Here is a 72,089-nt window from a genome sequence, read left to right as displayed (position 1 = left end):
TCGAGTGAAACCATACTCTTTTATCACCTGGTCGAAACGATGATTCCAACTCCGAGAAGCTTGCTTAAGTCCATAAATGGAACGTTTAAGCTTGCACACTTCCTTAGGATTTTCAGGATCTATGAAACCTTCGGGTTGTACCATGTACAATTCCTCCTCCAAATAACCGTTTAAGAAGGCGGTTTTCACATCCATCTGTCAAATTTCATAGTCATGAAAAGCGGCAATCGCTAAGATTATCCGAATGGAACGCAACATAACTACGGGTGCAAAGATTTTATCATAATGCAATCCGTGCACTTGAGTGAAACCTTTTGCCACTAGTCATGCCTTATAGGTATCTGGTTGCCCTTCTACAGAATGCTTTATTTTGTAAAGCCATTTGCACTGAAGAGGTCGTACCTTATTAGGTAAATAAACAAGATCCCATACGTCATTCTCATACATGGAGTCTATCTCGGATCGCATGGCTTCAAGCCATAGCTTAGAGTCGGAACAGGTCATGGCACCTTTATAGGTAGCGGGTTCATTACTCTCTAGGAGCAAAACGTCATTTTCCTCGACCATACTAATGTATATGTCTGGAGGATTAGAGACTCTACCCGACCTCCTAGGTTCCTGAGGAATATTAACCGTATCATTAGTTGAAGGAACATCTTCCTCCGTCTGTTCCTCGGTTGTTGGTTCTGGAATCTCTGACAGCTCGAAGGTTCTATTACTTGACTTGTTCTCGAGAAATTCTTTCTCTAAGAACTTTGCACTAGCCGCAACAAAAACTCGATGTTCGGTAGGCGAATAGAAGTAATGACCAAACATTCCTTATGGATAACCAATAAAGTATGTCTTGACCGATCGCGGGCCGAGCTTATCCTCGTGTCTCCACTTGACCTAAGCCTCGCAGCCCCAAACCTGAATAAAGGACAAGTTAGGGACCAATCCCTTCCATATTTCATACGGAGTCTTGTCGTGACTTTAGACGGACTTTGTTAAGTATAAGAGCAGCTGACAAAAGAGCAAAGCCCCATAATGAATTAGGTACTACCGTGTGACTCATCATGGATCGAACCATATCAAGTAGTGTTCGATTTCTCCGTTCGGACACACCATTTAATTGAGGTGTTCCGGGTGGAGTTAACTGTAAAACTATTCCACAGTCTTTAAGGTGTTGATCAAACTCATTTGAAAGATATTCGCCACCACGATCTGAACAGAGTGCTTTAACCTTTCTTCCCAGTTGGTTCTCAACCTTATTATGGTATTCCTTGAATTTTTCAAAAGACTCACTTTTATGCTTCATTAAATAGACATATCCGTATCTACGCAAATCATCCGTGAAAGTGATAAAATATCTATAGCCGTCTCTTGCGGTGATTGACATAGGTCCACATACATCAGTATGTATGAGTCCTAATAGGTCTTTAGCACGCATTCCAAACCTTTGAAGGAAATTCGAGTCATTTTGCCAATAAGACATGATTCACTCGTGCCAAATGATGAGAAATCAAATGTGGAGATAGTCCCACTCTCAATGAGTTTCTTTACACGTTTTTCATTTATGTGTCCCATTCGACAATGCCATAGATAAGTTTGATCTTTGTCACCAACCTTTAATTTCTTATTATTCACATGTAATATATATGTGGTTTGATCTAAGATATAAATTCCATTCATGGAAACTGCTTTGCCATAAACCATTTCATTAAAAGAGAAAATACAGCTATTGTCCTTTATTGAAAATGAAAAACCGTCTTTATCAAGTACGGAAACAGAAATAATATTCTTAGATAAACTGGGTACATAGTAACAGTTACATAAATATAACTCAAAACCACTCGGAAGCTGGATTACGTATGTTCCCATTGAGACTGCAGCAACTATTGCTCCATTCCCGACTCGTAGGTCCACATCACCCTTTGCGAGGGGTGTGATGTTTTTTAGGCCCTGCAAATGATTACACAGATGAGAACCACAACCAGTATCAAGTACTCAAGTTCCGAAACTTGCATGGTTAATCTCAATCATATGAATATAAGATGACATACCAACAGGAGTGACGCGGCCTGCTTTTATGTCCTCACGGTACACGGGACAGTTCCTCCTCCAATGCCCAGTCTTGTGACAATGGTGGCACTCAACGTTACCGCCCTTGCTCTTTTCCTTGCCTTGTGAGCCACTAGGCTCACCAGGCCCACTCTTACCGTTTCCTGACTTCTTAAACTTTGACTTTCCTACAGTTAGGTCGCCGTGAGCTTTGCCCTTACCCTTATTCTTGTTGGAAATCATGAGAACATCTTGCTTCATGCTCCCACTCAATTTCATATCCTTCTTGGTCTGTACGAGAAGTGAGTGTAGCTCATGAGGACTTTTCTTCTTGTCATTCATGTAGTAATTTGCCCTGAAAAAGGCAAATCCATCATGAAGTGAATGAAGCATACGGTCAATGACTATGCTCTCACTGATTTTGCAATCAAGTGCCTCCAGTTTCTCGACATTCTCAATCATGTCAAGAATGTGTGGGCTAACCGGTTGGCCCTTCTGGAGTTTCGCCTCAAAGAAGCGACAGGTATGCTCATAAGTAACGATTCTCGGTGCTTTTGAGAACTCATTAGTGAGCGTGGTGAAAATCTTGTTTGCACCTTGGGCAATGAAGCGTCTTTGCAAATTGGTTTCCATTGCAAAAATGAGTACGTTCTTTATTGCACCCGCTTCCATGATGAAGTCACTATAAGCAAGTGACTCATTTGGTGGTATTGGCTCAGTCAAGTACATGAGCTTACCGTCAGCAATGGCAGCATTCCGTAATGATGCCTCCCAGTCCGCAAAGTTGGACCCGTCATTCTTCAGTCGTGTGGACTGATTCATGTGGTCTATGAAAGTTTTGAGCCAGGACTCGCGTGCAAGTGTGGCACTTGGCATAGGGATATCATTATTTCCAGCCATTTGTTGTAAGCAGTATTATCAATATAAAACGAATTCTACACTGCGAAAAGAAGAAGAAAAACATAATAAGCATACTCATCGTTATGATTTAAGTCTAATGCAAAACTATTATAATGCGAAGACTCAAGCATTTATACAATTGACCTCTCTCAAGAATTATATAAAGGATCCCAAGACTCAATTATCTGTAAATTGATAAGCCAACCTCTTGGCTAATTCTACTTTTAGAATTCTTGGTTGATAAATTTCTGTAAATTCTATCTATAGTCCATCATAATCTCGAGAAACTCTTCGGATTATAATTTTGAGGTAAAATAAGTCAACACAAACTACTTACCCAACGTAGAAGGGGTCATATGGAGAGTAAGGTCCTATATGCTTAACGACGAAGAAGGGATTCATAGTTGTTTGGCCTATAAAGACTAGTCTCAATTTTAGTTTTAGAGGAAGATCCCATCAACTTTATTTTAATACATTTTAAGTGAACTAATATCTAGCATTCGAGAATGAACAAACTAAGTTGATGGCTTAAAATAGTGTGACATCTTTATGTCCATGATAACTAACATCCAAACTATATGAGTCAATTTTCATGCATATAAGTAGGTGGTTTGGTTTAGGCGGAATTTGATGCACTAACTATCATGCGAAGAAAAGCAACAAGAATGGAAAAACGTAAAACAAAAATAAAGTCCTAGTGTGGCCTATCTACCAAAATGGACATAAATACAACTTTGGAATCCTTCCTAGGACCCGAGAAGCTTGTCTTGATGTTCCATCTTGGTCCATGTAGCGGGAGTGAGCAATCCAATCTCCATCTTTAATCTTCTCAAAATTACAATTAATAAATTACAAAATAAACCTATTTACATTCTAATTTCAAAAACATAATACTAAAGAAACCAAAGGAGATTCGAGATCTCAATATTACATCAAGATTATGTTTCCATCATTAAGAAAACATAATCAACTAAGGCCACACTAGGTAATACAAAATTACAACCGATTGCAAAAATACGTAAATAAACCATTCAACAATTCATACAACTAAATAAAATGCATCAACTATAAATTAATCATTCAAGACATAATTCCTTAATTATGTAGAGTAATTTATCCAAACCACCTATTTTAAAATGATCAAAATTATGTGACAATTCCTCAATTACTCACAATAATTCCAATCTTAATACACATTAACTTGTAATATGAATTAATCTAACATCATTTTAAACCACTTTAAAATAATTGGGTATCTAAAATTTGTGAACTTTTTCACAACAAACAATCATACATTATAGATATAATGTATAATAATTATTGGCCAAAACAAAAAAAAAAAAAAACAAATTTTTTTTATGGCTCTCGGCATTCAGCCCTAAAATCGAAAAATAGTTTTTTTTTTAATTTTTTTTTTTTTTTTTTTTTGCTCTCGGCATTTTCGAAAACAACCCCTTTTTGATGTGAACAAATTTGTTTAATGTTGCTACTATAACAAGATTGGCATAATCATCAATGTTTAATTTAAACATAGATCCAAACTAGATGATTCAATTTAACCTCTTAAAATGAATACCTAAATTATGATTAAATTGATTATCTGAATATTTGATTCATCACAATTGATTTGAACATTATTAAATTAATGAATAATGATTCTTAAACAACAATTTAACACCATGTATGCCAAAAGTATATAGCAAAAACAAATGAACATCATCAATCAAAAACAATTTCCATTTCCATTTCAATTTAATTCTTATTAAATCAAAACATCTACAAATTTATCATATTATCATCTTAACATATTAAAACAACAATATCAATAAATCAAAATGGAAACAATGCACCAAAAAAAAACAAAAACCTTTCGGCAAAAAAAAAAAAAAAAAAAAAAAATTTGACACGGCCGATTTTTTTTTTTTTTTTTTTTTTTTTTAATCCATTTATGAAAATCATATAAAATAATTTCGTGGCCTATGCTCTGATACCACTTGTGGGATATATCGGTATATTTCATCAAGAAAATTCGGATTATAACGAAATTATGAAATATGAAATTACGAGTTATAAACGAAATTGCATAAACAAAAGAATAGAGATTAGAATTAACCTCCGGTCCTAGCAATTTGGCCTAAGAACAAATATCGAGATCGATATTCTCCTAATCGTTGCACCCAAGATGCTCCGAGAAATGCCTTTTTCTTGCTAGAAAGAGAACCCTAATTCCTAATAATTTTTTAGGGTTTTGAGTGATGAGAGTATTAGGTCAAAAACAAGTGAGAAAAAGATCCTCCTCTTTCTCCTTTTAACCGTGCAAAAAGAGAGAAAAGAGAGGAAGATTTTTTTCTTATTTTTTTTTTCTTCTTTTTCGTGTAACAACCAAAACAATTAAGGAGAAAATCTTCTTATTTTAGGTTGTTATCATATTGTATATAATGTGTATATATATCAATTGTCATTTATGTCGTCGCGTATTAATAAGTCCACACACAACAGTTTGTAGTCGATTTATTAATACCGGTGTGTTCATCATTTATTATGACAATTTCGTATAATATATATATATTAACTATAAATATCGCATATTTATAATTTGCTAATTAAATATAACCGTTTACGTTTAATTACGAATTAACATCTTAATTCGTTTAAGCTAAAATTATATACATTAATTAAATATAACAGTTTATATTCAATTTACGAATTAACAATTAATTCGTCTCAGCTGATATTATTTAATTGTATTAAATAATCGACTCATTATCACATTAACTAACCTTTTAGTCAAATACATGGACTAACCTTTTAGTCATATAAGGCAACAATGTGATTATATTTTCATATAATCACATCTCTCAAACACATCCTTTAGGTGTGACTTTTAGGGACCAGTTGATCACCGCCATCAGTATGATAGCGTCAAACTTCGAGCAAGCCAACCGTTATTAGTAAACGTTAATCAACTGATAAAATACTAAGTATACCCTGTGAAACTATAAGAGATTTATACACGTTATCACACTAACTGTGGAGGACACTAGCTCCAACAACCACCCTACTTACTCAAGGTAAAAAGAGAACACCCCGCTTGGGCGAGCGTGGCTCTAATGAACAAGAGATTCATAGGTGTTACTAATTGGTAAGGCTAATCTCAATTTTAGTTATGTGAGAGATCTTGACAATTTAGTCATAAATTCCCTATAAGTGAACTAAGTCGGTGAATGTAAATGATGTGAATTGACAATCGCGAAGATAAAATGCAAGTGAATGGCGATTTTGGCATGCGCGAAAATAAAAACAAGCAAACAAGAAAGCATATGAATAAATCCTAGTATGGCCACCTAGTTAATAAAAACTAGTCTATTACATTTCGGAAACCAACTCCTTGGTCCCTTGCCTCTTCATTCCAAAAGAAGCTCCTTCTTGTGGGATTTGGAACTCCTTCCAAAAATAGACTCTGTCTCGATGTAATCCGTCTTTTGGAAACGCCGGTAAGAATAACTATTAAAATTGAATAACATAGCTATTTCTGTTATACATTAATTAATAAAATAAATAAAACTATTAATTAATTATAAACCGACGATACGAGATCGTATTTAAATTACAAACAAATCGATATTCCAATTCATTTCGGGTAATAACGATTAAAATAAACTAGGCCATACTAGGTACAACAAGATAAATACTTTAAATAAATGACAATCATTCATTCAACTTAAATAAATATGCTTAAAATGCTGTAAAATCATGCCAAAATCGCCCTATCTTACAATCGTTGGTATCCATCTCGGTTTTTGTGGATTTAATCGATTTTTAACATGTAAAAATCAATAATCAACTCTTAAATCTCATTTAAGTCCAAACTAATTGTCCAAACTATTTTGAACCCCAAAATTAGTCCTCACTAATTTTATGATGAATAATTAGTTTAATTTGGTGATATTTTGCTAATTTAATCGGTAAAATCATAATTTTTAAGTAAAAAGCCAAAATAATTGAAAAATTACACAAAAAATTGAAACAAAAATTTTGAGTATTCTGGAACACTCCCAAGAATACTAAAATGTCAGAAAAATTGCCCCAAAAATTCGGATAAAATTCGGATAAAATTTATGAAGAAAAAGATCAACCTTTTGCATACAATCAGTAGAAAATATGCATGAAACACCATAAAAATGCCATAGACCGAATCAACTTTTAGCTATTTTTAGTCAATTTTTAACTAAAATACGGCATTTTGATTCGATTTTCTACCAAAAATCATTAAAAATAGCAAAATAACTTCATAAATCACCAAACTTTACCACAAATCTTTTGAGATCAGTAGGTATGCATGCCCCAAAAATTTCATGCTAAAACCTCTTCTAGCACATTTTTTTGAGTTTTTATAAATTATCTCATAATTTATTAATATGCTTAAAATCAACATGCAAATTACAAGCCTAAGCTCTGATACCACTTAAAAGATCATAGATCGATATTAGACTCTCTAATAAAAATTAAATTATCTCATAATTTATCATTTTGGTGATCTATGTAACATGCATGCAAATATAAAAGCATAAAAATGAAAGTTAAGGAAAAACAATTTCCTTACATAGATTATTATGGTAATATGGGCACAATCAAGATCTCCTACCTTGATTGTTGTTGAGCTTAAAACAAAAGGATGATCCTCCTAGAAAAACCTTCAAAAAGAAAGTCTCCTTCAAGTAGCACCCAAGAACTACACCCACAAATTATCTTACAAGTATTAACTAGAAACTCGTAAAATAAACCCTTGATAATATATAAATACTACTAACAATCTTAGTTATTATTTTTAGTTTACTAACAACTTAGTAAAAATGATGTATAATAATTTTTAGAGAGATAGACCAAATTTTGTTCACATGCAAAAGTGAAGTGAGCAAGCATGCAAAAAATGAACAAAAATTGGTCTATAAGTAGGGGGGAAACCGGTGGAGTGGGTGGAGTGTAGGAATGGACTTGTTGAAATTTTTGTCCAATCTTTTATGACAAAACATAACTTATGGAAGAATATAAAGTAAGGTGAAATGATTATGTTCCTAATCATCCACAACACTCTATTTTACACGGTCCAATTGCCCATTTACGGGTCCATATCGGTTCTTATATTTGTCGCACAAATACATGTAATTTTATTTTAAACGTCATTTCATGTTTAAATACTTCCATAATTAATTCGTTCAAATCACTTCGTAAATATACGTGTACCGCTACACATATTATTTATGTACTAATATTAATCACATTAATCAATTAATACAATTTCAGTGAATTAACAATTAATTAACTAAAACCCGTCTCCCAAAATTTATTATTCAATTATCGCATAATTAAATAATAACTACCATGCCTCGAGTTCGCAACTCGAAATCTCTCTAAAAATAATCGACTAACCTTATAGTCTATAAATCAAGGGACTAAATAAATTGTATCTCATACAATTAATTAGTTGTCAATTGGGGTTCGCTCCTTTAGGTGTGACGGGGTCAGTTGATCACCGCCGTCTCACGACAATAACGTCAAACTCTAGTCAGCCAACCGTTATCGATTTACGTTAATCAACTGACGAGGATCAAATAATTAAATATCTGATGATATTCCTTTAATGAGATTTATTATGTAAACGCACTATTGTGGAGGACACTAACTCCAACACAAGAATCATTAGTGCTTTCTTATTAGCGTAAGTTAGTCACTAGAGTATTTAGCGGTACTCATTGAGTTACAGGTAGAGTTAGTTGTACGAGTTCGGTTAATAAATTTGTAATCCGTAGAAAGGTACTAAATTTATTAATCGAGAATAGTGGACGTAGGTTTCGACTTGTGAAACTGAACCACTTCAAAAACCGTGTGTCTCCTCTCTTTCATTCGTTTGTTTATTTTGTTTTACTTATTCATTAGTTGATTAGTTAAAGTTTAATCAATAAACTTTAAATAATCAATTATATGCATATAATCTAGAAAGGCTTTAGAAAGTTTTAAATCCTCAATTCCCCCCCCCCCCCCTCTTGAGTATTTCAGATCGATAGACTCTTCAAACTCATATAAGGCAAGGCATGATAAAATGGAATACAATTCAACTGAACTTATAAGCATGGGATCATTCATTTTAGAATACTAGTTGGTTGCCCGGCGCGCGTTGCGCGCCGTCCCCCAAGATATTTTTTCGTTTACGTTTTAAATGCATAGTAACGAATCTTGATTTGATTTGGTTATCTATAAATTTTGTTTGGCAATCACAATGAAATTATTGTCGTTATAATGTTTTGGAAGTTTGAATCGATTGCAAACAAGATCGCATTAGTAAATATTTTGTATCTAACTTTGTTGGGAACATGAATATACGATTTGGTTCCGTTGTTTGTACATGTTGAGTGCCGATCACAATGAAACTCTTGTTATATTATTTTGATTGTTGAATCGATTGCAAACAAATTTATAACCATTCGTAAATAAACTGTATTTAACTTTGTTGAGAGCATGAATATCCGAATATAGCTACACCTTTTGTTTAGATGATTAACTGTTAAAGAACACAATTACATGAAATACATAGACATTAGTATTATATTGTACTTTGCGGAGTAACGTAAACATCACACCTCCTCCTCCCCTTCCTCCTCATACTAATCGCTCTTCTCCCCTTAGCCCTCATTACTCCTCCTCTTCCTTCTCCTTTTCCACAACCTTCCTCACCCCTCTACTTTGTCATTCAATTTATCTCCCTCTTTTCTCTTCAACGTCGTCGCATTTTAAACCACCTTTTCTTCTTCAACCTTGTAGTCCTCGTTCGTTTTCCCCTTTCTCCTTCCTTGTACCTTCTATGTTTCCGCGACTTTTTCTTAGATGGCTAATTCCTTTTACGCTTGCAATTTGGTTTGTGTTTTTATCGTGTTTTAGGCTAGCTATATTCATTAGGAGTGTGTTTAGTCTTATTTGGACAAAATGTGCGAGTAATTTATATAATTAGGATCATTCAATTAACATAGTACACCCATCAACTTAGTCCTACTCCCCTTGCCCCCTTCCTCTTTCACTCCCTTATTCTCTTCTTGGCCCCATTCCATTTCCTTCTTACTTTCTTCTTTAATGTTACCGCCTCCTCATCCTCCACCTCTTGTCATTCAGATCCTTCAATTTCCATCTTTATAACTCCTTTTCTTTCCCCGTACTCTCTTTCTCGACCTCCATACATCTCCCTTAGCTTCCTCCTCCCTTATACCTTTCATGTCTCTTATCCTCCTCTTATATATATCCTCCATTTCCCCTCCTCCTTCACTTGCTCTTAGAATATTAATCCTCCCATTTTCTTCGTACTATTTATCTTTCACATCCTTCTATTTCCCTCTCCCTACCTCTTATTCTTTCCCCTAGTTCTATTCCTCGGCCTCCATCCCTTTCCCTTTCTCACATCCTTAGTCTCCTCCTTCCTCTTTTCCTCCTACAATTTGTCCGACTCCCCTTCGCTCTTCCTCTTTCTCTTCTTGGCCTCATTCCATACCCCCTTCTCCTCGTTCTCTTCTCCCCCCCCCCCCCTTTTTCTCTTAAACATTGCCACTTTATAATCTTATTAATGTCTTGTGAGTATTAGCAACATAATGACTCTTTACAATGTGGGCACGTCAATTTTTGGTCACCTTAGGCTACAAGTAGTTAATATTTTTTCTCTAGGTTGGGTGCGGGTTTGTGCTACACTTAGAAGGCAATTAAGGTGGTATATTTATAGTGAAAGATGTGCTGAACTTTATTTGATGCTACTTTTAATTTTTCCCTACTTGTGTCCTTGGAAGATTTAATTTTAACAAAGTGGATATTACAAGGATTCTTTCCCTAGATTTGGCCAAACAAAGAATAGAAGAATCAAATATTTGATGGCGGGTAAATTTACTTGTACCAGTGAATATAGCGGGCGTAGTGCCCAATTTGGCTAAATGGTAACCTCCCCCTTTCATCCTCGTGGTCCTCCTCTTTAACTTTCCCATTCCCCGTCCCTTATACCTTCCATGTGCCTCATCATCCCCTTATATATCATCTGTTTCCTCTCCTCTTCCACATTTTCTTTTAGTACACCTCTCCCATTTTTTTCCACATACTACTCCTCCATATCTTCCCATTATTTCTCATCCCCACCTTCCTCGTTTCCCTTCCTCTTATCATCCATAACCTTCTATTTCCCTTTCTCTACCTCATCTTCTTTCCCCATACTTTCTTTCTCCACCTTCATCCCTTTCCCCTTCCTCCTCCCTTATAGCTTTCATGTGACTAAGTCCCTCTTGGTAACTCTTTCCTCTATATTGCGTTAGAATTTTTATCCCCTTAATATTGTTCATATAAAGATTGTGACGGGTGGCTTAAAAATCGTATATATTGTTTTATGCCGTTTTCTAATTAACATGGATTGTTGTTAAGGCGTACTCCATTTTTATATACATAAAGCACTTAAAACTTCTCATGTCTGAATTTCATGTCTAAATTTACCTCCAAACTTCCAATGTCTGAATTTTAGAGACCGCATACTTAACTTCAATCACAACCCAAACAAGCAATATCATCGGTAGTTGTAAACTCTTAACTAACAAACCTCCGCTTAAACCTAGGCACATTGGCTCCTGTTTGACCGTATTTTTTAGTTCGTATTAAAGATGAACCCTAGGAACAACTCTTGTTTGATTGTTTATTAGCTCATACTCCATGTGTCCCGGGCAACGGTTGTTCTTTGGTTTTGGCACTCAAAGACCAACGAAAGAGGAAGGGGACAATTACTAAATGTTTATGAATGACCCTCGTATAATTGCGTTGAAATTGTACAAAATGATTGCTACACCACAAATTCACAATGACATGTTTTCGTGTCTTCATATTCAATAGGAACATTTAGACGATCCCTTTACAAAGATTCAATTTGTACTCCATATGTGATACTTCCTCCGTTTTTATATGATGTACTCATTTGTTGAATATATGAGTGGAGTATTTTAATAAAATGGGTATATCATATGAAAATGGAGGAAGTATTAATTTTCTGTAATTGTCAGTGACGACATTTATAACGGGTCAACAGTGAAGCAATCTTCTCGCACACATTAGTATCGACATTTATAAAAAAGCGAAGAAATATTCTCGCATATAATTAAAATCGATAACTCAGCATACTCTTTTATTTATATAAAGTCCTAGATATCAATCAATACAAATTTGAGATATGGATTATGTGTAAATTCATATGACACGACTTATCGTGTTAGGCATACTATACATGCAACTTCTTAGTTATGACCTCCATCATTTCCGTAACTACCGTTGTCTCCATAACCACCTCCGTAGTTACCACCATAACCACTTTCGTAGTTACCTTTTCCTCCATAATGGCTTCCATAACCATTCCCGTAACCACCTCCCTTGTTACCGCTTCCATAGCCACCATTGTACCCATTTTCATAGCCATTTCCGTAGCCATTCCCATAGCCACCATTGTACCCATTGCCATAGCCATTCCGTAGCCATGACCAGAATCACTTCCTCCATAACCGCCTTTATAGCCATAACCAGTACCACTTCCTCCATAACCGCCTCCATAGCCGTTTTTCTAACCGACATTTCCATATCCTCCTCCATAGTTTCCTCCATAACCACTGCCCCCACTATGACCACCATCCCCACCTCCGCCGTAATACCCTTCAGTACTCAACGCATTGTCTTTCTCTTTCTCTGCAACATGTGTTCCCTTAGCTAATCCTGTTGGGGCTGGTGTCCTTTACAGTTAGTGCAATGACATATAAATCTCTAAAAGGATCAAAGGGTATACTTTTGTATTATTATCAGTTGGTCCACGTTTATCAATAACGGTTGGCTTGCTAGATAAGTTTGACGTTATTGTCATACTGATGGCGGTGATCAACTGATCCCTAAAAGTCACACCTATAGGATACGTTTGAGAGATGTGACGGTATGAAAATACAGTCATGTTGATGCCTAATTTGACTAAATAGTTAGTCGGAGTTATTGACTAATAATTAGTCAAACGCGATGTTGAGATATTTATTTAATACGGATTAAATAACAATGGCTAAGACGAATTAAGCGGTTAATTCGTAAATTAAATATAAACGATTATATTTAATTAATGTATATTGAATTAATTAATTATACAATATTGTCATTGTCGGACAAGTATTAATATATCGACTGAGTCATGTCACTAGTTGGTATTTTAATAACCGATAACCGATGACGATTTATAATAAAAATCCCGTCATATACATTTTAGCATTTTGAGTCGGATCACGAGTTAAAAAATAAGGAGGAAGTGAAAGCCCACTCCCTCCCCTTGGCTCACGGTTTGGACGAACCAAACAAAAGGAGAGGCTCTCTCTCCTTTTGCCCTAATCATCTCATTTGCAAAGAAATTAGGGTTTCGAGGCAATTTTCTCTGAAATTCTAGATCTCACATCGAAAACCTCACAACAACTCTCTCAATATTGCAAGTCAATTAGAGAGTAATTTCTAGCACAAGGGGCATAGTCTCAGACGGTCTTGGGTGCAACGATTAGGAGGAAATCTACATTGATTTCTGTTCTTAGGCCGCATTCACAAAGGACCCGAGGTTGATTCTTGTTCTTTATCGTTTTCTCTTGTATTTTTGTTTTATGACAATAATCACATGTTAAAGATACGTTATAGTCCTAAAATTTAAGGGATTTTTACGGATATTTCCCTTCAAGTGGTATCAGAGCGAGGCCACGTAAATTTTTCATGTTGATTTTCATTAAACGATTTTGAAACGATTTTGTTTTGCATAGAAAACCGTGCGGCCAGATTTTTTTTGTCTCGGCAGAATTTTTTTGTGTCTCGGCCTGTTTTCTGTTTTTTTTGCTTTGTAAACCGTGCCATGTTTACATGGTTGTTGTTTTTTGAAAACCGTGACATGTATTTACACGGATGATTTGTTTTGTTTTCGATTTGTTCTTTGCATATTGTTTTTGTAATCGATATTCATTGCAATATGTTAAAGTTTTATCAATTGTAGATTCAATTCTATACGGATTAGGTTTAATTGCAATTGGTTTTACCAAATCGATCTTGTTTTGGCTTGTTGATGCTCACTGTTTGAGCTGCCATATAAAAAAAAAAAATTTGTTGAGCTGCTCTCGGTTCTGCCGTGAGAGAAAAGAAAAAAAAATTCGTTTTTAAATTTTTTTTTTTTGGCCATTTCAATGTGCATAATACAGATTTTGTGCATTCGCTTGATAGTGAAACGGTTCACTCACGTACCATTTAGTTATTTTAAAGCGATTTCAAGTAACGGATTGTAATGAATTAAAATTAAGTTGATTAAAGCGGTTTTGTCACATAATTTTAATCATTAAAGGTGGTTTGGATAAATTTAACATAATTACGGAATTATGTCACGAATAAATTTTATTTTAGTTGATGCATTTTTATTTATCGTTATTTTGATTGCCTTGAATGTTTTATTACGTATTTAATTTTACAAACGGTTGTAACTTAGTGTGGCCTTAGTAGAACGTGTTACCGTAATGATGGAACACGGTCTTGGTTGTATTTTGAGATCTCGCATCTCCATTTTGATTTTTCCTTGTAATTACAGTTTTAATTTAGAATGTAAATAGGTTTATATTTTGTAAATTTTAATTGTAATTTTGAGAAGACCAAAGATGGAGATCGGATGCTCACTCCCATTTGCATGGACAAAGATGGAACATCAAGACAAGCTTCTCGGGTCCAACGGTGGATTCCAAAGTTGTATTATGTTCTTTTTACTAGGATAGGCCACACTAGGACTTTTATTTACGTTTTGCATTCTTTTATTTATTTTATCGTAACGATAGTTTGCATCATTTTCCGCCTAAAACCAAACCACCTAATAATTGCATGAAAACTGACTCATATAGAGGTCACGCGTTAGTTTTCTTTGATATACAGATATCACACGTTTTTATAAGCCATCACCTAAATTAATTCATTCACGCAATGCTAGTTTTTTTCGTTCACTTAAAATGAATTAAAACTAAGTTGATGGGATCTTTCTCGTATAAACAAAAATTGAGAATAGTCTTTATAGGTCAAACTCCAATGAATCCCTTCTTCGTCGGTAGGCATAAAATGACCCCTTCTACGTCGGGTAAGTTGGAACTGATTGACCTATTTTATCTCAACACTATGGTCACTCGTACGATCCTGTGATTATGGTGGACTATAGATAGGATTTACGGAAATCTATCGACCAAGAGTTCTAACGGTAGAACTAGCTAAACAGTTGGCTTATCAATTTACGGAAATTGAGTCTTGGGATCACTTGTATTATTCTTGAGGGAGATCAATTATGCAAGTGCAATGAGTCTACACATTAAAATGAATTTTAAATAGACTTAAATCACCTCGATGAGTTGCTTATTTCGTTTTGTTTTTCTTTTCTTTTTCAGTGTAGATCACGATCACTTAAACTGCTAATAACAAAATGGCTGGCCGTGCTGACGACCCAATCCCAAGTGCCATATTGGACCGTGAGTCCTGGCTTCGGATCTTCTTGAATCGGATGAATCGGTCTACTCGATCGAAGAATGATGGATCAAACTTCGCGGGACTGGGAGGCGGCATTATGGAATCTTGCCGCCGCGACGGGAAGCTCAAATATCTGACAGAGCCCATCCCGTCAAACCCAGGCCCCACGGCTGGAGCTAACGAGATCGCCAAGTATAACGATTTCGTCATGGAAGCGGGTGCGAATTAAAACGTACTCATTTTTGCAGTGGGATCCAATTTGCAGAAACGCTTCATAGCCCAAGGTGCAAACAAGATTTTCACCACGCTCACTAAGGAATTCTCGAAAGCACCGAGAATCGTGACCTATGAGCATACCACTCGCTTCTTTGATGCGAAACTCCAGAAGGGCCAACCGGTTAGCCCACACATTCTCAGCATGATTGAGAATGTCGAGAGACTGGAGGCGCTTGATTGTAAAATCAGCGAGAACATCGTGATTGACCGCATGCTTCATTCACTCCACGATGGTTTTGCGCTCTTTAGAGCGAATTACTATATGAATGATTTGAAGAAAAGTCCTCATGAACTACACTCCCTTCTCGTACAGACCGAGAAGGATATGAAGTTTAGTGGGAGCTTGAAACAGGATGTTCTCGTTGTGTCAAACAAGGGCAAGGGTAAGGGCAAAGCCGAGGCAGACCTAGCAGTAGGTAAACTGAAGTTTAAGAAGTCGGGATCAGGTAAGAGTGGGCCTGGTGAGTCGACCAACTCATCAGGCACGACAAAGAGCAAGACCGATAACATGGAATGCCATCATTGCCACAAGACTGGGCATTGGAGGCGTACATGTCCTGTTTACCATGAGGACATAAAAGCAGGTCGTGTTAAACCTGTTGGTATGTCTTCTTCCTCTTCTACTTTTATTCATATGATTGAGATTAACCACGCAAGTTACGGAACTTGGGTACTAGATACTGGTTGTGGTTCTCATCTGTGTAATCATGTGCAGGGGCTCCGAAACATCGAACCCCTCGTAAAGGGTGAGGTGGACCTGCGTGTCGGGAATGGAGCGCGAGTGGCTGCCGTCTCGAGGGGAACATATGTGATCCAGCGTCCTAGCGGATTTGAGTTATTTTTATATAACTGCTATTATGTACCCAGTCTTTCTAAAAACATTATTTCAGTTTCTGCACTTGACAAACTTGGTTTTTCATTTGTAATAGAGAATAATACTTGCATTTTCTCATTACACGATATGATTTATGGCAAGGCAGTCTCCATGAATGGAATTTATGTTTTAGATCAGACACCGAAATATTACACGTAATGAATAAGAAGTTAAAGGTTGGTGACAAAGATCAAACGTATCTATGGCACTGCCGTATGGGACACATTAATGAGAAACGCGTAAAACAGCTCATAAAGAATGGAGCTATCTCTGCCTTTGATTTTCAATCATTTGGCACGTGTGAATCATGTCTCATTGGTAAGATGACTCGAATTTCCTTCAAAGGTGTTGGAATGCGCTGGCGACCTATTAGGACTCATACATATGGATGTGTGTGGACCTATGTCAATCACCGCACGAGAAGGCTATAGGTATTTCATCACTTTCACGGACGATTTAAGTAGATATGGCTATGTCTACTTAATGAAGCACAAAAGTGAATCCTTTGAGAAATTCAAGGAATACCAGAATCGGGTACAGAACCCCACTGGGTAGAAAGATTAAAAACACTGCGATCGGACCGTGGTGGCGAGTATCTTTCTCACGAGTTTGATCAACACCTCAAAGATTGTGGGATTGCCTTGCGATTAACTCCACCTAGAACACCTCGGTTGAATGGTGTGTCCGAACGGAGAAATCGAACACTACTTGATATGGTTCGATCCATGATGAGTCACACCGTGTTGCTTGACTCATTGTGGGGTTATGCTCTTAAATAAATTTGCTCTAATACTTAACCGAAGTCCGTCTAAAGTGTTGACAAGACTCCATATGAACTATGGAAGGGAACGGTCCCTAACTTGTCCTTTATACGGGTTTGGGGCTGCGAGGCTTATGTCAAGTGGAGACACGAGGATAAGCTCGGCCCGCGATCGGTCAAGACATACTTTATAGGTTATCCTAAAGGAACGCTAGGTCATTACTTTTATTCGCCAACCGAACAACGTGTATTTGTTGCGGCTAGTGCGACATTCTTAGAGAAGGAATTTCTCGAGAATGCAAAGAGTAATAGAACCTTCGAATGTCGGAGATTCGGAACCAAATACCGAGCAACCATTGGAGGAACCGGTTCCTTCAATCCCATTGCATGGTTAATATTCCCTGAGGAACCTAGGAGGTCGGGAAGAGTCTCTATTCCTCCGGACAGATACATTGGTATGGTCGAGGAACATGACATAGATGACATTCTACTCTTAACGAGTAGTGAACCCGCAACCTATAAAGGTGCCATGAGTAGTTCTGACTCAAAGCTATGGCTTGAGGCCATGCAATCCGAGATGGACTCCATGTATGAGTACAACGTATGGGATCTTGTTAACTTACCTGCTAAGGTTCGTCCCCTTCAATGCAAATGGCTTTACAAGATAAAGCATTCTGTGGAAGGTCAACAAGATATCAATAAAGCACGACTAGTTGCTAAAGGTTTCACCCAAGTGCCAGGTCTGCACTACGATGAAATTTTTGCACCCGTAGTCATCTTTGCGTTCCATTCGGATTATCTTAGCGATTGCCGCTTTTCATGACTATGAAATTTGGCAGATGGATGTAAAAACCGCCTTCTTAAACGGTTTTTTGGAGGAAGAGTTGTACATGGTACAACCCGAAGGTTTCATCGATCCAGAACATCCTAAGAAAGTGTGCAAGCTTAAGCGTTCCATTTATGGACTTAAGCAAGCTTCTCGGAGTTGGAATCATCGTTTCGACCAAGTGATAAAAGAAAATGGATTTACTCGATCGGTCGAGGAACCATGTCTATATATCAAGTCGAGTGGGAGCAAGATTGTCTTCCTAATATTGTATGTTGATGACATACTCCTGATTGGGAATGACATACCTCTCTTAACTTCGGTAAAAGTATGGTTGAAGAACCATTTCCAGATGAAAGATCTGGGTGAGGCACAAAGAATTTTGGGCATCCGTATCTATCGAGATAGATCACGTCGGATGTTATCTCTCGATCAGAGTCTTATATAGACAAGATACTAGAGAGATTCAGCATGACTAACTCCAAAAAGGGGTTTCTTCCTATGGCTCCAGGGGTGCATTTGAGCAAGTCTCAGGCACCAGAGACACCGGAAGAGAAAGAGCGCATGACACGGATTCCTTATGCCTCGGCAATAGGATCAATCATGTATGCCATGATATGCACACGTCCGGACGTAGCATATGCATTGAGTATGACAAGTCGATTCCAACAGCATCCAGGTGAATCACATTGGATGGCTGTCAAGAACATTCTTAAGTACCTACGGAGGACTAAAGATTGGGCATTGACTTATGGAGGCGATCAAAAGCTATGCGCAACCGATTCTGCAGATGCTAGCTTCCAAACGGATCGAGATGACTCGAAATCTCGGTCTGGATTCGTTTTTACTCTTAATGGCGCTGCATCAGTGGAAGAGTTCCAAACAAAGTGTTACAAAGCAGATTCTACGACGAGTCCGAGTACTATGCCGCATCGAAGGCGCAAAGGAAGCGATATGGATGCGTCAATTCTTACAAGGACTATCTGTAGTGCCTAGTTCGAATGACCCGATCACCATCTATTGCGACAATAGAGGTGCCATCTTCCAAGCTAAGGAGCCTAAGTCTAGCAACAAGTCTAGACATGTACAACGAAAAGCTCATCTAATCCGAGATTACGTGGAGCAAAAGGAGGTAGTGATAGAAAAGATTGCTACAGATGATAATATAGCAGATCCTCTCACTAAACCATTACGACAAGATAAGCATGAAGGGCATGTTAATTCCATGGGAATTAAACGTGTTCCTGAGTTGTAGTACTCTTTTATGGATTAAATTCATTCTCTTTTGTACTCTATACGACATCATCGTTTTGATATTTATATATTTTGTTTTTCATGTGGATTTGTACGACATTTTTTGAACACCACAAAGTGAACTGAACAAACATTTTATTTTTTTGGTCCTTAATTGCCCACGTGAGCTGATAACTCTGGCAATTATTTTGTGACGTTGGTTGATGGTGGGTTCAACGAGCCATAAGTCAAACAGTTGTTGACCAATCACAAAGGCGAGTTATACGGATATCTCGTAGGACACAATTGTGACAACGACGTGGAGTCCTAAATGTTTTATAACATTCGGTGCCGGGTCGTGGATAGGACCTCCATGGTGATCCTAAGAGTCGATTCTTTTGACTATCGATTGTCTCTTGAGACTAAAGGTGATTTTGGGTGACTTTGGTTTCTTTCTCACGGTCATCCGTAACGGGGGGCCAAGTAGATTTTTTCGGGTCATTTCATCTTTGTGCTTAGATCGGCAGGAGTCGAGTTGAAGGAAATATTCACCTTTATCGGTACTCGATATTTCTCGGGGCCACTCGAGGAGTCAGAATCGAAATGCATGGCCATGCTCGAATGCGGATTCGTTTTATCTGTTAAGTTACTCTCTAGTCGGGGAAACCACTCTTGATACGGATCGATTGTAAAATACGACCTTTGCGGATACGGATCCGCAAATTGTTTTACATTGAGTGGGAGAAATTTTAAATGGATATGAGAATCGGTTATCGCACATACACTTGTACGGACAAGTGGGAGTTTGTTGGAGCCGTGTCCTCCGGTTAGTGCGGATAACGTTATTGCACATACACTTGTACGGACAAGTGGGAGCTTGTTGGGTGGTGTCCTTTCTGATTAGTGCAATGACATATAAATCTCTAAAAGGATCAAAGGGTATACTTTTGTATTATTATCAGTTGGTCCAGGTTTATCAATAACGGTTGGCTTGCTAGATAAGTTTGACGTTATTGTCATACTGATGGCGGTGATCAACTGATCCCTAAAAGTCACACCTATAGGATACGTTTGAGAGATGTGACGGTATGAAAATACAGTCATGTTGATGCCTAATTTGACTAAATAGTTAGTCGGAGTTATTGACTAATAATTAGTCAAACGCGATGTTGAGATATTTATTTAATACGGATTAAATAACAATGGCTAAGGCGAATTAAGCGGTTAATTCGTAAATTAAATATAAATGATTATATTTAATTAATGTATATTGAATTAATTAATTATACAATATTGTCATTGTCGGACAAGTATTAATATATCGACTGAGTCATGTCACTAGTTGGTATTTTAATAACCGATAGCCGATGACGATTTATAATAAAAATCCCGTCATATACATTTTAGCATTTTGAGTCGGATCACGAGTTAAAAAATAAGGAGGAAGTGAAAGCCCACTCCCTCCCCTTGGCTCACGGTTTGATTTAACCAAACAAAAGGAGAGGCTCTCTCTCCTTTTGCCCTAATCATCTCATTTGCAAAGAAATTAGGGTTTCGGGGCAATTTTCTCTGAAATTCTAGATCTCACATCGAAAACCTCACAACAACTCTCTCAATATTGCAAGTCAATTAGAGAGTAATTTCTAGCACAAGGGGCATAGTCTCAGACGGTCTTGGGTGCAACGATTAGGAGGAAATCTACATTGATTTCTGTTCTTAGGCCGCATTCGCAAAGGACCCGAGGTTGATTCTTGTTCTTTATCGTTTTCTCTTGTATTTTTGTTTTATGACAATAATCACATGTTAAAGATACGTTATAGTCCTAAAATTTAAGGGATTTTTACGGATATTTCCCTTCAAATCCGAGATACATCACTGCAATCAACAAGTCACTAAAGCTATTATTGATCTTCAGATTGCTTGAATTGTTTATGAATGCAAATTATTGAATTTTCCGCTTCTATTTATATACGAAAGTTAACTGCCATAGAACTTCAGCCAGCTGGATAGAAATGGAGCAACATCGCAAAATTCATTCTACATATTAAAGAATTGGAAGGAAACAATCAGTCATAGCAAATTATTTAGCACCATTTACCATTTTACTCTCGCCTCACCCTGCTTCGCTTTGTAATACCAAATCAGACAAAAATGTGGGTGATCAACTGATCACAGAATGAAAATGGTGCAAATGAATCCATGATCAGTAAATAAAGGAGGTAAGATATCGAGACAGGGAATGTTGCATCAAGAGAAGGTAGACAAACAGCCAAAATATCAGCAGTTCAGCACTGCTTTCTATGAGTGATCCTCCAGCTATTGAAACTGAGGCAGACAGAGTAACATTTTAGTGCCTTAAAGTGAAAAAAGGAACCAGTCCAAGAGTTAGACAGTGCCACAATAGTGTCCTATATAGCTTCTGGGATTATATGCTACGCAAGTTATAGAAGTCTAAATCATGTGGAAGTGGGACTTATATGGATTGTGTTTAATTTGGTAAATTACTGTTGTTTTATCATTTAGGCTGATGTCATTTGTAAATCAAATTGATATGACGACATATATGGACAATGATCATCTTTTTGCGATAATAAATACGGAATACGGAGAAATTAAAATTAACTCGTGTATTTTTTGTTGATTATGCAATTTTGTCGGTCGATTTGACAGAACATTATTTCTTGCTTGACATTGCATAGCTGAATGTGGCACATTATGAACAATGGTATTGTGATTTGGTACCTTGGCAGCATGTTAAGGAGGACTTGATGGACTCCCTTATCGATTTCTACCTATGTCTCAACTGATTCGTTATGTTTGATTAAAATACTTCTCAGAAATGAATAAAATGTGAAGAACAAGATGAGACCGAGGGAGTATTTGTGAACTATGTTCTTAGGTAAAAGGGAGGCATTAGGGGCAATATCTTTTATTTCCGAGTCATGTTGTTTGTTCATTGGAGTAAGAAACTCAGAATTGATTGATTGAAACAATATGATAGTATAATTGTTTTGGGATATGTCTTGACTAATGTTGAGTTTTTAAACACTCTGGATCCTTAAAGAGACTGTCAGTTGGGGTGGGATTAATTTATGAATTTCGCGCATTTAGTGACGTTATCGTTAGTTGCAGGGAGGAGATAGATTTTGATTTTGTGGGCTGCATGTGTTATGTAACATTAGCTGCACTATGTTTTAACGGTATCTTTGAATTTTGATTTTCGTTGAGAAAGTGTCGTTTACCTGGACAATGTTATATATGTCATCCATATAGTTGGGTTCCCTACATTTGCTTTTCTACAAAGTTTTGGGAAATATAAGATGTGAGAGAGAAATGGGGGCGACAATACGACAGTCACATATGGATGTTTTTTTTGGTTATATAGCCGGACTATAGTTCCAATGGAGCCAAAGACTCAATTACTTTAATTGACACGTTATAAACATGGAATAGTTTAACAGCATCATTGTCAATACCAACTCCTACCTGAATATGTTACCATATCAATCAAAGTATTCAAGTGTAAGTATTAAATAGAAGGTTCACAGGACAAATAATTTAATAACTCAGCAAAAATATAGTGATGCTTGAGCTATGAAAACCTTAATAGATGAAGAATCCTCAAGAAGAGACTGCAGCCTGTGAGGTATCCCAGAATGAAAAATATGTGTAATACTTAGCAATGAGTCATATCTCCACATATTTGCATCACCGCAGCTATTCCCTGTGGAATGCCTGTAAATTCAGTAAACAGAGAAGAGCAATAAAGCATCCATTTATATTGTCCTCATTTCTTTTCTACTCCAACCCAAAACAATTGGCCCCTTTTATGTGATAACTGATAAGTCTAGATGTAGATTCATAAAGTCAAACGGTATAATGATATTTCATCACAAATCTTAAAAACGATCTCTAGTCAAATGGGGAATATTCTGAATATATAAATGCGATGGAGGGAGTCTATCTTAAGGCTAAACTGGAAAGGGGCCTTCAATCTCAAGCATGTGTAGCAACACTTCTCACGCACTATGTTGCTCAGACTCGGGTACGAGTGTCGGACATGGGTACGGATCAGAGTGTCGGGTACTCCAAGGTTAGAAATTTCAGACATGGGGACTTAGTCCAAAATTGGACATGGGAATGGGTGTCGGAATGCTGGCTGGAATCCTATTTATCATGCTTGATAATAGAACACCTGCTAGTGTTCAGTTGGTAGAAAAACGGGATTATCATGCTTGATAATCCAATTGATAGAACACCCATAAAGTGCAATAGATTAATGAGAACACCTAAAAATGACGATTTTAAGGCGACTTTTATTTTATTTCATTGAGCGTGAACTCTAAAGAAACTTACAAAGGCATTTTTGACGATGTCAGTTGTATACGCGAGTTATGAAAACCATCACTCCAATTTATCAGCTAAAACTTAAAGAGTAAATCAGTTAAATTCACCTGAGCGTTTTTAAAGCTCACAGTTCGGTGCTTGAACTCCCCTCTGCTGGTAGTCAGCTCATCAAGTATTTCGCCATCATCTCCCACTTGATCTTCGTCAAGAGCTTGCCTCTCCTGATATCAATCCCAAACCCAAAAATCACAATCTCATCCTTCCAGTTATAGTCAACCACAAATGAGATAAACACCGAAGATTTCAGTTTTTAAAAATACCCTGAAAGACAAGCCGAGGGCGCGTCTTGGTGGGTCTCCGGATCTGGTAGATAACAAAGTAAGTTATAGGTCCTGTATTCTAAAGTATAAGAGAACTGTTAAATTTTGTGTGTTTGATTGGGAGGCATAGATATCGAACTTACATGTGTCACGGCCTTTGTCCTTCAATCGATTGATCATGCTTTTAGCGGTAAAGAGGAGCATCTTGTCAAAATTGTAGTGCCCGTTGCCTAGAAGAAGTGCAATAGAAATGAAAACCTGCAATAGTTCATAAGATCAGAACACAGTTCGAAATTTCATCAACTACTGACTATATGTTACTATGACCATCATTAAACTGTCCTTGTGTCTTTCCTTGTAACCAAAAAAAGGTACTCATTTAGGAACAAAGAAGTGCCAACACAGCAACACACCTTGTAACCATTCAGGCTCTTCATACTGCTTTCAGGTAACGATGAAGGGAACCATTTTTCTTTTAGTTCCCGATTAGTGGCCACATCACCCCCCAAGAAAGAACATCACCTAGAAGCAACGACAAATTAACTATGTGCGGACATATCATTCCTGCTCCCACGTAAGTCATGCTGAAATCAAAGCAAAACCTGCAAAATTCAGTACCCCAGAGTGCCCAATTACGATAAATAGATAGATAGATTACTGAGTTTCAAACCACGTGAAAACTTTAAAATTGAAATAGGCACTGATGATCTTTGCCATGCTTTCAAGCCGAATGTCGGAAACTGAGAAAAGCCACATTGGGTTCCACCAGTATAGAACCACTGGAAGAAACCCCAAAGGAAACTGATGGAGAAATATTTCATAAAGCCATGAACTTGCTTCCTGTATGACAGACAGGCAATTATTTTATCTGGTGACATGCAGCTTTCTTTCGACTATCAGATTAAAGCACAATTCATTGAAATCGAATTACATCACAACTTTTTCAATAAATTTTGAAAACAAATTCCACATTAATTTACGTGTCATCAAAGACAACCCCCCAAAAAAAATTAAATGAAAGCGCGATTAGAAATAATTGCGATTAGAAATAATTAAATGAAGTCGCCACAAAAAATAAACCTGAAGGGAAAAAAATTAGATTAAGATGTCAACAGAATCAAATATTCCCTTTTTGGTTCATCTCAGAAGAATTGCCCTCTTTTTACATCTAGTAAAAAAAAGTGAAGTTCTTATACAAATTAAAAGCTCTAATTACAACACAAGTTATGCAACCATCAACACCACCACCCCCAGGTACGTTATAAGGCCTTTCCTCAAGCAAGATATATGTATAATCGGAAAATCCCATGTATCGCAATTCACACTGTATCACATAAAATTTAAACTTTTTTCACCCCAAAATCACTCTTGATCCTAATTTCAAGCCCAAGACAACAGATCCTTTTGTGTAACAACTTACAACTCTTAGAGGCCCAGGAGAGGAGGTACGGTCAAGCCTTTTGCTGAACCAGTTATTATTCTTACTCAGAAGTCATAACTTCAAGTACAAAAGATTTATGAATGACTAACAGAGGGGCTTCCAAAATTCATTTACCTTTAACAATTAAGAGTTTCCCAGATCAATGTTCTCAGGACATAGCCGATGCAAGGTTTAAATCAAGGCAAATACAGGACATAGGTCAAAGTATTGAGTGACTCACGAAGGAGATTTGGCCAAAACATACAATATTTCCATCAAAGAGATGAAAGTGGCGAGTAACCTAGTCTATAGTCCCTTAAAGAAAGACCAGCACAACTTTTTAACAAAGTAGATAACAACAACAACAACAACATCAGAGCCTTAATCCCAAAATGATTTGGGGCCACGATACTTAATCATCCTTTCGAACCGTCATGGGAACGCACGCCTCAAAATGCGAATAAAAGGAAAGATAAAACACACAAGGGAGAACGAAAATGTAATGGAAAGTTAAGGTGAACTTAGGGGTTTTAAAATCGAATTCCGTCTTTCTTTTATAAAAACTTAAAATTTAAATCGAGAGAAAAGGTTAAAACGATTTTTAAAAACCGAAATAGAGTTAAGGATCCGGAATGAATCGGGTAAAATCTATAAGAAAGTGGTTGTTGAAAAAGTGTGTAATAAAGGAGAGAAAAATAAATAAATTAATTTCTTTAAATTAAATAAATAAATAAAAACACTAAATCTGTCAAAAAACATCAAATACTAAAAATCCACATGTATCCTTTCCCTCCATTGTGCCCTCTCCATCACCATACTCTCCTCAAGCCCTAGAACTCTCATATCGTCTTTCTATCACTCTCAACCATGTCTGTCTCTTCTTCCTCTCGCCTCTAGGGACCTTTTTCTCGTTCTCCAAGTCTCCAGCCTCCTAACTCCAAGGGCCCATAGGTCTCCTTCTCACATGGCCAAACCATCTTAGTCGGTTTTCCATCATCTTGTCCTCTATTGGCGCCACTTTTACCTTTTCTCTAATCACCTCATTCCTTAACCGATCTTTCCTTGTATGTCCGCACATCCACCTCAACATGCGCATCTCCGCCACACTCATCTTTTGAATGTGACAATGTTTCACGGCCCAACACTCGGAGTCGTAAAGTAGTAGGCGAGCCTAATTGCCGTGCGATAAAATTTTCCCTTTAATCTTTGGGGCATATCTTTATCGCATAGAAACCCCGAAGCACTCTTCCATTTCAACCATCCCGCTTTAATTCTGTGAGCCACATCTCCGTCTAACTCCCCATCTTTTTGAATAATAGATCCTAGATATCTGAAGAAATCCGAACCCTCAACAACATTCCCATCGAAAATAATACTCCCCGCCTCTGTCGATCTCAACCCCGCCACCTTAGTGAATCGACACCGCAAATACTCGGTCTTACTCCCGCTCACTGAACCCACGAGTCTCTAAAGTCCGCCTCCACAATTCCAACTTTCTCTCCACCCCTCTTTTGTCTCATCAATCAACACAATATCATCAGCAAACATCATACACCAAGGGATGTCGTCCTGAATATCCCTTGTCAACTCATCCATAACTATAGCAAAGAGAAAAGGACTAAGTGCGGAACCTTGATGCACCCCGATGGTAATAGGAAATTCTTCCGTTCTCCCAACATTAGTGCGAACACTTGCACTAGCCCCCTCATACATGTCCTTTATGAGGTCAATATATTTTCGCGACACACCCTTTCTCGCCAAAGCCCACCAAAGTACTTCTCTTGGTACCCTATCATATGCCTTTTCCAAGTCAATAAAAACCATATGCAAATCCTTCTTCTTGTCCCGATGGTATTCCATCAACTGTCTCATGATAAAAATCGCATCCATAGTCGATCTCCCGGGCATAAATCCAAATTGGTTTTCCGAGATGTCTACATATCTCCTAAGCCTTTGCTCGATTACCCGCTCCCATAACTTCATTGTATGACTCATAAGTTTAATTCCCCGATAATTGGAACACTCTTGGACATCACCTTTGTTCTTGTACAAAGGGACAAGAGTGCTTTTCCTCCAAGCCGATGGCATCTTGTTGCTCCTCCAAATCTTGTTGAAGAGCATGGTTACCCATTCAATCCCTTTCTCCCCGAAGCACCTCCAAACTTCTATGGGTATACCATCCGGTCCCTCTGCTTTCTTTGACCCCATCTTCCTTAACGCCTTTCTAACTTCACTCTTTTGTATCCTACGCACAAATTCCCGATTAACCATGCTTGGTGTTATCTCTACATCCCCAAAACCTTGTTCCTGATGTCCATTGAATAAATTATCAAAGTAAGAACTCCATCTAGCCTTTATCTCGTTATCCTGAACCAGAACCTTGTCGTCCATATCTTTCACACACCTAACTCTCCCAATATCTCTCGTCTTTCGGTCTCTTATGCGAGCCACTTATTAAAATGAGCAAACAAAATGAGCTGCCACTTATTAAACGATAAAAGAGATTGCATACAAAACTACAAAAGTACAATCGTACCTTTACACATCCTGCATCATCACCCGAGGCAATGGTAGCTTCTGTCAAGTTGATTATTCGGTTAACAGGAGCTCTGCAACATGTTTGATTATTATGAAATTATTAGTAGACCACCCATTAAAGGAATAGCGAAAATATTGTGAAAAATATAGAACTCACGAGTGAGCATTCTCAAGATGAACAACATTTGCTCCGGTTTCAACATCAGTAGCAAGAATTGAGCAATCGGGAGATCCTGTCACAATTGCTGATACCACAAAAAAAAAAGACATTGTGAAAAAAAGAGGCAGTTGATTTTCATGTTATAACATAAACACATAAATTAATTCAGCTACGGTTGAACAACACAAATACTCAAATAAAACCGTTAATTAAGCAAACCATTAAACGATAGCATCAGCAATGGTATCAAGTGTTTAAATAAAGGATGTTGCTAATTACCGCATCCCTGGCTAATAAAACGAGCTGCTCTACACGACTTCTTGTGAGCACGAACTTTCAATAACCTGCAAAGATATCAATTACGGTTTTCGAAATGAAAAATACATGGGTTCCTACAATTCTAGTCTTAATTTAACACTAACTACCACTAATTGAGCAAAAAGACAAAAACAGTAAGTAATTACCTCTGAGGTTGGGCATCAGCAGCATAACGATAGCTGCATACACCCAATTAAAACCCAGAAAAATCAATATGGCCAACTAAAACCACAATTAAAAGATCTAAACAACAAGAATCCTACAAACCATCATAAATCCTATTAAAAAAACAAAACTTGACAAAACAATCTATAGATTAAAAGCAAAATTAAACCTTGGTAAGGTGCTTTTTGATGATGATGATGATGATTTGATCTTTCCTGAAGATATCGTCAATTAGAACACAAAATGAACTAATCAAACATATAAAATCATTAAGATGACAACTCCAAAGGCCATCGGTCACCGAAAGATAAATAAAAAACGTGAAACAGAAAAACTACATGTGTAAACAAGCAGCTCTCAAAATGCGAGCGCAACAGCAAACAAAAATAGTAACCTCAATAATAAGATTGAACTCGACTGTACCACTACAGCCCTTCTTAAAACACCAATGTCAGATGAAGTTGGTGAACAAAAGCTACTCGAAATAGAAATTACAGATATGGAGAACAGTAAACCAAAACCCTAGATTAGAAAATCTACGTAGAGATCCGAAATTTTTGAATTTGTAAAGATCAATTTGAGAAATTAGGGTTTTATGAGATGAGAAAAGAAGGAACTTGATTTTGTTAGGCGGAGATAAGAAGGCGAAATGAGTGATGGAGAGGAAAAGAGGGAGAAGGAGTGGTAGGAAGGAGACGTGGATGAAAGAGACGAAGTGAAAGAGTTGGGCTGAGGAGTTAAAAGGCCGTAGAGAAGAGTAGATTGAGATGAGAAGCAACAGACCAAAGCCCAACACAACTACCCGCCAACATAAGGACCAAACCCGCCCAAATGGAGTGCAACTGTTCATTTTGCGCGTACTGTTCATTAGTGAACAGTAATGACGCGCTCAGACTTTTTAGGTAAGGTGAAAGAATAAGAGAAACAAGATAGATAGAAATGAGGATGTCATAGGCATATTTACGTAAGTAAAGTAATGGAAATAACATAGATGCGGTTAATTAATCACAAACACGAATTCCATTAAGATGTGACATATACAACTATCCAAATTATAAAAGATTAACATTTAAGTCATGTAAGGTAGAATAACGAGTAGACAATCATCGCAATGCATATAGATGAAAAACATGGCAATTTCTATGGAAATCTTATAACACACATTGCACGAGACTCGGCTCCTAACATCCCATTCATACTTATGGCTTGCATCTCACCATAAGAACTGATGAGAGCATTAGCCCCAGCGATCATAGCATAATACATTAAAATAAATATGCATTCAAGGAAGTAGGATGACTAAGTCAACTAATTTCATATTAACTCGACTCAACAAGTGTAAGACATATACAAAGTATCGATAGATAAGACAATCAACCCAGACTCCAACCTCCTGGTAGGACGACGATAATAATACGGTCTTAGTCTAAACCTGGATCCAGACTCTCGGGATGGGCGTCACGCAATTCGACAAACGATATTCCAATCGAATCCAAGACTCGAAACATGGCACACATAGCCGTAACCAAAGGTCGAGTAACCTATAATCGGAAACATGGCACACATAGCTGTAACCAAAGGTCCGAAGAAAGGCGGAAGGATAACCCAATTCTGGAAACATGGCACACTTACCTTAACGAAACATCCGAAAGAGGAGGAAGGCTATCCAAATCCGGAAACATGTCACACATACCGTAACCAAAGGTAAAAAAGAGGAAATAAGGAAAGTCAATGTAACACCCCCATACTCCGAGTGCCTTACCAGGACCACTCAGGTATGAAGACATCACCATCTCGGTTGCCCGAGGTATGATAATCAAATAGACAAAACAGAAACAACAATTATTATAAGTAATTTAATGAATAAGTACAATCCTCGAAACCAAACTGAAAGTACAATACATTATTCCAAACTAACTGTTCTCAACTGAAATGTAAATAAATGCTAAACTACAGCGGAAGACTCTATCGTCATGTCGTGGCCATCCCAGCTATCCCCGTATCATCTCTATACCTGTTCAATATCTGCTCACCATCCCCGAATGGATCACCGCAGGTTTTACAAAACAACACCGGGGTCAGTACTAATCACACAAACAATATAACTAACAACAATAAGACAAACAGACAGCTGAACTGTCACACACACACACACACCACCAACTCCCATCATCTCAATATCGATCGTCCTTTGGACCGCCCGCGATGGGGGACGCGCCGTTCCCACCTAAGCCCCGCTCATCGTACGAGCGATAACCTTGTCCATTAATGTGCACATCCCCTTTCGTGGCGGGTTCCACGAAGGGCGAAACTAGGGCGTGAGATCACTCCCGCAAGTGACCCCACTCAGCCGAGAACGCATCTCGAGAACCATCAACAAACACAACCACAATCACAATCACAATCACAATCATCATATCAAACAACTAACTACAGCACATCACCAATATCCCATTATGGGACTAATACTGAGTAGGAAATCCTACCTGGAAATCACAACACACAGACGGTATCTACAGCTGTCTCAAAACGCCTCTTCTACGAATTCTCCTCCTAACATATAACACATAAAGGCTACCAATTACTTACTATTCATAAAACCCTCAAATCCTAAATTAGGGTTTGACAAAACCTAGCAAAACATTATATAAATTATATTAAAAGCTTACCCTCGACGCAAGGAATCCAACTACACGAACTACGATACGAACTGACCGTCTGAACTCCGGGAATTGTTAAGGATGCGATTAGGAGGATGACTGACTGCTTTCTCTCTTAAACAGGTTTTAGGTTTTGGTAAAAGTGAATTAAAACAACGACGATTAAGTTTAAATACCCTAATCGCATAATTAACAAAACCCGCGAAAAACTCCCCGTAAACCGGACACTCGATCGAGTACCCAAGGTACTCGATCGAGCCCTCTACTCGATCGAGTGCCCCAGCTACTCGATCGAGTGCCCAACAGGTCAGAAACTATTTTATTCTGCAACATACCCTTACTCGACAGAGTAAGGGCTACTCGATAGAGTACCCCCAAAACTATAAATACGGAGTATTACAGTCTTCCCTCCTTAAAAGGAACTTCGTCCCCGAAGTTCAAACCACTACCAAAACAAAGGTACTCCCATAAGCCTCCCGACTCGAAGGTCAAACAAAACACAACGTAAAACATGATACTAACCCCAACCTATCCCGACAAACATACCGACACAACATATAAAAGGGGTGTAAAACTCTTAAAAACTCTCGCGATCATCTCCTACCCCCCTAAAAGAAACAAGGTTACGTCCCCGTAACCATACATACCTGATCAAAAAGGAAAGGGTAACGCTCTTTCATGATATCCTCCGCCTCCCATGTAGCTTCCTCAGTCTCATGGTTAAACCAAAGGATCTTAAGCGTAACTGTCTCACCACTCCCGGTCTTTCTAACTTTTCGGTCTAGGATCCGCTTAGGCACCTCAAGGTATGATAAAGACTCATCCACTCTAAGCTCTCGCCTCCAACACATGTGACGGGTCACTCACATACTTCCGCAGCTGCGATACATGAAACACATTATGCACTCTCTCCAACGCAGCCGGTAAAGCCAAACGATAAGCCACTTCCCCAACTCGCTCTAAGATCTCATAAGGCCCTATAAACTTCTGACTTAGCTTGCCTTTCTTCCCAAACCTCATAACCCCACGCATAGGAGACACTTTCAGAAGAACCTTGTCCCCAAATTGAAACTCTATGTCCCGACGGTGTAGATCTGCATAACTCTTCTGTCGATCCTGAGCTGCTCTCATCCGTTCCCTGATCATCTTAATCTGTTCCACCATCTCATGTACCATCTCTGGTCCTAAAACCACTGCCTCAGCACTATCGTCCCAACAGATCGGACTCCTACATCTCCTCCCATACAAAGCCTTAAACGGTGCCATACCAATACTGGTGTGATAGCTGTTGTTGTAAGAAAACTCTATCAAGTCCAACCTCTGCTCCCAGCTACCACCAAAATCCATCACACAAGCTCGCAACATATCCTCAAGAGTCTTGATTGTTCTGTTACTCCTTCCAAAACCTTGATATAAACCTCGCATCTCTGTCAGACACTATGTCCTTAGGGACTCCATGTAACTTAAGCACGTTCTTTCGATAGGCCATAGCCAGTTGTGCCTTAGTCCATGTATCTTTCATTGGAACAAAGTGAGCTGACTTGGTCAGACGATCCACTATCACCCAAATCATATTGTTACCTTGTTGACTCTTAGGCAAACCTACAATGAAATCCATGGAAATGGATTCCCACTTCCACTCAGGCACCTCCAAAGACTGAACCTTACCTTGTGGTCTTCTCTGTTCCCCTTTAACTCTCTGGCATGTCAAACAACGGGACACAAACTCAGCTATCTCTTTCTTCATCCCAGGCCACCAAAACGTTTTCTTCAAATCTTTGTATAGCTTATCCCCACCCGGATGAACTGAATATGGCGTGCAATGCGCTTCTGTCATGATCGTCTTTTTCAACTCCTCGTCATTAGGAACACACCACCTACCATCAAACCTCAAGCTACCATCTGTATGAATGGAAAACCGGGACACTGTCCCTTTCTCTACTCCAGCTCTCCACTCCACTATCTTAGGATCCAAAGCCTGCTTATCCCGAATATCATCATAAAACTCCATGTGTACTGTCATATCACCCATGGCATCTCCTTTCTGCATCATATGTATCCCGAACCTCGCTACCTCATCTCTCAGCCTCATCAAAGATAGAGCTGTACACAAGGAATGTACACTCTTCCTACTCAAAGCATCAGCTACAACATTGGCTTTCCCTTCATGGTAGATGATTTCCATGTCATAATCGCCAATCAACTCCATCCACCTCCTCTGTCTCATGTTCAACTCCTTTCGAGTGAAGATGTACTTGAGACTCTTATGATCAGAAAATACCTTAAAGATTGCTCCATAAAGGTAGTGTCTCCAAATCTTGAGAGCAAACACCACTGCACCCAACTCCAGGTCATGAGTAGGGTAATTCTCCTCATAAGGCTTCAACTGCCTAGAAGCATAGGCGATCACTTTACCATTCTGCATCAACACACATCCCAACCCATTCTTCGAGGCATCTGTATAAACCTCAAAATTCTCGCTCCCTTCAGGCAATGCGAGGACAGGAGCTGTGGTCAAACGCTCCTTTAATGTTTGGAACGCCGTCTCACAACTCTCATCCCAACGAAACCTGTTCTCTTTCCTCATCAATGCTGTCATCGGTCTAGCTATCTTGGAGAAATCCTTCACGAACCGCCTGTAGTATCCAGCTAAACCCAAGAAACTCCTCACCTCAGCAACATTCTTTGGTGCTTCCCACTTTGTCACTGCCTCAATCTTCGCCGGATCCACAGCTACACCATCTTTAGAGATTACATGCCCCAGAAAGGCAACTTTCTCCAACCAGAACTCACACTTGGACAGCTTAGCATACAACTCATGATCCCTCAAAGTCTGCAACACGATCCTCAGATGCTCCTCATGCTCCTCCTTAGTCTTAGAGTAGACTAAGATGTCATCGATAAACACCACTACAAACCGATCCAAGAACGTCAAGATCCTATTCATCAAATCCATAAACACTGCCGGCGCATTAGACAACCTAAATGGCATCACCACATACTCATAATGGCCATACCTCGACGTGAAAGCTGTCTTTGGTATGTCCACATCTCTAATCTTCACTTGATGGTACCCCGACCTCAAATCGATCTTAGAAAAGACTGTTGCACCACTCAACTGATCAAACAGGTCATCTATCCTTGGCAAAGGATACTTGTTCTTTATCGTCACACCGGTTCGGCTCCGTGTAATCTATGCATAACCTCAAAGTTCCATCCTTCTTCTTCACGAAAAGAACTGGTGCTCCCCAAGGCGATACACTTGGTCTAATGTATCCCTTCTCTATCAAATCATCCAACTGCTTCCTAAGCTCCTCCATCTCCTTAGGACCCATACGGTACGGTGCCTTAGAGATTGGCCCCGTCCCTGGCTTCAACTCAACGGTGAAATCTATCTCCCTCTTCGGTGGCAACCCCGGAATCTCCTCTCGGAAAAACATCTCGCAAACTCCCCACCACTGGTATCTCATCAATCAGGGCTCTCTATCCGGTCATCTCTCACATGGCACAAAATCAGAGGACATCCCTTCCTCAGATACGACTTCAAAGTGACAGCTGCAATCAACTTAACTTTGGGTTTGACTAGAAACCCACGATAAGACACACTTACACCCTTAGGACCTCTAAGGTACACTCTCTTTTGATGACAGTCTATCTTAGCCTTATACTTTCCTAACCAATCCATCCCAACTATCATCTCAAAACCATTAAAAGGAAACTCTAGCAAGTCTACAGGGAAATCAACTTGCCCAACTATCAAAGATACATCTCTAAACAACCTCCCACACGATCTGAGACTCACCTGAAGGTATGAAAACTTGCTCCCTAACAGACTCATATACTCTCAAACCCAACTGTTTTACATGACTCGAAGACACAAACGACTGAGAAGCCCCCGAATCAAACAAAACAAACGTAGGAATACCATTAACAAGGAATGTACCGGTGATAACGTGCGCATCCTCCTCTTTGCCTTCTTGTCCATCATGAACAACTTGCCATCGGTCTTCCGCCCACCTCCCCGGGACAAGATTAGGCGATGCGGTCGGCTTAGCACCCGACCCTTGATTGTTGTTGTTGTTCATCGGTGTCTTCGCATAAGAATTACCGCCGTTGCGGTTGCCTCCACTCCGGTAGCTCGACCTCCCGGTTTGGCCATGATCCACTGGTCATTTGCTCGCAAAGCTCGTGCGGGTCTCGAAAGGATCGGTGCACTTGTGCACTCATGTCTCTTGTGGCCTACGCCACCACAACCAAAGCAGTCACTCCCGCCTATTGCTCACACTCCCACGGCCTCGCCCAAAGGAAGTTCCAAAGACTAAACCCGGACCGGTAAGAAAATCCCTTAGATTGATTGTGGTTGCCTTTCTTGAAATTAGATTGGCCACCACCCTCGCTCTCGGACTTCCTCTTCTCCCCACCCGACCTCTCCCGAGCCATCTCCACTAGTCTCTCAGCTCTCCCAGCCCTCTCATACGCTTCCTTCACATCAGTAAGGACTCCCACGGGTAACTTATCCATAATTTTCGTGGTTAGCCCTCTCTCAAACCTCAAAGCCAGATTCTCCTCACTCAAACCCATATCCTCAGCATATCTGGATTTCTCATTGAACTGTCTATAGTACTCAGCCACAGACATCTCAGCAGTCATCTTAAACTTATCGAACTCCTCTCTCAACTTACTTCTCACATGTTCTGGTACGAACTCCTTCCTCACTGACCCCCTACGAAACTCCTCCCAAGGTATAGCAGGTAACCCCCGGTTGGTATATATCTCCTTGGCACTTACTTTCACTGAATCCCACCATTTGCCACCGCCTCCCTCGGATAGAATGCGGCTGATCCACTCTCATCTCGTCAGGACAGCGAACTAAATCTAGTATGTTCTCCATCTCCCTCAGCCAACTATCAAGATGGTTAGGCTCCTCAACTCCCTTGTACTCCTTCGGGTTAAACCTCGCAATATAGAGGCTGACTTTAGCATGGTCAACCTCCTTCTCCTTACTCTTATCCTTGTCCTCATTCACTCTCTTCAGGGTCTCAGTAAGAGCATCCTGGTGCTCTAACATCTTGACGATGTCGTCCGTGGTCATAAGCTCTGCTCTCGCGTACAAAGCATTTCTCTTTGGCGGCATCTTGAAACTATACAAGAAAGGGATAAACATAAACACGCGTACTAAACCTCAAAACACGAAAACGCGCTGCACAGGACCTACTCGATCGAGTATCCAAACCCACTCGATCGAGTAACGGGCTACTCGATCGAGTGCCCCCACGTACTCGATCGAGTACCCAAACTCCAGAACCAAACAGACCTTCTGATCTCTAACCCACTCGATCGAGTATCTAGGCTACTCGATCGAGTGATTTCTACTCGATCGAGTACCCCTTGTTACTCGATCGAGTGCCCCAAAACGCGATTCTGGACTCAAAATCGCCATAAACCTACCCGATCGAGTCGGCCTCACTCGATCAAGTACCACTAATACGTAAGAGCTACCCGCATATTACGTCACATACTAACATGCTAACTTTATAAAATCATATGATATCATAATAAATATGCTACGCATCTACTCTACTATCAACAAGATCAATTCATCATGCCATTAAAGCCACATTGTAAACATCCAACATGTTATTCCATCATCGCGTCTACATATATATTACTTTTCTTTCACATTCTCAACTTCTCCTTCAACATCCAACAATCACACATTCCATCACATTGTCACGCAAGTTACTAAGCACACACATGACTCAACACACATTTCCCCCATGTGACCGGTTCAAAGTTGTAGGGCGAACCCCGCGACTTTAGGACGTCTCCCAAGCCTTTGCACTAGCTACTACAACTTTTACCCCGGGTTCATTTTAATTGACTCCCTATGTTTATTAAGTTCATTGGTTACAGGTTTCAGGATCGTCTCTCTGATACCATTTGTAACACCCCCATACTCCGAGTGCCTTACCAGGACCACTCAGGTATGAAGACATCACCATCTCGGTTGCCCGAGGTATGATAATCAAATAGACAAAACAGAAACAACAATTATTATAAGTAATTTAATGAATAAGTACAATCCTTGAAACCAAACTGAAAGTACAATACATTATTCCAAACTAACTGTTCTCAACTGAAATGTAAATAAATGCTAAACTACAGCGGAAGACTCTATCGTCATGTCGTGGCCATCCCAGCTATCCCCTGTTCAATATCTGCTCACCATCCCCGAATGGATCACCGCAGGTTTTACAAAACAACACCGGGGTCAGTACTAATCACACAAACAATATAACTAACAACAATAAGACAAACAGACAAATTGAATCGTCACACACACACACACACCACCAACTCCCATCATCTCAATATCGACCGTCCCCTGGACCGCCCCGCTGATGGGGACCGCATTGTTCCCACCTAAGCCCCGCTCATCGTACGAGCGATAACCCCGTCCATTAATGTGCACATCCCCTTTCGTGGCGGGTTCCACGAAGGGCGAAACTAGGGCGTGAGATCACTCCCGCAAGTGACCCCACTCAGCCGAGAACGCATCTCGAGAACCATCAACAAACACAACCACAACCACAATCACAATCACAATCACAATCATCATATCAAACAACTAACTACAAAGACATCACCAATATCCCATTATGGGACTAATACCGAGTAGGAAATCCTACCTGGAAAGCACAACACGCAGACGGTATCTACAAATTTGTCTCAAAACGCCTCTTCTACGAATTCTCCTCCTAACATATAACACATAAAGGCTACCAATTACTTACTATTCATAAAACCCCCAAATCCTAAATTAGGGTTTGACCAAACCTAGCAAAACATTATATAAATTATATTAAAAGCTTACCCTCGACGCAAGGAATCCAACTACATGAACTACGATACGAACTGACCGTCTGAACTCCGGGAATTGTTAAGGATGCGATTAGGAGGATGACTGACTGCTTTCTCTCTTAAACAGGTTTTAGGTTTTGGTAAAAGTGAATTAAAACAACGACGATTAAGTTTAAATACCCTAATCGCATAATTAACAAAACCCGCGAAAAACTCCCCGTAAACCGGACACTCGATCGAGTACCCAAGGTACTCGATCGAGTACTTCCTTACTCGATCGAGTGCCCCAGCTACTCGATCGAGTGCCCAACAGGTCAAAAACTATTTTATTCTGCAACATACCCTTACTCGACAGAGTAAGGGCTACTCGATAGAGTACCCCCAAAACTATAAATACGGAGTATTACAGTCAAGTCGTCACACAATGTAAAACGTCACACTTGGGTCATAAATAAGAGCAACAATGATTGTACAAACATAACGTAAACAATTCATGTAAAGCACGTACAATTACATGAGTATAACAAACATTGGGGGCTCCCATGATAAACAAAAAGTGTCAACATACCATACACAAGCATTAGTACCATGGTTAAGATGCATACCCAACAAGAAACATAAAACCCAATCTATAACAACAAGTTTAGTACTCGACTACAACTAGGGTCAATTCCAAACGGTCATAACTTGAGTTCTAAACATGAGAATGGGGTGAAACCAATTGGAGGTGATATATTATCCACTTAAGGTTCTAACGGTAGGTCGTAAGCCTCAAACAAACAAGTAACAAAGAAGCTATGGCCATTTTACGAAGACTGGTCCAGGCAGTGTCGCAGCCTGTGCCGAGGTGCGCATCCTGCGCAAATCACTGATGTGCACGACACAAGAAGTTCATCTTCATCCCCAAATCTATTTTTATCATACCATTATCATACCAATTCTATTATATATTACCCAAGTAACTTCATGCAAGTATTTTGTATGAAATCAAAGCATAAAAGAGGGATTAAAACATAAGATTTGCTTCAAATTCAAACAGTTCCAAACTAACAACTTCATGCCATAATTAAACACAATTATTAAGCATGAATAAGACGGTTTCTTCACCAATTCATCCATTGAAACAAAAGACTAGAAACTTTCTCAAACCACCAAGAGAGATTCCACACAAAAACCCATTCAACAACAAACAAGTAAAAACATGTAAAGAATCTAACTTTAACACACATATGAACAAACTATAACATATAAACACCCAAATTGATATAATGTCGAGTAACCCATCACCATTGCTGTTTAGCTCGTCAAAGGACATGATTCCGACTAAATATCACCCCGGAATGCTAGCTTCATCCTAGAACAAGTTTAAGGCAAAAAGGGTGAAAAACTCATCTCACAAAAAGATGGATTTTCTAAAGGATAAAAAGGCTAAAACTTTCTTACATAGAAAGAAGGAGGAGAGTGAGAGGAGAAGAATGGCACAAAAATCACCGGATGTCATTTGGAAGCGAAGAAATGGCATCCGTCTTAAGGTTTGATTTTGTGAAGGCTTTAATGGAGGAAAACACATATTTCCTAAGGGAGGAAGATGGAGGGGAGTTGCTGAAATTTTGAGAATAAAAACCTAAAAGATGGAGTTTTGGTTGACTTAAAGAGGGTCCATAGGTTTGTTTTGGCCCAATAAAAAAGGCACTTGGTTTGTGACTCAGTTTTGCACTAAAAGACTCACACTACGACTTTTAAGACATTCTGGGTCCAAATAAAACAAAATTAATTTTTATGAAACGAAAACACGATTTTTAAATTATAAAACCAAATAAATAATATACCAATTAAAATCGAGTATTATTAAATTAGCGATTTAAATAAATTACCATTAAGTTTAAATTCGTGTGTGTTACAATCATCCCACCCTTTAAAAAGTTTCGTCCTCGAAACTTGAAAGCAAAAACGAAAATTTAATTTATAAAGATAAAGTCGGAATTTTTGAAATTGACAATGAAAGCATTTACAAGGATGAATATAGTAATTCCTCCAAAACATTTAAGAAGAATTTTCAAAAGTATATGTCTTCTTCCATGGAACGAAATAGCTCTTGTTGTGCACACAATAACGCAAACTTTCCAGTCAAAGACAAGCTCAAATTTGCCGATAAGCGTAGAACAAGTTATTAGACGTCTCCAATAACGAGTTCTAACATCCTATCAACGTTAAAACTAAATGCAAATGATAATCCACTCATATTTTCTTTTGCAAAAGCCAGATTGAAGGCAAAAGATCCCTTTTCAGACTCTGAAAGAAGTCAAGTTTTTGAAAGTGTAACATTAACTTCGACGAAGAATTAAATGTTTCTAAGAACCTACCAAATTGAAAGCAACTTTAATTTTCAAACCTTTAAAATAAGTAAGGTTTTGTCCAAGTAACACAAAATTTTAACCATGAACCGAAACAAGTAACTCAAATTGGTTAAAAATTGCATAAAATGGAAAGCGTCTTACACAACATAATCATAAATTACATTAAAGGAATCTACACACAATGAACAAATGAAACTAGGCCGAACTTCTAAAGGTAAAGAGTCACGATAAGGTCAACCAGAAGGTTAAGGAACACAAGGACTTCATGGGTTTCTAGCATCAATCCAAAATGGGAGATACAAGAAAAAGAGTAAGATGGGTATGAACGCTAAAGCTTATGATCAAAGAGAAAGGGGAAACTACACAATATGGAAACATCACATACTCAAGCCAGAAATAACAATGTCGTCCTAAACGGTTCCTCAAACATCCATAGCAACCAAAAACATAACCACATCACTTCTAAAGATCCCCTCAAAACAAATTACAACACTTTACTTCTATGCTAACCTGTGAATGAAGGCACTCCACCACGGTTGTGATTTTATAACTCTCAAATATAAATCATCTACCAACGATTTCCACAAGACAATATCAAAATTACTAACAAAGCTATACTCATATCCAACAACGTCAAAAGGTAACATCAATCTATTTATGGTCATCAACATCCTAAGGGTATCTATTTCCCAACTCACATCAACAATCCCTCAACCACGAAACTATCTAGAACTTACACTACCACAAATCCAATTTCGACGAAATCAAAGCCCACAAAGAATCCTCAAAGAGCATTTCACCCACTCTACAAATGTAGCCAACAATGACATCACTCCACTAAGAAAACAAAGAGTAATAACGAGGTCAAGAAATGATAGCAAATTTCAAAGGGATATATGAACCTGACAAGATGTGAGACTAAAGGAGTCAGATTATAAAGATAACTGGTTAACAATCAGTAAGAGATATTAGAGTTATGGAGGTATTCAAGACAAGGAAATAACGAGTAAACTTTTATTCTCAAAAATTAAGTTTGACCAAAATATGCACGAAGGAAAGGAAAACGATTAAAGGCACGAGGGAGGGTTTAAGGCTTAATCCATATGCTTCCTAAAACTTAAGGGTCTCTCTAACAAGGTCACACCTATTAAGGTATTGTACCTCCATATCAAAACGACCAAATCCCAAAACGAGGGCAAATGCAATTCATCTCATCCCCGATATACATGTCTCTCTTAAAGGATTACACCTCTATGACTTATCTAGAAAAAATAAACGCTCACACTTAGGGGTTGATAAATTGGTTAGATTCCTTATTCATCTATCCTATTACATATTAGGATTTTCATAAAGTAGATCTACCACTGAAGTATATTGTCATCTCTTTATCTTAAGTACTTGACACAATCTTAAAGTTTTAAAACCATAGGATTATCAAAGGCTTCTCAAAACCAAGCCTCTCTTAACTCAAAACTCTCTAGAGCCAAACAACATGAAATCAAATCACTGATCTATTTATGGTTAACACATCCCAAAGTATTTCTTCTAAGCTCACATCATAAACTTTACTCCATATTTACTCCTAAAGTAACAAAGCTCAACCTACCAAATATTTCAAATCCCAAACATAAACAACAAAGCCAAGTTCTATAACCTTATTAATTTATACAACTAATACCTTACACAAGGATTCCACTAATCAACCACACTCACTTCATGACAAGCAGGTGAGCATAAGAAACATCAGGGTATGTCTCACCACACTAGCAACGCTTTTCCAACAACGCAAAATCTCAAAGCAAGGGTTAGGAGTCAAGCACAAACAAACTCCACAAAGGCAAATTTTCAACCAAGGTTAACATTCTATAGGGCAAATATGAAGGTGTCCAAGAGGGGTCTTATAAGAGTAAAAAGTATAATGGCAACTTCCAAGATACGAGAGGAGAGTTGCGAAAGGTAAAGAAGCACAAAGATAAAGGGACAAAACAATGTACTCTAAGAGAGGAAGGAATCTTCAGGAAGGTAGAGACATCCTTCAAGAGAAAGAGATTCATATACAAGGTTTTATGGAAGGAGAAAAAAGGAACAAAGGATAGGTCGGGTGGGTACCGAACTAGTTACCAAGGTAAAGCAAAAGAGAGTTTAGAAGAGAAATATCATCAAGAAGTAAAAGAATAACGCAAGGTATACAAGAACGAGGAATATCTTCGAGGATGTAGAAGCATTTTTCAAAAGGTTAAACAAATTTTCAATTTCCGGCAATGGGCACCAAGTCTTGATCGCCACAAAGGTAAGTTCACGGTCATTTATACAAGGGCACAAAAATTATCAATTGACAATCAACAAACATCTTATAACCTACCAAAAGTATACACAAAGAGACAACCAACTTAGGTTCGTAATTTACCCATCTCTCATTCATTATTCAAAGTCAACATCACATTTAAGTTTGGGGTACACTTGTGTGCGTCGGGAGCAACATAAGCTCTGATACCAACTGTGACACCCCGCAATAACACAGAAAATATAACTAATAAATTAAAGCGGAAATTTATGATATTTTTGAAACTTCTTATTACTAGTTAAAGATTAACACGCGGGAGCCACTAATAAAATGAAACAAGTGTAACTAAAGGAAACTTAGGTTATTACAAACCAAGTCTAGGAAAAATAGGGGGGAAAGATATCCCACGAATAAGCACAAGTCTAAAGATAGGCGAGTCTATAAAAACAATAACTAAAGTCCAAGGGCCAACGTTCTCTCTAGCTCATACGCCTTCCCCATACAATCTGCATCACAAACCTGTCATTCATGTAAACATGAACGCCACAGTCAGTGGGGAGTAACTCAGGGTTCTTCCAGCCACAATATGTCAAAAGAAACATAACAAGGAACTCATATAAGGCAACGCATGATAAAATGGAATTCAATTCAACTGAACGTATAAGCATGAGATCATTCATTTTAGAATAATAAGAGAAACAAGATAGAGTAGAAATGAGGATGTCATCGGCATATCTACGTAAGTAAAGTAATGGAAATAACATAGATGCGGTTAATTAATCAAAAACACGAATTCCATTAAGATGTGATATATGCAACTATCCAAATCATAAAAGATAAACATTTAAGTCATGTAAGGTAGAATAACGAGTAGACAATCATCACAATGCATATAGATGAAAACCATGGCAATTTCTTTGGAAATCTTATAACACACATTACACGAGACTCGGCTCTTAACATCCCATTCATACTTATGGCTTGCATCTTACCATAAGAACGGATGGCCCGACGGTCATAGCATAATACATTAAAATAAATACGCATTCAAGGAAGTAGGATGACTAAGTCAACCAATTTCATATTAACTCGACTCAACAAGTGTAAGACATATACAAAGTATAGACAGACAAGACAACCAACCTAGACTCCAACCTCCTGGTAGGACGACGATAATAATACGGTCTCGGGATGGGCGTCACCCGATTCGACATACGATAATCCAATCACATCCAAGACTCAAAACATGGCACACATAGCCGTAACCAAAGGTCGAGTAACCTCTAATCGGAAACATGCCACACATAGCCGTAACCAAAGGTCCGAAGAAAGGCGGAACGATAACCCAATTCCGGAAACATGGCTTACATACCGTAACGAAAGTTCCAAAAGAGGGGGAAGGCTATCCAAATCCAGAAACATGGCACACATACCGTAACCAAAGGTCCGAAAGAGCAAATAAGGAAAGTCAAGTCATCACACAATGTAAAACGTTACACTTGGGTCACAAATAAGAGCAACAATGATTGTACAAACATAACGTAAATAATTCATGTAAAGCACGTACAAACATGAGTATAACATGCATCGGGGGATCCCATGATAAACATAAAGTGTCAACATTCCATACACAAGCATTAGTACCATGGTTAAGATGTAAACCCAACAAGAAACATAAAAACCAATCTATAACAACAAGTTTAGTAATCGACTACAACTAGAGTCAACTTCAAACGGTCATAACTTGAGTTCTAAACATTATAATGGGGTAAAACCAGTTGGAGGTGATATATTATCCTCTTACGGTTCTAACGGTAGGTGATAAGCCTCAAACAAACAAGTAACAAAGAAATTATGGCCATTTTACGAGGATTGGTCCAGGCTGTGGCGCAGCCTGCGCCGAGGTGCGCAACCTGCGCTAATCACTGATGTGCACGACACAACAAGTTCCTCTTCATCCCCAAATAAATTTTTATCATACCATTATCATACAAATTCCATTATATATTACCCAAGTAACTTCATGTAAGTATTTTGTGTGAAATCAAAGCATAAAAGAGTGATTAAAACATAAGATTTGATTCAAATTCAAACAATTCCAAACTAACAACTTCATGCCATAATTAAATACAATTATAAAGCATGAATAAGATGATTTCTTAACCAATTCATCCATGTAAAGAAAACACTAGAAACGTTCTCAAACCACCAAGAGAGATTCCACACAAAAACCCATTCAACAACAAACAAGTAAAAACATGTAAAGAATCTAACATTAACACACATATGAACAAACTATAACATATAAACACCCAAATTGACATAATGTCGAGTAACCCATCACCGTTAGCTTTTAGCTTGTCAAAGGACATGATTTCGACTACATATCACCCCGGAATGCTAAAGCTTCATCCTAGAACAAGTTTAAGGCAAAAAGGGTGAAAAACTCATCTAACAAAAAGATGGATTTTCTAAAGGATAAAAAGGCTAGAACTTTCTTACATAGAAAGAAGGAGGAGAGGGAGAGGAGGAGAGTGGTACAAAAATCACTGGATTTCGTTGAGAAATGAAGAAATGGCATTCGTCTTAAGGTTTGATTTTGTGAAGGCTTTAATGGAGGAAAACACATATTTTCTAAGGGGGAAGATGGAGGGGAGTGTTGGAGTGTCCCCGACAATAATGCGATCACATTGTTGATTATATTGAGATCACATATTTAAATCTCATATTAAGAATACATGAGGGAAAGTAATACTTCTTAGTCAACTGGCCCACACATATCGGTAATGATTGGCTGACTAGAGTTTTACATTATTGTCGTATGACGGTGGTGACCAGTTGATCCCCTAAGGTCATACCTATAGGGTAATGCTCTTAATTAATTATTTAATTAATCGTATGCCGATACGGGTTAATTAAATTCCTTAAAATTGACGAGTGATTTTGTGAGTAAAATTACGTGTCTTATTGTAATTTGATTAAATAAGATTCGATCTAAGTAATCGAATTGTTTTATTACTTAGATTAATTTATTGTTTATGAAACAATTAAAATAGAATGAATAATTTATTATAAATACAAGTTGTTGTAGTTTGTGATTATATGACCCCTTTTGGTACAAGTAATTGTGAATTACTAATTATTTTTGTATGTGACATATTTAATTATATGATAATTTTTAATATGTAAAAAATACATTATAATGTAACATGTCAAGTAACATGTCACATATGTCACAATTGACAAATGACAAAAATAAAATGGACTACCACATTATGGGTGTGCCATGTATTTTAGAGGGATAAGGGTTAGTGTGCCTTAATTGAGTTGTTCAGTGGAAGGCATCATGATTAACCTCTATATGATAGGGTTGCATGCCTACACCTTGAATAGAACAACCGAAAAAGCAAATGTGCATGAATTGGCACCCTTTTCCTCCCTCCAAAAACCGGTTCTGAAAGATCATAGATCCATATTAGACTCTCTAATAAAATTAATTTATCTCATATATTGTCATTTAGGTGATCTATGTAACATGCATGATAATATGAAAGTATAAAAAGAAAGTATAAGGAAAAATAATTTCCTTACATTGATTTAGTGGTAAAAAGGGCACAAACTAGTTCACCTTACTAGCTTGTTCTTGAGCTTAAACAAAATGGAAGATCTTCCTTGCAAATCTTCAACTAGAAGATCTCCTTCTTGTTGCACCCAAGAACTAACCCAAAATAATAACAAGTATTGACGAGTAACTTGTTAATTTTATACCCTTGATAATATTAGTAATATTACTAACTATTCTTAGTAATATTATTTATGTATACTAACAACTTAGTAGTGATGAATTATTATTTTAGAGAGATGGAGAAATATTGTTCACATGCAAGAATGTAGAGTGTAGAAGTGAGGTAGTGTGAAATAATGAACAATAGATGGAATATAAAAGGAGGGAAAGTGGCGGGTGGAAGTGGAGTGAGGGAGTGGAAAATTTTGTCTTATGTTTTTCATCTTACATCACATGCAAAATCCTACATAAGATAAATTATGGTAGTATACAAAATAAGGTGAAATGATTATGTGAGTAATCATCCACTACTCTTATTTTACACGGTCCACTTGACCATTTATGGGTCCATGTTGGTTCTTATATTTGTCGCACAACTCCGTGTAATTTTTATTTTAAATATCGTATCATGTTTAAATACTTCCATAATTAATTCGTCCAATTCACTCCGTAAATATACGTGTACCACTACACATATTATTTACGTACTAATATTAATCACATTAATCAATTAGTACAATTTTAGTAAATTAACAGTTAATTAACTAAAACCCGTTTCCCAAAACTTATTATTCAATTATCGCATAATTAAATAATAACTGCCGCTCCTCGAGTTCGCAACTCGAAATCTCTCTAAAAATAATCGACTAACTTTTTAGTCTACAAATCAAGGGACTAAATAAATTGTATCTCATACAATTAATTAGTTGTCTATTGGGGTTCGTTCCTTTAGGTGTGACCAAAAGGGGTCAGTTGATCACCGCCGTCTCACGACAATAATGTCAAACTCTAGTCAGCCAACCATTATCGATTTACGTTAATCAACTGAAGAGGATCAAATAATTAAATATCTGATGATATTCCATTAATGAGATTTATTATGTTAACGCACTATTGTGGAGGACACTAACTCCAACAATCTCCCACTTGTCCGACACAAGGTGTGCGCTACCAATTCTCTTGTCCGTTTTAATCTCCCACTCAATGCAAGGTGTCTTTCAGGTCGCACTTGCACATGAACACATCGCGAGTGGTTTTCTCGATCGGGAGTGTGACTACCTGACCGGAAAAATCTCTCACAGATTACTTCCGAGCGTGGCCACGCATTTGTAGTCATTAACTCCTCGAGTGGCCTTGAGATATAGTTACCCAACGTGGGTGGACAATTCTGTATGCCCGGCCTATCTATCCTATTGCACAATACAACTCACCATGACCTAGTAAATGCCCTTTTGGCCTCCTTTCACGGCACGACCTAGGACAAAACCAAAGTCACTCGGAACCCGCACTTGCTCGGATAATAGTCTCCAAATAAAAGAATCGACTCATTAGAACATCTTAGAGATCCCCGCCACGACCAGGTGTCTATAATAGAACTTAGGGACTCTCTAAATGGTCACTGTCCGGCAAAGTGTCACACACTCTGCCTATGTAATCGACCAGTCATCACGTATGACCTTATGGTGTTGAACAACCATCAATCGACTTACAAACTAGTCACTCCGAGACGTCACCTCATTAAGTGACTCGGGACAAAATACAGTGTTCATCTTATTCACTTGAATAGTGTTCAACATTGTCTCCACAACTTATTCAGATAAACAAGGTATTAAAATTTAGTCACACTAAATAAAAGATTCATAAAAGAATGAATACGAAAACAATGAATGTGATTATCATATATATAATAAAAGATACACTATCCAATTATTACATGCATATCCATAATCTAAAGAAAATCTGGTACTCGTCTCAATCCCATAGCGACGACATGACCATCATGCTTAGCCTTTGATAAAGGATTGGTTAAAAGATCAGCAATATTATCATCTGTCCCAACCTTACAAATGTCAATTTCCTTCCTTTCCACATAATCTCAAATTACATGGTATTTCCTTTCAATGTGTCTAGATTTGTTACTAGACTTAGGCTCTTTGGCTTGAAAAATAGCTTCACTGTTATCACAATATAGAGTGATAGGATCTTTGGCGGAATGGACTACTCCTAGCCCCTCCATGAATTGCCTAATCCAAATAGCTTCCTTCGTGACCTCGCACGACGCAAGGTACTCAGCCTCTGTTGTAGAATCCACAGTAACGCTTTGCTTGAAGCTCTTCCAACAAACAACTCCTCCATTTAGCATAAACACATAGCCGGATTGGGATTTCGTGTCATCCCGATCGGTTTGGAAACTTGCGTCCGTGTAACCTCTTACACGCAACTCAGTTTCTCCTCCAAACACTAAGAACGAATCCTTAGTCCTTCTCAAGTACTTAAGGATGTTCTTTACGGCTATCCAATGACTCTCACCAGGCTTGGCTTGATACCGACTTGTCATGCTCAAGGCATACGCAACGTCGGGACGAGTGCAAATCATAGCATACATGATAGACCCAACAGCGGAAGCATAAGGGACGGTCTTCATGTGTTCAATTTCCTTAGGGGTGGAGGGAGACTGTGACTTGCTCAAAGTGATCCCTTGGACCATAGGTAGAAATCCTCTCTTGGAGTCTTTCATATTGAACCGGTCAAGAACTTTGTCAATATAAGCTTCTTGACTCAATGCTAGTATCCTCTTGGACCTATCCCTATAGATCGGGATACCTAAGATTCGTTGTGCCTCTCCCAAGTCCTTCATTTGGAAGTGTTTCCCTAGCCACTCCTTAACGGAAGTGAGTGATGGAACATCATTCCCAATGAGCAATATGTCATCCACATATAGGACAAGGAATGCAACCTTACTCCCACTAAACTTCATGTATAAACACGGTTCTTCCACACTTCTAGTGAAACCATATTGTTTAATAACATGATCAAAGCGATGATTCCAACTCCTAGATGCTTGCTTAAGACCATAGATGGACTTTTTAAGCTTATGCACCTTCTTAGGGTTAGATGTATCCACAAAACCTTCAGGTTGTATCATGTACACCTCTTCTTCCAGAATCCCATTCAAGAAGGCGGTTTTGACATCCATTTGCCAAATCTCATAATCATGAAATGCGGCAACCGCTAAGATTATCCTAATGGACCTAAGCATAGCGACTGGAGCGAAGGTTTCGTCATAGTGTAAACCATGAACTTGGGTGAAACCTTTTGCCACCAATCTAGCTTTGTAAACATCCACATGTTTATCCACGCCAAGCTTAATTTTATATATCCATTTACACTGAAGGGGTCGCACTCCCTCAGGTAAATCCACCAAGTCCCATACTTGGTTCTCGTACATGGAATCAATTTCGGATCGCATGACTTCTAGCCAAAGCGAGGAGTCGGGACTAGACATGGCCGATTTGTAGGTAGTGGGTTCATCACTTTCAAAAGGTAACAAAACACCATCTTCTTCGATGTTACCAAGGTAACGGTCATGTGGATTAGAAATCCTACTTGACTTTCTAGGAATAATTACCGTTTCAGAGGAAGAGGGAATGCTATCCTCCACGCTCTCCTCTACCTCATTCTCGGTTTGTGGCTCTCGAACTTCTTCAAGTTCAAATTTTCTCCCACTCTGTCTCCTAGAAATAAACTCCTTTTCTAGGAATACAGCATCACGAGCCACAAATACTTTGTTCTCGTGTTTATTGTAGAAGTAATCGCCACGTGTTTCCCTTGGATATCCTATAAAAAGACATTTGTCAAACCTGGGTGCAAGCTTATTGTCAGACTTGATCTTAACGTATGCTTTGCAACCCCAAATACGCATGAATGACAAATGAGGGACTTTCCCTGTCCATATCTCATATGGAGTCTTATCGGCCGCTTTAGTCGGGCTTCGATTTAGTGAAAATACTGCAGACAAGAGGGCAAAACCCCAAAATGAACTAGGAAGCTCAGTTAGACTCATCATTGACCGAACCATATCAAGTAAAGTTCGGTTTCTCCTTTCGGCCTCACCATTTAATTGCGGTGTGCCAGGAGGAGTCCATTGTGATACTATACCACAATCTTTTAGGTGTGAATCAAATTCAATATTTAGATATTCACCACCATGGCCGGACCGTAGGGTCTTTATCTTTTTATCCAATTGGTTCTCTACTTCTTTTTGGAACTCTTTGAACTTGTCAAAGGCTTCACTCTTGTTCTTCATTAAGTAGACATACCCATATCTACTTAAGTCATCAGTAAAAGTAATGAAGTAGTGAAAACCTCCTCTAGCGGTGATGGTTAATGGTCCACACACATCCGTATGTATGAGAGCCAAAACCTCACTAGCTCGTGTCCTTTTTCCCGCAAAAGGTGCACGAGTCATCTTACCTAAAAGGCAAGACTCGCATGTACCATAAGATTCAAAACCAAATGGTTTGAGCACTTTTGATGAAGCAAGTCTCTTAATGCGTCTTTCGTTTATGTGGCCTAAACGACAATGCCAAAGGTAGGATTCGTATGGATCACCCTTTTTGAGCTTTTTAGTTTCCACATGATAAACGTCATTAACATCATTTAAAACATAAATGACTCCAATTGAAATGGCCTTGCCATAAACCACATCATTAAAAGAAAAAGTACAACACTTGTCCTTAATCATAAAACAAAAGCCTTCCGCGTCTAACGCGGAAATGGAGATGATGTTCTTAGTTAAAGTTGGTACAAAATAACACTTATGTAAATACAACTCTAAACCACTAGCTAAAGTGAGCACATAGGTCCCCACGGAAACGGCGGCTACTCTAGCTCCATTGCCCATGCGGATATCCACATCACCTTTTGCTAGTGCTTGCACGTCCCTTAAACCCTGCAAATGGTTACAAAGGTGAGAGCCACATCTGGTATCAAGTTCCCAAGTGGAAGTACAAGCATAATTAACGTCTATCACATAGAGAGAGGTAATCATACCAATAGGCGTCACACGCCCTTCCTTGAGATCCTCCAAGTATTTGGGACAACTCCTCCTATAATGCCCCTTCCCATTACAATGGAAACATTCGGCCTCGGAGAGCTTGACACTTTTTGCCTTGGGATTGCCATTCTCAACAGCCATCCCCTTTCCCTTGTCATTTTTCTTTGACGATTTCTTGAATTGGGACTTTTCCTTCCCTTTTCCTTTCTTGACTCCAAGGGACATGTTCTTTAACTTCATGGTTAAAACATCCCCTTTTTCGCTCCCACTAGCCTCCATATCCCTCTCCGCTTGGGTGAGGAGTGCATGAATTTCATGGTAACTCTTATCCATGTCATTCATGTTGTAGTTTACCCTAAAGTGGGCAAACTTGGTGGGGAGTGAGTGGTGCATAAGATCCACCACAAGAGTTTTAGGAATCTTACACCCTAGACGCTCTAGGATGTCAACATATTTGACCATTTTGAGTACATGGGGACCAACCTTTTGGCCCCTCTCAAGCATAGCTTCAAAGAAGCGTGCCGCCGCATCGTATTGACGGACTTTTGGTGTTTGTGAAAACATAGTGATCCTACGAGTGAAAATCTCGTACGCATTTAAAGAAATGCATGATAGCTTGAGCTTTGGGGATATTGACCATATGAACACATTCTTGATATCATTCAATATACTCACATAGTCATCATAGGCGGTCCGCACTGCCGATGAAGCTCTTGCACCGGGCTCGATTGGAGGAGCATCGGTCAAGTAAGTGAGCACATTGTCGGACAACGCGACACTTTTGATGTTGGATTCCCATTCAAGAAAGTTACTACCGTCATCTTTTAAAATACATTTGTCCATTACGGACCTTATCCATGAATCTTTGCCTAGTGAAGTAGTCAATGGAGTTGATGAAGTTGCCATTGCGAATTAAAATGCTACAACAAAAAGGAAAAATTAACATTCATTGTTTTAAAAATTACTTGTAAAAACATGTTTATCAAGTTTTAGCATTTATATAATGAACTCCCACTAAATTATATAAATGATTCCAAGACCCAAATATTAAACAAAAATGAGCATCGCTTGGGCGAAACATCCCATAATTGCGTAAATTCGGTAAGTCACGTTGACTAATTCTATCTCTTGAACTCTTGGTCGACGAATTTCCTCAAATTCATCTACTAGCCCCGGAACACAAGACCGTCTTATATCCCGTTGAGTCCAACCAATTTTAGCGTGTGATAACCGTTTACCACCCTACTTACCTAAGGTAAAAAGAGAACACCCCGCTTGGGCGAGCGTGGCTCTAATGAACAAGAGATTCATAGGTGTTACTAATTGGTAAGGCTAATCTCAATTTTAGTTATGTGAGAGATCTTGTCAATTTAGTCATAAATTCCTTATAAGTGAATTAATTCGGTGAATGTAAATGACGTGAATTGACAACCGCGAAAATAAAATGCATGTGAATGGCGATTTTGGCATGCGCGAAAATAAAACAAGCAAACATGTAAACATATGAATAAATCCTAGTATGGCCACCTAGTTAATAAAAACTAGTCTATTACATTTCGGAAACCAACTCCTTGGTCCCTTGCCTCTTCATTCCAAAAGTGGCTCTTCCTTGTGGGATTTGGAACACCTTCCAAAAATAGACCCCGTCTCGTTGTAATCCGTCTTTTGGAAACGCCGGTAAAAATAACTATTACAAATGAATTACATAGCTATTCCTATTATACATTAATTAATAAAATAAATAAAACTATTAATTAATTACAAACCGACGATACGAGATCGTATTCAATTACAAACAAATCGATATTCCCATTCATTTCGGGTAATAACGATTAAAATTAACTAGGCCATACTAGGTACAACAAGACAAATACTTTAAATAAATGACAATCATTCATTCAAATTAAATAAATATGCTTAAAATGCTGTAAAAAGGATGCCAAAATCGCCCTATCTATCATTCATTGGTATCCATCTCGGTTTTTGTGGATTTTAATCGATTTTTAACATGTAAAAATCAATAATTAACTCTTAAATCTCATTTAAGTCCAAACTAATTGTCCAAACTATTTTGAACCTCAAAATTAGTCCTCACTAATTTTATGATAAATTATTAGTTTGATTTGGTGATAATTTGCTAATATAATCTTTAAAATCATAATATTCAGTAAATATCCAAAATAATTGAAAAATTACCCCAAAAATTGAAAAAAAAAAATTTAGTATTCTCGAACACTCCCAAGAACACCAAAATGTCAGAAAAATTGCCGAAAAATTCCGGATAAATTTTGTGAAGAAAAAGATCGATATTTATCGGTTTTTAACCAGTAAAACCAATAAACATCAAAACCAAGTGAAAACACACATGCAAAATAACTTTTGATATTTAAATTATATTCTTAAATTTACATAAATTTATCATGGGCAGAATCAAAAGTTTCAAAATTATGATTAATTAATTTGACTTTTATCGACTTTCAACTCAAAAAATCAATAAACATACAAAAATTCGAACCAACCTTCAACTTTTTTCATACAATCAGTAGAAAACATGCATAAAGTATCATAAAAAATTCATGCACCGAATCAACTTTTAACTAATTTTAGTCAATTTTTAACTAAAATACGGCATTTTGACTCGGTTTTCTACCAAAAAACATTAAAAATAGCAAAATAACTTCAAAAATCACCAAACAATTCCACAAAACTTTTGATATCAGTAGGTATGCATGTCCCAAAAATTTTGTGCTAAAACCTCTTCTAACATAATTTTTGAGCTTTTACAAATGATCTCATAATTCATTAAAATGCTTAAAATCAACATGCAAATTACAAGCCTAAGCTCCGATACCACTTGAAAGATCATAGATCCATATTAGACTCTCTAATAAAATTAATTTATCTCATAAGTTGTCATTTAGGTGATCTATGTAACATGCATGCTAATATGAAAGCATAAAAAGAAAGTATAAGGAAAAACAATTTCCTTACATTGATTTAGTGGTAAAAAGGGCACAAATTAGTTCACCTTACTAGCTTGTTCTTGAGCTTAAACCAAATAAAAGATCCTCCTTGCAAATCTTCAACTAGAAGATCTCCTTCTTGTTGCACCCAATAACTAACCCAAAATAATAACAAGTATTGACTAGTAACTTGTTAATTTTATACCCTTGATAATATTAGTAATATTACTAACTAATCTTAGTAATATTATTTATGCATACTAACAACTTAGTAGTGATGAATTATTATTTTAGAGAGATGGAGAAATATTGTTCACATGCAAGAATATAGAGTGTAGAAGTGAGGTAGTGTGAAATAGTGAACAATAGATGGAGTATAAGAGGAGGGAAAGTGGCGGGTGGAAGTGGAGTAAGGGAGTGGACAATTTTGTCTTATGTTTTTCATCTTACATCACATGCAAAATCCTACATAAGATAAATTATGGTAGTATACAAAATAAGGTGAAATGATTATGTGAGTAATCATCCACTACTCTTATTTTACACGGTCCACTTGACCATTTACGGGTCCATGTTGGTTCTTATATTTGTCGCACAAATCCGTGTAATTTTTATTTTAAACATCGTATCATGTTTAAATACTTCCATAATTAATTCGTCCAATTCACTCCGTAAATATATGTGTATCACTACACATATTATTTACGTACTAATATTAATCACATTAATCAATTAGTACAATTTTAGTAAATTAACAGTTAATTAACTAAAACCCGTTTCCCAAAAATTATTATTCAATTATTGCATAATTAAATAATAACTGCCGCTCCTCGAGTTCGCAACTCAAAATCTCTCTAAAAATAATCGACTAACTTTTTAGTCTACAAATCAAGGGACTAAATAAATTGTATCTCGTACAATTAATTAGTTGTCTATTGGGGTTCGTTCCTTTAGGTGTGACCGAAAGGGGTCAGTTGATCACCGCCGTCTCACGACAATAACGTCAAACTCTAGTCAGCCAACCGTTATCGATTTACGTTAATTAACTGACGAGGATCAAATAATTAAATATCTGATGATATTCCATTAATGAGATTTATTATGTTAACGCACTATTGTGGAGGACACTAACTCCAACAAGTTCCCCCTTACCCTAGATAATGTGAATTGTTCTCATTTTTCATTCATTCATTCTATGAGAACACAGAAAAATTTTATGTGATATTTTTAGAGTGTGCTAAAAATTAACTCTATACTTCGAAAAAGAAAAGAGCGCTCATAAAATTACCTCCTGTTAAACCGAAATTTTCAAGAGCATAATACATATTTTTGTGTCAATTTTTACGGTAGGATTTTATTAATACTAGTCTTATGTTAATAAAATCTATTAAGGGTGTTGCCTTGGTACAATCCTTGGGGAGAGATTCTACACTTGAATCTTGCTCATCCACTAAGGAAAGCTAAAGATCTAGCAAGGTAGATGACCTTGCTAGTGCCCATTTTGCCGAGTCAACAATGTAAGGAACCGATTTTCTTTACTCTCATATTAAGTTTTGCATGCATAAGATCTTATACTAATTTTATGACTAAATTAGTTTCTCACTTATTGAATAAGTAATCAAATAATATTAATGAATCCCAACAAGTGGTATCAGAGCTCAAGGTTGTTGCATGCAAAATCGGGTTTGTTTTTCTGAGTTAATTAGTTAACAAATAAAACTTGTTATTTAGGATTTATGAAGATAAATCACGAAATAATTTTGCATGCTAAAAATTTCTGGTCCTAAAATGTTTTTTGGATATTTGGGTTGATTTATTGATTTTATTGTTCATCTTATATATTATTGGCATTAAAATGTGATTTTTATGAGGAAAATATCATTTTGGACGAAAAATAGTTAAACTTCGAATTTTTCAGTGATTTTTGGATATGTTTTCACATATATTATCTACTAGTTGCATGTTAAATTTTGTGAAAAACTAAGTCATTTTGCATAATATATGGATTTTATAAGTCAAAATCGAATTTAAAGGGTTTATTAGATTAATATGAGTTATATTTCGAATCTGGTCATGAAACTTTTATATGTTGTCACATGCATTTTTACTCAGTGTGTGTAAAAATCTTAGACGGATTGAACTTCTTTTGCATGATCTATGAATTTTTGAGTAAAAATTCAATAAATAATGACTTAAATTAGCCTATAATGCAAAAACATATTTCATGACTAAAGAAAAACGTCATATGTTGCACTTTATCCCACATTTCATATCTAAAAGTGCAAAGTTGATTAAAATTAATTTTCTCATATTTTAATGGCCATATTTGATAAAACCGATAAACCGCAACGATGTTTTTCTCGAAATTTTTTCAAAATATTTAACCTATGTTTTTAATATTATGAGTGTCATGGTATTTTTCCAGAATTTTCATGAGTTTGAATTTCAAATTTTGAAATTATTTGAAATTATTATAATTTAATTTGGAGTTTATAGAGTCAGAAGTGAAAAAATTGTGACAAAGCGGTTATAGAGAGATAAAGCGATTTTAGCAAGCTTTTCTGCGTTCCTTCTGCAATGGCGTGAACAAGGAGAGCTTTTTCCCCGAGTAGTACCACAAAAACAACTAAAAATAATACTTCATCTGCTAATATCAAAAATACTTCAAAAAATAGTACTATTACGACAAATAATACAATTAATTGTGAAATTAATTCGCAATTAACTGAGACGGAATGTTCGAATTCAGCTGAATTACGTGCTTTTAAACTCGATAAAGAGTTGAGCTCCATTAATGAGGACAAATCCATTGATGAGGAGGACTGGACGGTGGTTAGTAATCGGCGGAAGGGGAAATCTGCAGTGACTGGTAAGACTCCTTCTCTGAAAATTGACGCGTCAGATGTCAATCCTGAGCTAGAATACTGGTCGACTGCGATTTCTTGTTTTGTCCTTGGTGCTAATCCACCGAGTCAAGTCTTAGGAGGGTTTGTTAGGCGTATTTGGAAGGATTTATCGATTTCAACTGTTGCCTTTCAACCTAATGGTGTTTGTTTGATTCGCTTTAAGAATAAGGAGGATAAACAACATGCTTCTCAATCTGAACCTCTTTTCTTTGATAATAAACCCTTTATTGTCAAATATTGGACCCATAGCATGAAAATTTCCAAGGATAAACCTGTTTTGGTACCTGTTTGGATCCGTCTTCATGAATTAGACATTAAGTACTGGGGATTAGCCTTATCTAAGATAGCTGGTCTTATTGGAAAGCCTCTCTACAGTGATCAGGCCACTAAGGGTAAGGAATATCTAGGGTTTGCTAGATATCTGGTTGAGGTGAAAATAGGAGACCAGTTGCCTGATTTTGTAGAATTCATTGATGAGAATGATGTCTGTAAAAAACAATCAATTCATTATGAATGGAACCCGGTTGTCTGCAATGTGTGTCATGGTATAGGGCATGAAACTGGCTTGTGTAAGAAGAAACCAGTAGTGAAGCAGCCAAAAAAGGTTCAACAGGTATGGAAACCCAAAGCTGCTATTCCTGCTAAACCCACTGGTCCTACTGCAGGTGGTCAGAATGAAACAAGTAACAGATATGCTGCACCTTTACCAGTGCTACAGCCTAATGTGGTTGTTACACCAATGCCATATCAAGGCTCTGTACTTAATTCCGTGACCCCTGCCAGAATCCTAAACAAGTTCTCTAAGAGAGGTGAAGGGAGTCTTGCTGGTCCCACCTTTGTTGATGTCCTAACCTATTTCATAAGGAAGAATTTGTTGCATAGCATGGGCAAGGGGCTTTCTTCAGCACACATCAATGGTTAGCATTTGATTTTGGAACGTTCGTGGCCTAAATAAAAAGAATAAGCAAGGAGATGTTAGACGTCTCTTGCATATTAATAGAGTAGGCTTATTTGGTCTAGTGGAAACTAAAGTGAAGTCAATCAATATTAATAAAGTGCAAGATAGCTTAGGGGATAGATGGCATTTCTTAAATAATAATGATCTTCATGAGGGGGTAGGATCTGGCTCCTTTGGGACCCTATGCTCTTTCATGTTAATCTCTTGATGAAGGACGTGCAAGGGATTCATGTGGCTGTTGCTCACCTACTGACTAGTTTCTCATGGACCTGTTCTATTGTCTATGGGTTTAATAAGGACAGTGAGAGAGCATGACTATGGCAATCTCTGTACCTTTGCAAAGCTAGTGTTACTGGTCCATGGCTCATTATGAGTGATTTCAATAATTTGCTCTATGCTGGGGAACGAATTGGGTATGATATTACTCTTGCTGAGACTCAATATTTTCAAAATTGTGTTGATTTCTGTGGATTATATGACCTGATCACTCAAGGTGCATATTTCACCTGGAATAACAAGCAGGAGGAGGATCATAGGGTGTTTAGCAAAATTGATAGGGTCCTTGCTAATGATCAATGGTTGACTAATGGGCCTTCGGGGATTGCTTCCTTCCTCCCTGAGGGGCTCTATGATCACATCCCTTGCATCATTAGTCTCTGGGAGGACACTACCAGGTCTAATTATTGCTTCAAATACTTCAATATGCGGGGGCAAGACGGAAGATTTAAAGCTACTGTTCTTTCAACTTGGAATCAACAGATTAAGGGGTGTAAGATGTTTCAAGTGGCCAAGAAACTCAAACTGCTCAAGCACCCTCTCAGCAAATTTGAATAGAGAGGGTTTTGGGGACATCCTTAATACCACTAAGGTAGCCCAGTTGGTACTTGAAGATCTTCAAAAGAAACTTCACCAGGATCCTTGGAATATTAAGCTTCAAGTTGAGGAAAGAGCTGCATCTACTTCTTTCAAAGAACTGGATAAGGCCAAAAATATGTTTCTCAACCAGAAGGCCAAAATTCTTTGGATGAAGTGCAATGATGAGAACTCCCACTACTTTTATAACTCCATAAAAGCTAGGAGAACTCAAAATAAGGTTCTGACCATTAAAGATCACCATGGTGTCACGTGCTCTGATAATCACGCCATTGAGAATGCTTTCCTAGCCTACTACACTGATCTGCTAGGAAGCTCTAAGGAAATTGTCAGGGTTAATCTTGGGGTTGTGAGGAGAGGTGCCTGTATTACTGAAATTCAAGCTGCTAGCTTAATTCAGAGGGTTACTGGGGATGAAATAAGGGATGCTCTTTTGTCTATTCCTATTGACAAGGCCCCAGGGCCTGATGGGTACACTTCTGGCTTCTTCAGGGATGCTTATGACATTGTTGGAACTGATGTGATTCAGGCTGTTCAAGAATTTTTTGTCACGGGTAAATTGTTGAAACAAATGAATGCTACAGTGGTGACACTTATCCCTAAGAAGGAAGTCCCTGAGACTGTCATGGATTATCGGCCCATTGCTTGCTGCAATGTCTTGTTCAAGTGCATATCTAAAGTACTTTGTGCTAGACTGGCTAAGATACTCCCAGACATCATAAGCCCTAATCAAAGTGCTTTCATTCATGGGAGGGAAATTGTGGATAATGTCCTCATTTGTCAGGATTTGGTGAGACTTTACAATAGAAGGACTTGTTCTCCAAGGACTATGATGAAGATTGACCTTAAGAAGGCATGTGACTCCATTGAATGGAGCTTTGTGGAGGATATGCTTATTGCTCTGAAGGTTCCTGATCAGATGGTCACTTGGATCATGCAGTGTGTGACCACTCCTTATTATACTTTGGCTCTTAATGGCTCCCATTTTGGGTATTTCAAAGGAGGCAGGGGGCTTAGGCAAGGGGACCCACTATCCCCCCTCCTCTTCACTATCTTCCTTGAGTATCTTACCAGGATCCTTAATGTGGTGACTCTTAGATCTGACTTTAGATTTCACCCTATGTGTAGAGGACTTGGTCTTTGTCATTTAGCCTTTGCTGATGACTTGTTGCTCTTCAGTAGAGGTGACACAAATTCAGTCAGGATCCTAATGAGGGCACTTCACACTTTCTCTATTGCTTCTGGTCTTACCATCAACAAGATGAAATCAGACATTTATATGAATGGCATGACTGCTGATGTTGAAGCACAAATTCTTAGTATTTCTGGTTTCGAAAAGGGCAGCTTCCCTTTTAGATATTTAGGTGTGGACATCTCTTACAAGAGACTTACTAACCACCAATGCAACAAACTTGTGGACAAAATAGTGCTTAGGATTCACAGCTGGGGTGCAAAACAGCTGAGTTATGCAGGAAGATTAACCTTAGTGAAGACTGTTTTGACTCAACTCCACTGTTATTGGGCTAGAATTTATTTGATACCTAAAGGTGTGATTCACAAAGTGGACAGCATTTGCAGGAACTACTTGTAGTCTGGCAAAGTTGGGTACCATAGAGTCCCTGCAGTATCCTGGGACAGTTGCTGTCAGTCCAAACTTAATGGAGGCCTGGGGATTAATAATTGTCATGTTTGGAACATTGCAAGCATTGGCAAATACACTTGGTGGGTTGCTAATAAGAAGGATAGCCTTTGGGTGAAGTGGGTTCATCACTTATACATTAAGCAACAGGATTGGTGGGCTTACTCCCCTAACATCAACTGTAGTTGGGTTTGGCGCAAAATTTGTAAAGTGAAAGACAAGCTGAAGACTTGTTTGGACTACCAGGTTTGGCTCCTCTCACCCTACTCTACACAGAAGACTTATGATTTTTTGATGGGTGCCAGGGACAAGATTAGCTGGGTGCCTCTCGTCTGGAACAGAGTGTGTTTCCCAAAGGTTAATTTTATTACGTGGTTATTTGCTAAGAACAGATTGCTCACTAAGATGAGACTGATGAAGTTTGGGGTAATTTCTGATGGAGTATGCTGCATCTGTGCAGCTACTCAAGAGTCACAACCTCATCTTTTCTTTGATTATCAATTTAGTAATCACTGCTTGGAGTTGGTTAAAAAATGGCTAGGAGTGACATGGTCCTTTCATTCTCTAGATTGCATACTACGCAGACGATTTCACAGCCTATTGCAGAAACAAGTCCTTATGGCTAGTTTTGCTTGCTTGGTGTACCTTATCTGGATGATCAGGAATACTGCTAAACATGAAAGTAGGGTTCCTAGACCTGCCATGATCCTTCATCAAATTCAGAATATGATTAAATTCCGCCTGCAAGCTGTTGGAGCTGAGGTTACTATTAGAAGTCGAGTTTGGTTAATTGCTAGAGGATTGATTGTTTGTTAGTGACTGATGTGTAATGAGGTAGATGTATGTGTCTTTAGGGCCTTTAATTTATTTGGTCCTATTTTGATTGTACCTATGTAACTGTTTTCGATGAGCTTAATGAGACTTCACATTCTACCAAAAAATAATTTTGAGTTTATAGTGTAAAATTTTATTTTTGGGTCCATTATGAACGATATTAAGAAATGAAGTTGAATTATTGTCAAAATGTTAGTGAAGACTAAGTTTTGAGTCCTAAGATGGTTAGGGTAATTAACTTGAACATAAATATGAATTTATGTAACATATTGTGATTTTAATAAGTTAAATCACGCAAATCCATAAAACCGATGTAATATACGATATTGGCTCTTAAAAGGCGATTTAGCATAAAATTAAGCATGTTCATACATATTATAATGCTGCATTTTATTTATGATTGTCATATTTTTCATTTATATAATTTTTAAATTATGTAATTTTACTTAGTATGGCCTTTGTTTTTAATTGGTATTACCCGAAATGCATGGGAATATCGATTCGGTTGTAATTATTGTGATCTCGTATCACCGTTTTGTAATTTAATAGATTTATTTTTATTACAAATGTATAATAGGAAATTATGTAATTTTTATTTATTATTTTGTAATTTCCCGGAGTTTCCATGAAGACGGTGTTACCTTGAGATGCGTGCCAAGACCGAAGTTCAAGTGACCAAGGAGCTGGTTTCCGAATTTGTAATAGTTTATTAGATTTACTATTTTAGGAAGGCCATACTAGGACTTTATATTTATGCTTTGCATTTTCTTTATATGTTTGCATGCATCGCTAAATCGCCATAACTAAACATGCATTTTATTTAATCGAGTCATCGACCGTGTCAATTATAATTATCGTAGTTCACTTAAAACGTGATAGATAATAAATTGACATGACCTCTCGCTAAATTAATAATTGAGATTTACCTTACCAAATAATAGAACCCACGAAACCCAATTTCATAAGGGAGTTAATCCGGCTTCACCGTAATACAAACCTTGTTATGTTGGGTAAGTGGGTAGTAAAATGTTATTACTTCGAAATTTGGATTGAGCTCAACGGAAGTATTCGTGACCGTAGTCGCATGTGTTCCAGACTAAAGATAAATATTAGAGTAATTTTATCGACCGAGAGTTCTAAAAGTAGAATCGATTAAAGAGTTAATCCAGCTAGTTATATTAATAAGGGATGAATCGGCTCACCGTGCCCGAATTTATATGAATTTGGATCTCGGGATCATTTATCATAGTTGGGTAGAGGTCACTATATAAATGTTTTACTTGTTAAAATATTTACAAGTATTATAATAACGATAAATGTTAGTTTTCCATTATTCCGTTATCGTATTGTTCTATTTCTTTACCTTAATTTATACGATATCATTTCGATTATAGTACAAAATCTCCATTAAAACATCGTAACTTAAGACAAATATGAATTTTTCTTCTAAAACGTCGTGTTATCATTGGAAGGATCTCTTGTGAAACGTATAGATAAAAGTTATTCATGATTAAAAAGCTTTTTTATTCTTGACTAACATATTTACTTACAATGGATTATTTTTCATGTGCTTAATCGAATTAAGTACTTTGAAACGTTAAATCATTTTGGTAATTAGATTTGTTAAAAATCGTAATTGACCAAAATAAAGCAACCACTTCAATGAATGTTTTAAGACTAAACGATTGAATTGAAGAGTAGTCTTCATAAGATTCAACTTTGCTTCTCTAAGCAAAGATTCATTAAAAATGAGTGGGAGATTTCTCTTAATTGTTAAGGAAAGGACGAGGTTCAAGAAGTAAAACTAGAATGGTATTTATACAAGGGATGATAAAAGTAAAGTTATTGAGCATAACAATACTAAACCTATCAATCCCGACCGATAAAGTTTCCATTTTGGAAGTGTTGGACACTAGAAAAGAAACTACCCCAAATTATTGAAGAACAAGCAATTTAGTTGTGGGACATCTAATGGGATTTTCTTCTCTAAATGTTATTTGATTGACATAAATTTTGCTAGTACCACTTCGTCAATATTAGAAACCGGTGGTGGTTTTCATCATTGTATTCGATACATAGGATGATTAGAATATGACGACTAGCATCAAATAATGTCGAGTGATGAAACTAGAGTAATTGTGTACTCAATCTAGTTTTTGGGTTTAAAGTTGTACCTTAATTATGACAATTAAGTACATAAACTCTAAATAAAAATATAATTTTGTTAAGACACAAAAGAGGTTTCACTTATGTGACCCAATACACCATGATTTGATTTACGGCTAGCCCATAATCAAGGTGATTATATTCTAAACCAAGCTAGAATGATATATCACGTAGATGATGCAAGACTCAAATTGGTAACCCAGATTAAATCTAAATTCTGGAATGATAAACGCAAAGAGTTATCGAGTACTCTTGGAATCATTAGATTGTCAATCTTATGGTATATGCGTATCTTGTATTCAAAGCGAGATGTCTCGTGCCTTTTGATTGAAAAGGAGATCGAAGATACAAATCATTGATCTAGAAAAGGTTGATCATTTTCTTTTACCGACGATTAAGTTTATACTTTAGTATTCACTTAATGAGGTACAAAGAAGAAATCTTTTAAGAAGTTCAAAGAGTTCAAAGAATCATGATTTAGTCGTGATGGGATTATCTAAGTAAAGACTTTGATATAAGCCAAAGGAAATGTGATATAGTATAACAAGTTAATCTGTCTTAGCACACATTATGGGATAAGGTGTGGTTAAATGAAGAAATCAAACCCTATTCGATATGGTTGGACTTTAATCAAGTTACTTTGTGTTACTTGATCTTATTTTTGGGGATTTTATCATTTTGTCAAAAATAATTTTTCTACTAAATCTAAACGATTCATATGAGATATGAAATGGTATGGTATCATGCTTGTAAGTTTTAAAAGAAACAAGTGCTCATTCTCCCTCCCAATAATCACGAGTACAATGGGTTTGTGGCTTGTGAAGCTATCTTTCTAAAATACAAGTTTATTTCTAGAAGACAGAGTGGGAGAAAATATTCAAGAGCCACAAAAGAATTGCATGTCACAAGAAACTGGTCTTTCTTGGCTACTTTCTTGGCTACATGAGACGTTGTTTCTTGGAAATCTAGGAGGTTAATCTCATCACTTGTTGAAGATGATGAATTAGTGTTACTTCTAGAAAGTAATAAACATATGACTTACATGAGAATGTTTAAGTCACAACTCAATACAAGGCTTAGAGCCATGTAAATCCGAAATAAATTCTAAGTGGATTTGTTAGATATCAAAGCTTGATTGGTGGCAAAGGGTTTTGCACTAGTTGAAATGCTTAAGTCTATTTGGATCTTCTTAGCGATTGTATTTCATTATAATGATATATAGCGAGTGAATCTAAAACCCACTTCTTCAATTAGAAGGAATGTATTCAATACATGCCATGAGTTTTGTAGACTCTTGCAATCCTAAGATAATGTGAAACTTAAGAGATAGTCTTAAGTAGGACATTAATGAGTTGGAATCAATGTTTTGATCATGTTATAAAACTTTTCTCGAAAAGTCGAGAAGTTATGTTTATAGATGGAGTGTAGTGGGAGTTACGGTAATTTTAATTAGTCTAATATGTGGATGACATATTGATTATTGGGAATGATTTAAGACTTGAAGAAATATAATACATCTATAATATCTGGATTTATGGAGATAAATCTATACGATATTAGCGTCAAAAAGGAAGTCTTATGTTGATAAGATTCATGACTAGTTCAATCAAGTTGAACATATTTGATTGATTCCATTTCCTTCCGCTGCCAAATGAATTAAATGGAAATAATGTATGACACTTCATATACTTTGAGTATGATGAATTGTTTCAAATCGAATTTAAGTAATTGTTACCAGGTAGCCATATAAGTTGCTCTTAAGTGCTTGAGGAAGCAGTAAGGATGTAAAGTTGAGTGTTATTGATGCAATTCACAAATTTGTGTAAGGGCTTACACTAATGACTGTTGAGATTGCATAAGGTTTCAGACAAAAACCGTATTCGAAACACCTAAAGATGGTTAAGGAACCATTGTGACTATGTTATTTAAGAAATGGATTTGCTAGAATTGTTCTAGGCAATAAAGAACAATGAGAGATGCTTACAACGGAAATTGAGTACACTTGCAATCATGAGATGTGTAAGAGGATGGGTCTCGCACACCGTGAAAACAGTGGGAGCTATTCTAAGGCTAGAGAGCCTATGTCTAGATTGAATCTAGACATGTACTCAGAAAGTTTTGTAATGCAAATGTATACATTACAAAGGAAAACGAGTATGTAGTAAGGTTGAGTAAGGTACAAGAAGTTGATAAAACATACTAACCAAAGCCTTCTCATAGGCTTAACATGATGAGTCATGTCATATGTCATTTCAATTGGATTGAGATGAACTACATACAAGATCAAATTGGATTATAAGAATATGAAGTAGTAATCAGGTATTGACTATTCATATTTGATAATCACATTTGTCGTTCGAGTTTTTAAATCTAAAAACTCCTTTTATACTTTGTTACATCCAAACGGGTTGTAGAGACAATATTGAACCCCGTTAAAGTGAACCCGGATTAACATAGTATTTGCCCATTGTCACTTGTATGAGGTGACGTCTCGAAGTGACTAGAGTGTGATGCGATTAATGGTAAGTTCAAGTGCCATGAGTCATTTAAGATGACTAGTCGATCACATAGACAGACTGTTAGGATCACTTTGTCGGGCCTAGTGACCGCTTATAGAGTTCTGGCAAATTTATATAGCCTGGTCGTGGCAAGAGCTACTATAGTATTCTAATGAGTCGATTCTTTTGACTAAAGACTATTCTCCAAATATGGCACAGTTTCAGAGTAACTTTGATTTATGTTCCTACGACCTTCATAAATGGGGTTAAAGGGCTTATTTTGGGTTATGATGAGTTGTGGCTAGTCGAAGGGAATAGTGCGATAGGAATTGTCCACCCCTTGTCAGGGTTAATACAATATCTCAGGGCCACTCGAGGAGTAATGAACTGGAAATGCGTGGCCACGCTCGGAAGATATCTACGGTAGATAATCCCGGTCAATTAGTTGTTCTCCAGATCGAGGAAACCACTCTCGATATGATCACTTGCAAGTACGACCTGAAAGACACCTTGCATTGAGTGGGAGATAGTAATAGGACAAGAGAATTGGTGATGCACACTTGTCGAAGACAAGTGGGAGATTGTTGGAGTGTCCCCGACAATAATGCGATCACATTGTTGATCATATTGAGATCACATGTTTAAATCTCATATTAAGAATACATGAGGGAAAGTAATACTTCTTAGTCAACTGGTCCACACATATCGGTAATGATTAGCCTACTAGAGTTTGACATTACTGTCGTACGACGGTGGTGACCAGTTGATCCCCTAAGGTCATACCTATAGGGTAATACTCTTAATTGATTATTTAATTAATCGTATGCCGATACGGGTTAATTAAATTCCTTAAAATTGACGAGTGATTTTGTGAGTAAAATTATGTGTCTTATTATAATTTGATTAAATAAGATTCGGTCTAAGTAATCGAATTATTTTATTACTTAGATTAATTTATTGTTTATGAAATAATTAAAATACAATGAATAATTTATTATAAATACAAGTTGTTGTAGTTTATGATTATATGACCCCTTTTGGTACAAGTAATTGTGAATTACTAATTATTTTTGTATGTGACATATTTAATTATATGATGATTTTTAATATGTTAAAAAATACATTATAATGTAACATGTCATGTAACATGTCACATATGTCACAACTGACAAATGACAAAAATAAAATGGACTACCACATTATGGGTGTGCCGTGTATTTTAGAGGGATAAGGGTTAGTGTGCCTTAATTGAGATGTTTAGTGGAAGGCATCATGATTACCTCTATATGATAGGGTTGCATGCCTACACTTTGAATAGAACAACCTAAAAAGCAAATGTGCATGCATTGGCACCCTTTTCCTCCCTCCAAAAACCGGTTCCCCCTTACCCTAAATAATGTGAATTGTTCTCATTTTTCATTCATTCATTCTATGAGAACACACAAAAATTGTATGTGATATTTTTAGAGTGTGCTAAAAATTAACTCTATACTTTGAAAAAGAAAAGAGAGCACATAAAATTACCTCCCCTTGAACCGAAATTTTCAAGAGCATAATACATATTTTTGTGTCAATTTTTACGGTAAAATTTTATTAATACTAGTCTTATGTTAATAAAATCTATTAAGGGTGTTGCCTTGGTACCATCTTTGGGGAGAGATTCTACACTTGAATCTTGCTCATCCACTAAGGAAAGCTCAAGATCTAGCAAGGTAGATGACCTTGCTAGTCCTATTTTGCCGAGTCAACAATGTAAGGAACCGATTTTCTTTACTCTCATATTAAGTTTTACATGCATAAGATCTTATACTAATTTTATAACTAAATTATTTTCTCACTTATTGAATAAGTAATCAAATGAGATTAATGAATCCCAACAAGGAGTTGCTGAAATTTGAGAATAAAACCTTAAAAGATGGAGTTTTGGTTGAATTAAAGAGGGTTCATTGGTTTCTTTTGGCCCAATAAAAAAGGCACTTGGTTTGTGACTCGGTTTTGCACTAAAAGACTCCAACTACGACTTTTAAGGCATTCCAGGTCCAAATAAAACCAAATTAATTTTTATGAAACGAAAACACGATTTTTAAATTATAAAACCAAATAAATAATATACCAATTAAAATCGAGTATTATTAAATTAGCGATTTAAATAAATTACCCATTAAGTTAAAGTCGCGGGTGTTACGCCTTTTACTTAACTCCTGATATCGACTTTTTCCCGGGAAGTTAAATTCAAGATGAATGGGTCCCTATATAATCTCCGAAGTTGGAAAATATGGAGACTTTGAGATAAAGTCGGAGGATGGAAACAAATTCAATGTCAACGGTCAAAGATTGAAACTTTACTATGAAGGAGCATTCATAAGAGAAGTAGAGGTCATCTGCCTCGAACATGTCCCACCATGACGAAACTATCAAATGACAGAGTTTGGTGGAGTCCTCTGTAAATCACCACTTGTAAATATACTAATCCTTCTTACTTGTATTTTTAACTTCATTGCATTTGCAGTTTACTTCTTCATAAGCATGGTTTTTGCATGAGAGTTGGTGAGAGAGTGCTACTAATCTTGTTTGACGAGTGAAGGATATGACGATTTAAGTGTGGGGAAGCACCCTTGTCAATTAATGAAATAAGAAGAAAGAAGAGCAAAAAGGAGGAATCCCCACGAGCAGACCTGAGCTCGTGGGAACCAAGAGCAATCTGAGCGTCTCCAGACACGATCCGCGCGTCATACTGTCGGGACGTGGGAGCTGGAAGAATTCAAACTGTGGGAGAAAGTCCTATAACTAAATATGCACGTCCTAGAGGGGAGACGAACATCCCATAAAAAAATTCGCTTGAGCGACAGTCAAACCGCGCATCCCAGAATTGCTTTGTTGTTTCATAAAATCCTGTAAGGAAATCTGTGCATCCCGACCCCAATCCGCGCGTCCCTACCTGCTCGTATAATCTTTTTACAGAACAGAAGACGCTCGTCCCGACTCCGATCCGTGCATCTCCCTCCCATGCTACTCTTCTATTTTCGACAAACATACCCTTCTCTCAACCACACATATTAAGACACCTCATCCTTCTCTCCTCAATAAAACATAGAACCCTCTCCCAAATACTCAAAACACACCAAAAACACCCAATTGCATCTTCAAAATAAAAATACCCAAAACCTAGGGTTTCAAAGGATCTAAATCAGAAAGATTAATCTTCCATCATAGACAAGGAAAATCTCTTGATCTACTTTCAAGATGAGAACAAGGGGATCCTTACCAAGAGAAAAGAGAAGAACAAGGGTCATAAGAAGCTCCTCAACCTCTCATCTCCACACATTGAGAAGAGAAAATGAAGAAATCATCGATCTTTCAAGGTTAAATGAGTTCTCAAACATCGAATTTGTTAATGATGCTCAGCGAATCGTCTTTCACCGTCTCCTAGGTAAGAATATTCTCCCAGCCAAGTTTGTTTTCCATGAGACATTAAGGAAACTAGGGATATACCATCAAACTGAGGCACTCTTCGAATTATTTGGTCTTTCGACCGTGTTCAACATGCATGAGCCTACATATTGACCATTAGTCTACAAATTCTTAAGTTTTTTGAAAATCTCAACCCTAAACAAAACGATTTATGTTGAATTCCGACTTGAGAACACAACAAGAATGATGACCTTGTAGAATTTACGGGTGTATTGGGACTTGATGTATCTCCTACTCGTTCCTCAAAACCCCGGAACTATAGCATAGAACCGCTTAGGCGAGCATTGACGGGTCGTCATTTCTCGAAAATCAAAGAATGCTCGACCTCTTTTATCCAAAATCCTATCATCCGGCTTACCTATCGGTTCATAACAAGCACTCTCATAGCTCGCCGCGATCTCGCGGTTGTAAACGGACTTGATCTAATATTTATGGAGTCCTATTTGAAGATATAAGGGAAGAGTGGCTATCATTTCAACGCCCCCTTGGTACTTCTTGAGAGGTGGGTGCAATTTCGGAATGCAGATGATAGTGGTATGATTCACATTGTCAATGGTGGATTAATAACAAGACTTGCCAAGTTCTTTAACCCAAATTTTAACAACAACAACGTATATATACCTCTCTGGGTACTACCAAGATCGATGAAGCATTAATCTTTTGACACCACTATTGGATTACCTTTGAAGGCTATGAACGAAGAATAAAGTGGCTCACCAAGGGAAACACCCCTCTTTTTCTTCCAATGGAAGGGCTATCAAAAGTTTCACCCTGAAGGGGCCCCCTTTCCCAAGTGCCCTCCTACCTTGTACCAACTAATTCAAGACAAGGAAATCGAACCCCACCTCCTACTCAACATAAAAAAAGTGAGCCTCAAGTGAATGGTCAAGAAAATATTGCTATCCCACCTTACCCATTTCCATATCAACCCTACAATCACCTAAATCCCTTCATCCTTCCTAGAGATGACTTTGCAACGGGTATACTCCAAGATTTATACCGCAAGCAATATGAAGATACAGTGGACAATTATTATGCTCTTTATCCTCTATTCCACCGGAGGGCTCATCAAGGGCACATTAACGAAGAGGGGATGCTTCCCTCTTGGGCTCAAATAGAAATTCTCTTTCCAAAATCGGATCATGCAACCGGTGGAGCACATGGCAATGGAGAAGGAGAAGGACTGAGGTCAAGCGGTGGCAACATGGTGAAGGTTAATAGCGATGGTGATGAATTTATGGATTTCTATGAGAGCGATGAATCACGAGCACAATGGGATGACAATCTCGGACGAGAGGATGACAACTAGTGAAGATGTTCCTTGGCTTGGTGGAGCGGGCAAGAGGCACCCACCATGGCTTAGGTGAAGCTCTTCAATTCCCTCTCACTTTTTCATGTCCAATATTTCACATGCTTTTCTAACTTAGCTTATCATTAATTGTTTCAAATTCTATCGGTGTCCTTGTAAAAATTAAGGACTATTTTCCACCTTAGCAACATCAAGGTGATGTTTAACACTTTTGCAAAATCCAAAATGACAGTTTGAATTCATGCATTGCATCATTACCTTGTGCATGAACTTCCCTATTTTGACACTAGAATTAGTGTTTTGATTGGTTTGGGAAAGTTCACACACAAGGAATGCAAGTCAATTTAAATTGGCTCTCCAATTAATCGAAAGCATGCATCATATAGGATAGATTAGATTACATCACTTGTATATATGTCATATAGTTTGCATCCTAGTTTAAAAATCATGCATTTTCATATAGATTGCATTGCATAATTTCCTATCGTATTGGCCATTGAGGACAATGCCCATACTAGTGTGGAGATGGGAAATTCTAACTTAACATCAAAAATAAAAAATGATAAAAATTTGAAAAATTTCGAAAAAATCAAAAATATGTTCCTTCATTTCATAAAAAAAAAAAAACCATAAAAATTTGAAAATTTAAAAATCCAAAAACATGTTCATTCCTTTGTAGTGTAGAATTGTATATTGTGTATATACTTGTGTTTGTTTGTCACTCTTATCACATTGGATCGACTACGCCACATCCGAGGAATTAGGAATATGAAGACCGCATGGTATGATCTTTCCAAAATTTCCTTTTCCCTCTCTATGTTAATGACTATGTGGCTTCTTTCTGTTTGATGCGGTACAAACTAATGAGATTCTAGGAGTTGCATTTAGTTTATATGACATAATACTTGATAGAAGCATGTGCATTAGGTTGTATATATGTTAGTTGCATCATGG

At 37.6% G+C, this 72,089-nt stretch overlaps 2 protein-coding genes across 5 annotated transcripts; both read right to left on the bottom strand.

Moving 5' to 3' along the window:
- Positions 1-22,889: 22,889 nt before the first annotated feature.
- On the bottom strand, positions 22,890-29,374 carry LOC141591086 (metal-nicotianamine transporter YSL2-like). 4 transcript variants are annotated; one of them, XM_074411525.1, is made up of 11 exons: positions 28,905-29,105; positions 28,717-28,749; positions 28,532-28,596; positions 28,250-28,337; positions 28,091-28,163; positions 24,548-24,736; positions 24,278-24,392; positions 24,135-24,177; positions 23,922-24,035; positions 23,070-23,202; positions 22,890-22,953 (listed from the first exon to the last, which is right to left on the bottom strand). In XM_074411525.1, the coding sequence occupies exons 6-9, from the start codon at positions 24,569-24,571 to the stop codon at positions 23,975-23,977; spliced, it is 243 nt and encodes an 80-aa protein (XP_074267626.1). In that variant the 5' UTR covers positions 24,572-24,736; positions 28,091-28,163; positions 28,250-28,337; positions 28,532-28,596; positions 28,717-28,749; positions 28,905-29,105; the 3' UTR covers positions 22,890-22,953; positions 23,070-23,202; positions 23,922-23,974. The 4 variants fall into 4 exon arrangements, with proteins under 4 accessions (XP_074267626.1, XP_074267628.1, XP_074267627.1 ...); XM_074411527.1 differs by lacking the exon at positions 22,890-22,953 and adding an exon at positions 29,130-29,374 and having other exon boundaries at positions 22,978-23,202; positions 28,905-28,950; XM_074411526.1 differs by lacking the exon at positions 22,890-22,953 and having other exon boundaries at positions 22,978-23,202; positions 24,548-24,974.
- Positions 24,789-30,001, bottom strand: LOC141590090 (uncharacterized). Its single transcript, XM_074410702.1, has 7 exons — positions 29,898-30,001; positions 28,717-28,749; positions 28,532-28,596; positions 28,250-28,337; positions 28,091-28,163; positions 25,351-25,458; positions 24,789-24,974 (listed from the first exon to the last, which is right to left on the bottom strand). Exons 1-7 carry the CDS (start codon positions 29,999-30,001, stop codon positions 24,789-24,791), a joined length of 657 nt encoding a protein of 218 aa, XP_074266803.1.
- Positions 30,002-72,089: the final 42,088 nt, after the last annotated feature.

Source organism: Silene latifolia, chromosome 7 (genome assembly GCF_048544455.1).
Source record: "Silene latifolia isolate original U9 population chromosome 7, ASM4854445v1, whole genome shotgun sequence".
Classification (NCBI taxonomy): Eukaryota; Viridiplantae; Streptophyta; class Magnoliopsida; order Caryophyllales; family Caryophyllaceae; genus Silene; species Silene latifolia.
Note: the sequence above shows the minus strand (reverse complement) of the source record. Positions and strands in the feature narration are given on the sequence as shown.

Bases quoted from the DNA above. Each gene is read 5' to 3' on its own strand.
- LOC141591086 (XM_074411527.1), bottom strand. From the start codon at position 24,571: ATGAAGAGCCTGAATGGTTACAAG. The intron at 24,393-24,547 runs GTGTGTTGCTGT...GAACTATTGCAG, and splicing joins AGAGCCTGAATGGTTACAAG to GTTTTCATTTCTATTGCACT. The intron at 24,178-24,277 runs GTAAGTTCGATA...GTTATCTACCAG, and splicing joins GGACAAAGGCCGTGACACAT to ATCCGGAGACCCACCAAGAC.
- LOC141590090 (XM_074410702.1), bottom strand. From the start codon at position 30,001: ATGTATTATGCTATGATCGCTGGGGCTAATGCTCTCATCAGTTCTTAT. The intron at 28,164-28,249 runs GTGAGTTCTATA...AACATGTTGCAG, and splicing joins CATCTTGAGAATGCTCACTC to AGCTCCTGTTAACCGAATAA. The intron at 24,975-25,350 runs GTAATTAGAGCT...TCTGTCATACAG, and splicing joins ATGGTTGCATAACTTGTGTT to GAAGCAAGTTCATGGCTTTA.